This window comes from Eleutherodactylus coqui, chromosome 2 (assembly GCF_035609145.1).
Source record: "Eleutherodactylus coqui strain aEleCoq1 chromosome 2, aEleCoq1.hap1, whole genome shotgun sequence".
Classification (NCBI taxonomy): domain Eukaryota; kingdom Metazoa; phylum Chordata; class Amphibia; order Anura; family Eleutherodactylidae; genus Eleutherodactylus; species Eleutherodactylus coqui.
In genome coordinates, this window is record NC_089838.1 from 135,663,653 (window position 1) to 135,735,741 (window position 72,089).

At 45.2% G+C, this 72,089-nt stretch overlaps 1 protein-coding gene across 1 annotated transcript; it reads left to right on the plus strand.

Annotated features, from left to right (window-relative positions):
• Window positions 1-14,675: 14,675 nt before the first annotated feature.
• FRS2 (fibroblast growth factor receptor substrate 2) lies at window positions 14,676-58,417 on the plus strand. Its single transcript, XM_066591625.1, has 7 exons — window positions 14,676-14,817; window positions 49,043-49,143; window positions 50,342-50,433; window positions 51,958-52,144; window positions 54,710-54,865; window positions 55,647-55,810; window positions 56,047-58,417. The coding sequence occupies exons 3-7, from the start codon at window positions 50,368-50,370 to the stop codon at window positions 57,001-57,003; spliced, it is 1,530 nt and encodes a 509-aa protein (XP_066447722.1). The 5' UTR covers window positions 14,676-14,817; window positions 49,043-49,143; window positions 50,342-50,367; the 3' UTR covers window positions 57,004-58,417.
• Window positions 58,418-72,089: the final 13,672 nt, after the last annotated feature.

A 72,089-nucleotide genomic window follows, 5' to 3' on the forward strand; every position in this document is an offset into this window, starting at 1 on the left:
TCTTGAGATATTGTATACGGGGAATGGGAAGGGAGTTATGTGCAGCTGGGAACCAAGCAGCCACTTTCTTGTTCATTAAGGTAAACATATGAATTTATTAGCACAAATCAGCTCCAGAAGCGAGACAGAGCAGGGGGAATTTTAGTTGAAATTATGGACTATAGTGGGGCACCTGGAAGATATGGTATATAGTGAATTTCAATTACAAGATGTTGAGAGTTGGATGTATGTACTAACATTAGCCTGTTAAGTATGCCCTTATTTTTACAGTATATCCTCTTTTGCTGTCTGCATTCATTATTGCTACATGTCAATGGGCTATAAAATCAGCACTCACTTGCATTAACTGTGGAGTGTCAGAAAATCTGTCAGGGTCTAGACATGAAATCTGTGCCTAAATCCTTACAGAATCTGAATATGGTTTTATATGTCTTTATTAGCCTATCATTCAGGATGTAAGCTTTTCACAACTACATGACTATATGTGTAGCCGGAAATAAGATAAAATATTTTTTCTTGGCAAAGATGGCTAACCTCTTTGAGAAGCAGCGGGTTGACAATTGTAGGCTTTACTAACTAGTCATCAGTTTCCAGAGAAACTCCTGCGTAAGTCCAGTTTTCTTACTGTGAGCTCCTTGATGCCAACATCTTTACACATAAAGAGGGAATGTATGCAGAGGCGGTGACTGTAATCTACTGCGTGGCCCCAGGCAAAGATTAAATGCTAACCGTTCCTTAGATCCAGAAAAGTGTAGGTGTAAAAGAAACTAACAGTGAGACCAAGAAAAAGAGAAACAAAACGCTCAGCAGTTTCTTCCCACCCTCCAGTCCTGATAGCTTAACTACAGTACAAAGGCATAGGTTAGGCGTAGTAAAGAACAACCCCAGGGAAGTATGAGAAAGCATTTCCCTCTATGATATAAAACGTAACTTTGTTACTATTAAATGATAAATCTTTGAAACCTCAGTGGCAGATGTGCTGGCCGGCTTATTGGTTGTCACCCAACTTTCACAGTAACAGGTCATTTTGAATGTGATTGTTCCCAGCAAGAGAAACCAAGTAATCTTGTAGATATGATAGCTTTTAATGGCTAACAAAAATACATGATGTTATAGCGAGCTTGCGAACCTCCCAGGTTCTTTTTCAGGCTAAAAAGGCTTTTATTCTGAAGAAGAACCCGAGAGGTTTGCAAGCTCGCTATAACATCATGTATTTTTGTTAGCCATTAAAAGGTATCATATCTACAAGATTACTTGGTTTCTCTTGCTGAGAACAATCACATTTGACTCTTCTGGCTAACACGGTACCAAACCTTTGAGGTCATTTCAAGGACTTCAAAGGGAAACAGAAGCTATTACTATAGCAAGTATATAGATGAATCTTGGAAAGGTTTAGTTCCATATTTTATTGCCAGCTCTTTAAAAAGGTTGTACTTGTGACAAGTCTACTTCAAAAAGATTTTCTGACCATTGAAAGTATGTAAATTCTTCTTATCATTATTGCTTTCTTATTAGTGGGGAAGCCTACCAATATTCCAAGTGTACAGCAAAAATAATGTAGTACCATGTTAGTCAGAAAAATTCACGTGATGTTAAAGTGAAACTAATTTATGGTGCTGTTAGGGCAGGTGACAGGGAGCCAGTAGAGATGAGCGAGCACGCTCGGATAAGTCAGTTACTCAAGCGAGCCTCGCTCTTCTCGAGTAACTGCATTCTTGTCCGAACATACTCAGGGGGGCGGCAGGGGGGAGAGAGAGAGATCTCTCTCACTCTCTCCCCCGCTATCCCCCGCCGCCCCCACGAGCACGCTCAGACAAGAATGCAGTTACTCGGGAAGCGCAAGGCTCGCTCGAGTAACTGACTTATCCGAGCGTGCTCGCTCATCTCTAGGAGCCTGATGAAGTATTTTTGATCCTTTACCGCTTCCTGGTTCCCGCCGCTGAAGTCCACATGCGGACCGAAAATTCAACTCTTTTCAGAGTCCCGTGCAATCCCTCCCATGGAGTTGTATAGAAGAGCTTGCGCACAGAACTGTGAAAAGAATCGCACAGACTTCAGCGGTGGGAACCAGGAAGTGAGTGAGTATGAAGAATACCTCATTTGGTTCCCTGTCACCTGCCCTAACAGCGTCATAAGTTAGTTTATGGTGCTTTAAGCAGGTAAGAGGTTTCCTTTAAATACTATTGTATAAAAAAAAAGACAAAAGTATTATAGAGGTGAAAATTTATTGGCTAAACAGAAAAATTATATCTGCAAATTTTCAAGGTTACTTAGGCTGCTTCATCAGGCATGTAGGGGTCCCAGAGAGCACGCCCCAACCATCATAATGTTATGGGAACCCATAGCAATATACCATAAAATTACGAGATGGCAATATCTCATTAAGTATATTTGTTATACTTTTGACAACAAGTAATATATATTTCAATAACTGTATAAGTTGTAGCGAAAAAGTAAAAATTGTCTGCGTCATTGTGAGTAATATGTATGTGGATCATTGTACTAAGGATAGAGTATCTCCACGAAGCTCAAAATAAAATGTACTAGAAATAAACCCTTTTGCTTGTGAGAATCCAGATAATCTTTAAAAGGGGTTTTCCATGGAGAATACTATTGATGACCTATGCTTACGATAGGTCATCAATAGTTGATCAGCTGGGGTCCGTCGTTCGGGACCCCGACTGATCAGCTGATTGTGTGCCCGTTGATAGCGCCACAATTAAACAGGTCAAGGTGGAAGCGGCAGTCTCTGCTCTGACCTCTGTGTAGTGGCCGACGCTTCTAACTGCAAGTCTGACTCTCATTGAAATCAACGCCAGCTGTGCCTGCACTTACAAGCGCCGGCCGCTACACAGAGGTCGGAGCAGAGACTTTCGCTGCTTCTGCTCCATCCTCTGTGTAATTGCGGCTCTGTCAGCGGACACACGAACAGCTGATTGGTTGGGGTCCCGAGCGACGGACCCCAGCCAATCAACTATCAATGACCTATCCTGAGGATAGGTCACCCCTTCAATTAAACATAATCAGACAACAACAACACCCTAAATGCCAACACTCTACTTGTATCTGGCGACAACCTGAACTTTCATGGCACACCTGTTGAATCTGATGTAAATGTGTTCACAGTAGTGTAACTCAGGGCAATAGGATTACAGAAACTTTGCCTACCAACCTGTATTACCAGTTCTTTTGTGCATCTGAAAGGAACAAGTATTTTATCACAATGGCTAGAAAAACTGCCATACACATTATTTATTCAATAGAACAATTATTTTGTTTCCACAGACGATAATGCAATAAGCATCAGATATACTGTACATAGAATGATCAATCATGCCGTGCATTTCATCGTTTCATGCCTGTAGGCTACTCAGCAAAAACTATTTGCCAACAAGTGTAAACAGAACTCAGAGACGGCCGAGTGGTAAAAACCTGCCAAGACACACATATTCCTGACGGGATGAGACCATAAAAGGTGCATCCTCCTGCACCAGAACTGCTCCAGAGACAGCATCATTGTGGAAATGGATAATACTATACAGGCTGTCTGCAATATATGAACACCGCTGGACAACTATACACACAGCTGGGAATATATTGGACTACTGTATACAATTGTTCTGTGTAAAGACTTAATATTGATATTCCTGAAATGTAAACATTTTATGATATCCTGGATTTTCGTTGCGACAAATTATTATTTTATACAAGGAAAATATCCACAGCACGCTCAAAGCATCGATGTGAATAAAGCGCAATTTATTAATCACGACATGTGAAAGGCAGATGTGACACGGGCGAATGCGATGTAGGTCAGTGAAAATGGGGTCTATATTACAATCGATTTTTAGGCGATTGCGATCTGTTTTGATGTTATAAATGCATTGCATTGCTGGACACATGCGTGAAAAAGTCTTATGTGTTTCTAACAGTTAAAATGGTAAAAAAAACGCATTACACTCACATGCCAATTCCATGGAATGCACGTTTGATGCGTTTTTTCTTTGTTTTTTTTTTTCATTCTCCCATAGAAAATTATTGTTGTTAGCCCTCCATGTTTTTCGGTTTTGCACTGCTACTTTCAGTTGTGTGATATTCATTCCAGTATCAGCTCTGACAGTATCAGCCATCGTGTCCTTTGGCGGACAGGTCTTCTTTTGCCACGGATCTGTCCAAGCATTATAGATTTTTCTAGCGACTCTGCTCGCATTACATGGCCAAAGTACATGAGCCTTAGTCCGGTCATCTTCCCCTCCAGTGATATATCCGGTCTGGACTTCTCTGTTACTCTCGCCGTCCAGCGTTCGCAGGCACCACAGTTCAAACACATCAATCCTCCTTCTATAGGCTTTTTTAAAATTCAGGTAGATGTCCATTTTTTCATTTTCAGTTTTAATCTTACATATCAGCTTCTTCAGACCTGCTTCTGTTTCTGCAAGCAGAGTTGTGTCATCCACATAATGGAGATTGTTGATGTTTCTGCCACCTATTTTCACACCCATTTTCAATTCATCTAGGTCCATTTTCCACATGATCACTTCCACATATAAGTTGAACAAGAAGGGTGAGAGGATGCAGCCCTGTCAGATGACTTTTCCAATCCCAGACCAATCTGTGTCCCAATACTGTGTTCTCACAGTGGCTTCTTTATTGGTATAAAGTGATTTTATCAGCTTGACTAGATGTGCCGATACGCCCAACTATTGTAGGACCTGCCATAATTTGTCATGGTCAACACAGTCAAAAGCCTTGATGTAGTTGAAGAAGCACATGTAGATATTCTTTTGGTATTCTCAAGCTTTTTCCTTTTTTTTTTTTTTGCAATATGGTCGCAGGTGCCACGTCCTTGCCGGAATCCTGCCTGCTCATCAGGGAGTGTCGCTACTGATCTCAGTCTTTCCTGTATAATTTTGAGAAGGATCTTGCTTGCATGTGGAATGAGGGATATTGTTCAGTAGTTGGAGCAATTCTAGAAGTCGCCTTTCTTTGGTAGAGGGATGAAGACAGATCTTTTCCAGTCCTGTGGCCATTGTGTGGATGTTCATACTGCCTGGCCATACAGCACTGTGATGGTTTTCACTGGTACTGGCAGCAATAGCTCTGCCAGTATGTCAGAACTCAAGCCCGGGACCTCTTACGCACTAGTCAGAAGCTCTCTCAGCTGGGCTATTCAGGGCAGTTTCTTGCTAAAACCCAGCCTTGTTCCCTGTTTCCTTGCTCCTGCTAAGTCCACTTCCTGTCTCCCTGTCCTGGCTTCGCCCTGCTACTAATTAGGACTTCCTATAAAAGCCTGACCTTGCCTGAGATCCAGCATTTGATTATTGTGCTCCACCACCTTGATCAAGCTCATCTTCCTACTGCTCCTCTGCGATTGCACTGATACCTTCTGCTGCGGACCTCTGGCTTCCATTTCATCCCATTGTACTGTGTTAAGTCCAGCAGACCAAGGCGTCGTCCTGTCTGCTGAGTCTGCTTCTGTTTCTTTCAGCATTCACAGGGTTACTGTGTCTAGCTCCTCCGCCCAACCTGTGGGTATTTGTAATCAGCTTCTCATTTAAACCCTCCAGATCTTACCAACAATGCTTGGTGTTGTTGTTCATTCCCTGGGTGACTGCACACAAGCCGCTGGTGCAGCTATCTGTCTGAATACAGTTCTTTGTGTATCCTTTACTAGTTTAGTATGGTGTCTTTATCTGTTCCCAGTTCCCTGTTTGTTTTGCTGTTGGGTTCTGTTTGTCTTTCTGTTCCCTGTATCTATGATCTCTGCACAGGACTGGCTCCGGTTTTCATCTTATATCCACTCCTGCATATCCGCGCAGCTCGGTACATCTGACTCTGGATTCCCATCCTCACCAGGTAGGTAGGTCTAGGAGTCAGGGTTTGGAAAGGCTGCCTGGATCTCTCCACCACCAGGAGTATCTCCAGAGAAGGAATATCTAGTCCATCTGAGTTCAGGGTAAGGCCCAATCATGTTCTGTGTATAGAGCCCCCACATTTGCTCAATCTGCACCTCAGTGTCACCTATTGATCTTGCCGGGTGGTTCCACTCAGCAGGATGACACAGTGGATCCACAAACACTACGTAAAATACTGCATACCGATACCTCCTGCTGCTGACCTCTGATTTGTGAAGAGTAATTACTATGTACATACGATCTGTCCTTCAAGGGCTATCATCTCTTATCAGTTTTAAGCACAATAGCTGGTAGCAGCAACCTAAACATTTATTAGATAATGTTATTGACTTTGGGAGTATTCATCTTGTTTATGGCCCTTTTACACGGGCCTAGAGTCAGGTAAACGACTGCACGAGCGCTGACATCACCACTAAGGTCATCAGCGCTCATGCAGAGCGTTTACACTGACAGACGTCACCACTGGTTTGCGGGCTTCTTGTTCAGCACTTCACCTTCTATGTGAAGTGCTGAGCGGGGAACGTTTACACGTAACGACAAGCCCGCGATCCAGCGATGGTTTTTCAGCTGATAAAAACCTGTGTACTAATAGTGAGCGATTTTTGTGCATTTTCAGTGCACGATTATCGCTCAAATTCATTTTTTCTAACAAATTTTAAGTGCTAATTGTCCCATGTAAATGGCCCATTATTTTTTTTGACTCAAAATACTCACCCTTAGGCTTCCCTCACACAGGTGTTTGCAGAAATACAGCATTTTTCAACAGTGCGTTTACTGCTGTTTCAGCCCGGTTTCAGCAGTGATGGCATGCGTTATGCCAGCATCTTACCTGCGTTTTCAGCACAATTGAAAACGCACCCAAGGATGCTGGAAAAAAAAATCTATACTCACGTAGCTGACACTGTCTGGTCCCTGCCACTGCTCTCTGGAGCTCTCGGCACTTGTCAATCCAATAGAGGATCTTTTGGTAGTGACTGGGATTAAAATTCCCCGCCTCCAGCAAGAGATTGCTCTGATTGGCTGAGAACTCCTGAGTGTCATCTGGCTCCGCCAATCACAGCCAGCGCTGGATGCACCAATCACAGCCATGCATCCCGCCCTGGCTGTGATTGGCAGAGCCAGCTGACTCTCAGCGGTGCTGAGTCAATCAGAGCAATCTGTTGCTGGAGGTAAGGATTCAATCCCCATCACTAGCAAAATATCCTTTGTCGGCTTGACAAGTGCCCGGCAGCCTGCACGGAGCTCTGGAGAGTCCCGTACGGTGGCAGCTGGGTGAGTATTCCTTTTTTTCTTTTGGCAGTGCAGCTAGCGCTGGCGTTTAGCGCTGCCAAAAACATGGTACCAAGTTGTGCCACATTTTCAGCAGCGCTGAAACCGCTGCCCATTTATTTCAATGGTCAACGAAGGGCTGAAAAGGGCCAAAGATACAACATGCATTGCTATTAAAGACGCTGCATTTTGACGCTTGTGTGAATGAATACAATGAATGACTGTGATTGGTTCAATGAGCACTGGCTCTTATTGGCTAAGCTGAGGCCCTCAGCCAATCACAGCCAGCTCTTCCTGGAGGCTTCCAGAAGAGATGCTGAATACCAGTACCAGCGTCTGGGGAGAAGATGCAGCGGAGCTACGGACATCGCTTCTAGGTAATGTATGTGTATTTTTTTGTTATTTTTTTCCTGCAGCCAGGGCTTAGTTTAGGGCTTTGACAGTAGGATTTCCTACTGTCAAAGTTGCATCGCATTGCACAAAAACCAAGTTTTCATGCGATGTGAGGCAACAGAGAGGAAGGCTCCATAGGGAAACATGGGCTACAAAACCTTACAAGTCGCATGCATATTGCGAAATCCACAAGGTTTTTGACTCGCAAGGTCGCATGCTACAAAACATCGCAAATGTGAAGGAATGCTAATTAACAGTCTACACAAGCGCTTGTAGCTTCAGCCTAGCAATTGTCAGGAAAATGTGAGCGCTAATGACAGCGCTCATGTAATAGCAGCCTTCTGCCTTTTTAAAATCCTCACCTCATTTTGGCTTAAAAAATGCATAAAAACCTGAATGTGGGACAGCACACTAAACTATACTGAAAGGTAATACATGAGTATACCAACCTGTACCCAAAACAGTTTTCATGAATATGTTTCCATGTTTGTCCTTACCATGCCAAACTGTCACCTCCCTGTGAGTCAGGCTGTAGTATAGTAATGCAATCTGAAAAAACAGGGGCATACATAGAAAACAGTGCCTCATAGCAAAACTTGGATTTGGGCCCTCCCACTACCAGAGAAAAAAAAATCACATATTCTATTACATAACATTTATAATATGCTGGTCTTAGGTACAGTGGCGCAGCTCTAGTATAACTGTATATAAAACAGTCACCATATAATAATCAGGTACCAGTTCTACAGCGTAAGGGTGCATTCAGACGACCGTATATCGGCTGGGTTTTCATGCCGGCCGATATACGGCGTCTCTCTCTGCAGGGGGAGGAGGCTGGAAGATACGGGAGCAGTGCTCTGAGCTCCCTCCCCCTCTCTGCCTCTTCTCCACCCCCCTGCACTATTTTCAATGAGGAGAGGCGGAACGGGGCAGAGCTAATTCCCGGCACTTAGCCCCACCCCTGTTCCGCGTCCTCTCATTGCAAATTGTGCAGAGGGGCGGAGAGGGGGCAGGAGCTCAGAGCACTGCTCCCGACTCTTCCAGCCTCCTCCCCCTGCAGAGAGAGACACCGTATATCGGCTGGGCGTAAAAACCCAGACGATATACGGTCGTCTGAATGCACCCTGATAGTGATAATGGTCACAAGTAAGTTTTTCGATGATTGGCATTGTCTGCTTTCCCCTTTCTTCTCTATCTGAGCCCAGACCATTATAAAGACTTCCTCCAGCCACGACTCATCTCTGCACACTTTCCCCATCCTGAGACCACCCACACTATTCCTTTCAGTGCCTCCATAGTACTAGTGCCTCCTCTGTGGCTGCACAAGAAACAATGCTCCCTTTGTAGCCCCACTTAGGAATAGTTCCCCCCCTTTGTTGCCACACTTCGTCATAGTGTTCCCATCTCCCCTGCTGAACCTCCAGCCACCAGTAAGACTCTTCTTCATACTCACACAGTCACACTGCTGAGCCTGACACAAGCCATGCACTCACAGCATGACCCAACCCCTCCTCCAGTCTCCTGCACACTGTACTCTGACAGCAGGAGGGCGAGGAATCGGACAATGCTCAAAGCACTCTGACCAGCCTCGGGCGCAGCAGTGTGACTGTATGAGTATGAACTTTCCTACTGCTGGCTGGAGGTGCAGGAGTAGGGCCTAGAGTTTCTGCAGGTGGGATGGCGGGGGGGGGGGGGGGGGCTGAGTCATTTGAGCATGTTTGAGAGTGTGCGCTACTAGACGTCACTGGAGTTTTCTGGAAGCAATTCAACTATATATATATAAGCAGCGAAACGCGATGACACATAGTTTCCAATCTGTGTGTCGTACTGTCTAGCGACCAGTGCAGTATTGCATATTAAATGACTAGTAGGAGCTCTATTTATTTTGTTAAATATGGTTATATTTTTTAACATTGTTTTATTTTGTAAATCCTCATCACACTCCTGCCCAGATCTTCACATAACTCCCCAGGGGGTTTCAACCCACAATTTGGGAATCACTGGTCTAGCATTTGTGCTCATTCTCAGAACCTGTGTTATGTAAATTTGCTGATATACCTGCCAAGTTATAGTATAACTTTATTCTCCTAATCTATTGAGCAATGTAGATTTATGTTCTTCCCGCTTTTGTTTTTATGTTTCCATGTTTGGATTTTACCATGACTATGCTCCCTGTATATGCCATCCTACAGGTAAGGAGATACCGTGTTTATCCTGATACACCTTGCCTGACTGTATATACAATAAAAGTCTGAATGACGGAGGCCTGACTGCTTGGATTCCCACTCATCCCCAGAAAGGAGGATGCTGATTTCCATGCAGACAAATCATGAATGCATATCTTACCAACTGAAAGTTACCTCAACCCCCAAATACTGTCAACGAAGTTTGGAAACAGAGCTAGTTGCAAACCGTCCATAATTTCCTGGATAGTCCTTAAAGGGCCAGACTCTCCCCTCTTCAATACATCCTGAATGCAGCAGCCAGGCTCATCTTCCTGTCCAGCTGACCTATCCTCAGGAGGGGATTCAAAGGCTAACCAAAAGCCGAAACGTTGCTGCTGTCTGTATTTTATCTGGGATATCTAATAAAGGTATGCTTTTTCTCTACCTCTTGACTACGCGGTGGATCTCCTCCTTACATCAAGCATCTTTTGTACGTGCTGCTGGCCCCTTTGTCGTTTGTATATTTTGATATCCATTGGGCTCATTGAAAAGTCTGGGCTCAGACCCAGCGTGCACGCTACTATTGCTGCTTTTTTTTCTCCCACCCCGTATTACGCGGGCTTTCAAGGGGTGCTGCTGCATATTCTATTTTTTGGGGGGATTCAAACAGAAACACATGCATGCAGACCACAAACCAAACAGACATGAATTCAGGCGTCAGACACTACATCTGAGTCCAGACCAGACAGTTAGATGTAAAACCAAACAATGACCAGCACCTTCTAGTTAGAGGAGCTGGTATATATGTGCACAGACCCCAGGTGATTGGTTGGCCAAATCCACCTGCCCCTGCAGAGATGTGTTCCTGAAAGTGCATAGCACCACAAGACTCACGAGCACAAACTATCACAAATGTGCAATCTCTTAGGCCACTGTCACACATGCATTTTTTTCAGCGTCTAACTCTGCGTTTTTAGCACAGCGCTAAACGCTACAATTGATTTCTATTGGGCTTCTCAGACGTGCTAAAACGCAGTGTTAAAAACGCTGTCTGTTCTATTTTCATGCGTTTCGGCGCTTTAGGCCGCCTGCACACGGGCGGAAATCCCGCGGCGGTATTTCCCGCGGGATTTCCGCCACTGAAAGTTTGCATAGGAGTGCATTACAATACGCACTCCCATGCAGACGTCCGCGGTTTGGCCACGCGAAATCCCGCGCAGCAAACAAACCGTGGCATGTCCTATTTTTGTGCGGGGCTCGCACTCACCCGGCCGCCGGCTCCGGTCTGCGCTGCAGCCGGCACATGAAAGAGCCGGGGCCGCCAGGCGCGGGTGAGTATGCGCTCGTCTCTGCAGGCTCTCGGGTCGGGTCCCGCGGTGAGAATTCTCGCTGCCGGATCCGACTCGCTCGTCTGCAGGCAGCCTTAAAGCATGATGCTTTGCCCATTGAGATGAAAGGGGTGCGTTTTCAGCGCTGCATTTTTTTTCAGTTCTGGCATTATCAGCTTGCCTGGCTGCATTTATAATAGTGCTGAAAAAAAACCGCATGTCAACACAACTGAAAACGCTGCTTTTTTACAAGCAAATGTAGAAGAGTGGCCTTAGGGTGGATGTGATTGGTTCATTGAGCGCTGCAGTGATTGGCTGAGCCGCGGTGCTCGAAAACCAATCACAGCCAGCGCTTCCTAGAGGCGGGGATTTTGAACCTCCAAAAACTACAAGCAAGTCTGCCAGAGGTCACGCACGGTCGAGTCGACAGCGCCTGTTAGGTGATGTATTGTTTTTTTATTGATGGAGCTAGGGCTTATTTTTCAATCCCAGCAAAGGAACGCAATTTTGTAGCAACACAAAATCACGATATCGCCGCCAGAAAATGCAGGGATATCGCACAGAACACAGATGCGATTTTTCTCGCGGTGATATCGCTGTCACCCGTGTGAAAGAGGCCTCATCTTCAGCTTTTTAGCAGAGGCCTGAAGGTTTTGTGCCAAAATCGACAGATATTTGGAACTGTTCATATTTCCCTCCACCTTGACTAAAGCCCCAGCAGCAGAAAACCAGCCCCAAAGCATAATGCTGCCTCCACCATCCTCACTGCGGGTCTGGTGATCCTTTGGTGATGCGCAGTGTTGGCTTTGTGCCAAACATTGCTTTTGAAATTATGGCCAAACAGTTCCCCCTCGGTCTCATCAGACCAGAACACGTTCTCCATTGTACTTTTAGCAGACTTGATGTAGGTTTTGGCAATACATATTCAGGCTTAGGTGTTCTTCTTTGTTAGAAAAGGCTTATGTCTTCCCACCCTACCCCACAGCCCAGATATATGAAGAATACGGGAGATGGCTGTCCTATGCACGACACAACCAGGACTTGCCAGAAATTCCTGCAGCTCCTTTAATGTTGCTGTAAGCCTCTTGGCAGCCTCCCAGGCCAATTTTCTTCTGACCTTTTCATTAATATTTGAGTGACGTCCAGTTCTCGGTAATGTCACTGTTGTGCCAAATTTAATTTACTTCTTGATGACGTCTTCACTGTGTTCCATGGTACATGTAATGCTTAGGAAATGTATTGGCACCCTTCTCCTGCCTGATACCTTTCGGCAATCAGATTCCTTTGATGTGCTGTAAGCTCTTTACGGACCAACTAAGAAAATGTCAGGAGAATCCTCCTAGAACAACTGAACTTTATATGGGGTGAATTGACTATTTATCACGAATTTTAGGGCTTATTTACACAAGTATATGTCGACCACTGTTTTCACGGCCGACTGATATACGCTACCATCTGATACATTGGATTCCAATGCATCAGATCACACAGGCATATTCCGGTGGCGTAAAAGCACCCGGCCGACAAATATAGCACCGGGCAGCAAAGGTAGTCCTGAAACTATCTTTGTGCCTGGAATACGTCGGCTGCTGCATAGACTCCTATGCGAGCCAATGACAGCGGCCGGAGAGGGGAGGTGGGAGGGAGTTTAGCAGCGTGACTGCTAAACTCCCTTTCCTTTCTGTTTGCAATGGGAGGGGCGGAGCTAAGCTCAGTCCCTCCCATTGCTGGCTGCAGACAAGGGGCGGGTGCTTAGCTCCCGCCTGTCCCACCCACTCCCATTGCAAACAGATGGAGGGAAAGAAAGGGAGAGGAGGTGAGCCGGCAAGAGGGGGAAAGGGAGACAACGGCATTGCGGCTTCGGTGTATATGCGTCGGGCCCGTGCCGTCTGAACAGGCGACAAATATTAGATTTGTGCGCCCGTTCACACGTTTTTACAGCGTCGCAGGCGCACGTAAAAATGCCTACACTCGTGGGAAAGAGCTCAAAATTTGATTGGCTACTTCTGAACAAAACCACATCCCCAAATATAAGAGGATGTTCATACTTATGTAAGCACATTATTTTCATTATTTTAGTTTTTTTTTCCATCCTAAATTTTTTCGGTGTGTTTTTCAGTGTAATTGTACAGATAGCGGGTCACATCGAAGGTGAATCTTTGGCGGATTCTTTTGACATGACACTTTAACAGGAGGGTGTAGACTTCTTATTTTCACTTTATTTCTGGATATGTTATATCTAGATGATGAAAAAAATTAAAATTGCTCGTGTCCTCAGGGGGTAAAAATGAGTTTTTTCTAATGTCCATGAAAAAAAATGAATGTGTCTGATTTTTTTTTTTTTTTAGGCTGGTGGATCTTCGGCGGGTCATTATAATTAAAGGGGTTGTGCCAAGATGGCATTACGCTCATATGCCCTTTTAACGGCTTTTCACACTGGCGGGATTTCCTGCATTCCACGCTGCAAGTCGGAGTAAATTCCTGCTCCATGCGGAGTTTGATGCAGAATGATAGTGGCTTACAGATGCCTGCAATTCCACATCAAAATCCAGTTGCATGTGAATTCCCGCTTCATCCCGAAAGAAATATTCTGCATGTGTGAAAAGTCCCTTAGGGCATATGAACGTCTTAGAGCGCCGCCCCCTCAGGAGCTCCTTGTATGACCAACACAGAGCTGCTCCTGTTCTTGCGCTGTCCTGTTATTACAAGATGGCCAATCACCTGAACGGCCGGGCACTGGAGAAGGGCTTGGGCAGCCGCTGTGTTTTCCAGCTGATTGGCGGAGGAGCCAAGAGCGATGTTGCCGTATAGTTCATAACGAGTGCTGGTGAAGAGTTCATGAGTATTCCTGGCTGCAGACATACACAGAGGTACATGGGCTGGTGCAGATACGCAGAGGTAGGCCCCCTGCACACGGGCATAAATTCTGCGGCAAGATTTCTTGCAGAATTTCCGCCTGTGCCCGTTGCCATAATGATTGCATTAGATAACGCAATCCTAGGAAGACAGACGCGAGAAAACAAATCGCGGCATGTCCTATATTTTGTGCGGGTCTCACTGAGGCCCGCACAGAAACGCCACTGGTGACGGGCCGGCTCCGCTCTGTGCATGTGGCGGCTGGCCGGCATACAGCGCAGAGAGAAGACGCTGGGAGCTGCAGGCCTCTATAGGGGCATGGGACCGCATCCCGCTACGAGAGATCTGACCCGGACGTCTGCAGGCGGCCGTACATGGGCCGTCGCAGATACGCAGACCGTCGCTGATACGCAGAGGTACGCGGGCCTTCGCAGATACGCAGAGGTACGCGGGCCGTCGCAGATACGCACAGGTACGCGGGCCGTCGCAGATACGCACAGGTACATGGACAGTGCAGATACGCAGAGGTCCATGGGCCGGTGCAGATACGCAGAGGTCCATGGGCCAGTGCAGATACACAGAGGTCCATGGGCCGGTGCAGATACAGTCTGCACTGGGCAGGTGGCTAACAGAACACAGCTTCATCCCCACACGGCGGCCGCTCGGCTCGCGCCTTCCCTCCCTTTCCCCCTGCTGACGTCACAATGCAGGCACGCTCCCGCGCCGTCCTCAGCTGGTGTACGCGTCCCCGCGGCCGGGGTTCGTGTGACCCGGAAGCAGTAGTGTTCGGAATCTGCGCACAGCCAGTAGCGTCGGTCCAGCTGGCGGCCTGCAGCCCGGGGAGTGAGTCCCGGCTGTGAGCGGAGCCTCCCCGGTCCCCGATGGAGAGCCGTAAGTAACCTCGGGAGAGGAAGCAGCGGGCGGGATTACTCTGTACACCGGGGGAGGGGAACATGGCTGCTCTGCACTCCTGCCTGCAGCAGAGGAGCCCGTGAGCGGTGCTGGCAGCGGGGAGGCGCACTGTGCTGCCGGCCGCTCTGGATGGGAAGACTTGGCTCTATAGCTATGCGATCCCTGGCTCGGCGTGACGTCATCCTTGTTACCGTGATGTCACTTTGTAGCATCTTAGCGCCTTACAGTTAGACTTTACATCTTCTCTACTCAGTTAATAGAAGTTATACTTTTTTTTGTTGTTGTTCCAATGATACATTTTTATGATAGTGAAATTCATGGTGGGATACTGCTAATATCATATGTGTAAGATATGCTGCAGGAAGATGGGGTGCGCTTGGTGGGCTGACCGCTTGTCAGGCACAATATATATATATCGCTCTCCTGCTTGATGCCATGTAATGCTGCACTTAAAGTTGTACAGAACCTAAACTTTTTGGAAACTTTGTCACATACTTTCACTTCTGTTTCTCTAGTTCTCACTTTGCAGTTGGTGAATGGGATTGTTTTGCTTTCATATACTGGGGGTGAAAACCTGTACGGACCTCTTGTATCCGCACTAGTGGCATCCAGGCTGGGCAATGCTCTGTGAGCTCCATAGACTGGACTCTGTGCTGCTGGTGTGTTAGCATAGAGGATTAGGTTAGACACACTTGTAGCAAACCCTCAGCTGTGAGAAGTATTAGGCTTGTGTTCCTGTTCACTGACATATGATTTAGGCCGGGCTCGCACAACTGGGTTGGATTCCACAGGCGGGAGGCCCGCAGCACATTCTGGCTGTGAGCCCAGCGGGTGACCCTGCGTATGCCACATAATTGTACTGCGGGGGCTTGCAGGCGGTCATGCGCAGTACAGGGTTTTTTTCCTTGCATTTCTCGCGATGACGTACGTATCTACAGTCCATACGTAATGTTAATTGCGTATGGGCTGCGGGTCGCACGCATCCACTGACCTCAATAGAGACCCTCTGTGCCGAATCCACGGTGAAATAGAGAATATGGCGATTTTTCTTCCGCTTGTGGAATATGCAATCCGTGCCCGCGGATGTGAAGGAAAATTGAAAATTACATGGCATTTACCGCGGATCGCCCACAGCAGAATCCGCCATTCACATCCGGTAGTGTGGGACCGGCCTAAGGCTCTTTCACATCAGTGTTTTGGTTTCCATTATCAGTTTTTGTAAAGGCGGTAGGCGAATCTTTTAAAAAAAAAAAAAAAAAATGTTTTTTCCGTCTGCTTGAGTTTACATTGGGTTGTAGGTGATTGCGTCTGTCCTCTTCTGACCTTCTGCGCATGCTTGTTTAAGCATCACCGATGGAACCAAACCATTTTTTCCTTTCAGTTCCGTTGCCCGTTGTCTAGAACCAAAAACAGAACAATGCAGCCATCTCCGTTATTTCCACTTAAAGCCCAGTGTCCACGGGCAGCTTTGAATTGCAGATGATGTGCAGTTCTAGCCGCCCATAGGGAAGCATGGGGCGCCCGCACTTCAATTATCATCTGCGGATTTGATTGGCTGATGCCACGTGTGGAAAAGAAATTGCAGCATGCTCTACTTTACTGTGGATTCTGCGCTGATGGGCTCCATAGATCTCTATAGAAGCGAGCATCCGAAATTCAATTGTGGATTTGTCGGCGGATGCCTCTCTGGTTGCTTGAAGACCAGGCAGGTTGTGGGGGCAGGCAGTCACTTTTTTAAAAATTATATATTTTATTTTTTTTCCTGTGTGACGACTCGCAGGGCATCCGTGTAGAAAAAAATTACATCTGGGATCACCAGCAAGCATTTAAAAATGTCCGCACTGATACGCAGGTCGTCTGCTGCAGAAATCGGCACGTACCATCAGGCCTAAGGGTGTGTTCATATGTAGCGGAAAATGGTTTAGATTTTCCACTGTGGAAAATCTGTACTGAAAGCCACATTATTTCCACGTCAAAATTCTGACCATTTTCTGCTACGAGTGAATGTACCCTAAAAAACATAACCGGACCGAAGACAAACTGAGCTGAACGGAAGCACTTCTGTTCCCATTGAAATCAGTGAGAGCCTAAACAGAGCCGTTGGCTTCTGAAAGTAAAACCTTTGTTGTTGGCAGAGAATTGGTTGCCCGTTAAAATGCCACCTTGTTCCAGCTCAGCCTTCCCAGTCCCAGAAGCTCCTGCAGCGGCCACATGCCATTCATGGTAGCATCAACAAGGAAGCCAGGGATTGGCTGCAGTAGGCACGTGACCACTGTGCCAGCTGACAAGACTGAGTTGGCTGCATTGGACTATGGGAAGGCGATGGCGTCTTAGCTCCGTACTGACCGCTAATACGCCTTTTTACGTTGGTCATTAATTGTCTTTAAAAGCTGCACAGACGTCTTGTTGCGGTGCTTCAGGTTTAACCTTTGCCAGGAAGAGCCTGCTGCGGTCAGCTGCCTATTGACCGTCGGGCTCCTGCTCTAATGGTCAGGAGCAGAGAACCCTCTGATCTCCGCTCTTTAGTGATCACGGCATGTAAGCAGTTAACAGAGGAAAGGATGCCAGCGGTACAAACCTGCAAACCTTCTCCAGCAGGGCAATAACAATGCAAAGGCCCACTAGAACCTGAATCCAAGGTCCGGAGTATAGCCAAAAAAAGAGAAATGTGACCACATCGATGGTGCTTGATAAAGACTCCTTGAGTCAGAGCGTTGCCTTCTGGGAGGAATAAGGCCAGCTGCCTACGGACGGATTTGTATTGCGGAATCCAGAGCAAATGCCGCCCATAGCATGCCATGAAAAAGCATGTTTTCCTCTACACTTGCGGAAATCAATTGCGATTTTTCTGGTTGCGGCAGAAAAATCGCAGCATGCTCTATTTCTGCGCAGATTCTGCATGTACTGCTTCCATTGAAGTCAATGGAAGCTGTCTGACCCGCGACCCTTCTGCAATGACACTGCGGAAAGGTGGCGGATTCCGCATCATCGCCTAGCGACGACGTGGGAAAAGCAGAGATTTGAAGAAAAAAAACCACAAAAACTGTAGTGCGCGTGTCCAATGGCTCGCCTGCGGACTATTCGCAGTACAGTAAAGAAGAAATGTCAGGTATGCTCCAGCATGCAGAATCCAACCCGAATGTGTACAGCCGGCATCAGGAGGATTTGTTTTGCGCCATCGATGCTGGCATGCAAGCAGTTGACAGGAGAGGCTCCCCTTCACCCATCCACACCCCAAGATCAGATTGCAAGGTGCCGATTGGTTCCTGTGATAGTTGGGAGACCTGACAAAGGCCTCCTGTGTCTGGCATGTATCCTAGCCTACTAGACCCCATCACTGTGAGGTCTGTTGGGCTTCTGTCATGGGCATAGTACACTGCACTACATAAGTAATGCAATATATTATGCCAACGGTTGAACAACTGTATCTTCAAGTTTCCTTGAGGGATTGAAAAATGGTGTTAAAAATACACGGTTTACCCTGGCAAAATCCTTTTTAAATGGAAAAAATACTTAATGGGTATCGCTGCACTTGTAACAACCTGAACAATGAAAAGATTATGTTTATTCTGCATGGTGAGCAACATTTAAAAATTTGCCAAATTGCTGTTTTTCCCTTGGCCAAGATGGCACCGAACTGGAGAGGAACCATCCCCAAGAACAGGAAACCTGCAGGTAAAGAGGTGGAGCCTGTCCACACAGATGAATGGTTCCCCTGCGCTGGGACTCCAGGGGGGAGGACGGATCCATCTATTTGCTTTTGTCTTCCTTTGTTTTCTTGTCATGCAGTGGTCGGGTTAGTTTCTGCTAGGAGGGTCCCTGTGTAGTGGCAAAAGGAGGTCTGCTGTGGCTTCTGACCTATTTCAGGGTTTCCACTGCTAGGATTTGATCGTTGTGTTCCTCCGTGCTCTGTGTGGTGACACAGCGAGGAAGTGGGCTTTCCAGCATTAGCGTCCGCTGCCTAAACCGTGTCTGATGTCATCAGGCTTTTGCCGGAATTATCGTGGTGGAACTTGGAGCGCTTCTGGCACAGTTGGCATCAGCTGTATGGGAGCAGCATGACATCAGAAGTAGTGGAAGTGTACTTGATCGTCACCAGGCACAGTAACAGCCGGTCCAGATAAACCATAAATGGCTGGGTTTTTTGTTTTGTTTTTTTTTATATCTGGGCCTGGTGTGTATACTGGAAATCTGTCAGTCCACCGAGATCAGTGTAGACATGCCCTGAAAGCCTGTATGAAAGAGACCAGCCCAGCTCCTGGAAGAGTGAGTATGGGTCCTTATGTACTTACTGGTGTTTTCTTATCTGACTCTCTTTTGCGGAAGGAAAAGCCCCAAGAAAGGTCTGGCAAAAATAAAGAATAATATCTGCTAATCAAAGTTACTGTTTGCCTATGAGAAAATACTGTGCCATGCTCGTATTGAAAAATCTGTGTCTGAAGAATCTTGTTTAAGGACACTAGGGCTGTAGGTGTCACCCTAAAGTTCTCTTTAAGAGAAAACCCATCATGAAGCCGTGCCTAGCAGTTCAGCTGAATAATGATTCATATGTTCTTACTGGTTCACAAGAAGAGGCTTTTGCTACAGTTGAGAAAAAAGTGTCGCAATACATTTCTCCCGATCTCCGATGACGGAAAGGTGGACATCCCTATTTTCTGGCTAAAGATACCAACAAATTACTGGAAACTATGAAGTCTGCTATGAAAACGTAAGGGCCCAAAGAAAAGCCTTATATTTAGGGCATCATGTTTGAGGGGTTGGATAGTCGCAGACACAGAACTTTTCTAGGACATAAAAAGTTTTATCCCTTGTCAAAAAGGAATGGAAAAGCTTGATAAAAAGAATTTTGTTTCCAAAGGGATAGAATGAATCTAGTCCTTCGAAGTGGAAATCTTTGGAAATTGAGACAGACCTCCTAAGCTGGATGTTGCTATTTCTGGGGTTTTCAGCCCTACCTGTTGATGATGGGGTCGGCTGCTCAAAGATCTGTTGGATAAAAAATCAGAGAGCTTCTTGCAACTAGTATGAGAATTGTCTGCAGCATCTAAGTCTAATGGTCCTTTTATTTGGGACGAACTAGGAAAACGATGCCTGACAGCTTGCCCCAGTGGTGCTCGCTCCTATGCTGTTACACAGGAGTGAGTATCGTTGCCATTGCTCACAGTAAACAGATAGTCGGTTCAGTTTTCTGCATGCAGATCTCGGGGACCTGAGATTCATAGGTTAATTATCTAATTAATCTTGGCTCCCTGGGTTATCTCTGGGACCAGTATTTCACCCATAGATGGCAAACCTCTATTTGACTGCATAGAATTTGGCAGGGGATTTTAACCCCCCCAAAAAAAACTTTTATTGCAGGCTCTGATTACTAGCTTACTGAAAAATAGAGTGACTTCAGAGGTTTATGAAAGACATTTCTGTACTTCATTAATAGGTTATTTTGATCTTAGGACCATTCTTATTGGAGAAATTTTAGGACACTTCCCAGAAGGGTTAGGGAAGGGTGTTATCCATCATTACACCTAAAGTTGTCTGCTGTCTGCTCTAGGGACTTTGACTGTAGTTTAGCAAAACATCCTTGGGATTATCAAGGCCTCTTTTACAACTAGATCTTTTAGAAAGGCCCAGGGATTCCCTGTTGGACCTTAGTTTGGTTCTCAGCAGCCATATTGGTTCTCTCTTTCAGCCTATTGAGTTAGTATCCATTGGATCTCTAACTCTAAAAATTGTGCCTTTGGTAGCCCCGATGTTAGCAAGGAGGGTGAGTGAAATACAGGCCATTTTGTTGAATCGTCCCTCTACATCTATTCTGGATGACAGTTGCTGTTTGATCAGACTCCACTTTTCTGCCTAAATGTCATCGCAGTCAGGAAATTACCTTGTCCTCATTCTGTCCCTTGATGTTAGGAGATGCCTGATCCGTTATATTCAGGCTGCTTCGTCTTGGAGGAAGTCCAGTAGCCTCTTTGTCACTTTCCAGGGTCCTAATAAAGGAGAGGCAAGCCACTAAGAGTTCTTTGGCTAGATGGATTAAGTTGGCTATTCTTCTGGCCTACTCTTCAGCTGACCAGTCTCCACCTGAGTCTAAGGGCGCATTCTGCCTCTTGAGTCGAATGGGCAAATGTATCTATAGAACAGATTTGCAAAGCGGCCATGTGGACGTTGCCCTCTACCTTTTTTTTCAAGCACTACCGGCTGAACTTGAACTCTTCCTTTGATCTGTCTTCTGGGGGAAGGATTCTTCAGGCGGTGGTGCCTTTCTAGTGTGACTCCTATTCTCATCTCTTGTCTGGTGCCCTCATGTGTGAAGGGAAAAGTGATAATTACGCTCACTGGTAATTGGATTTTCCCGGACCCAGGACAGCTCCCTTCTGTTTTGCTTACACCTTTTTTTCCCCCTTATCTTGGGTTTAGGTGTCTGTCCTTTTCAAGTGGTAAAACCGTTATTTGTAACTTTTTATGTACCTCGTTATATTACACATTGTATATGACATCCACTAGTCAATGGACCTCTTGAGCTATGAAATCCGCTGAGCCCTGTCGAAGAGGCTTCACCTCTTAATCTGCAGGTTTCCCTGTACTTGGGGGTGGATACTCAAAAATCTTCTAAAAAATCAAATTACCGGTGAACGTAATTGTCACCTAGTCCATACACCTACCCAATAATAAAATAAAAGGTTTTACAATAGCTGCTTGTACTCAAAAATGGTACCAATACAAAGAGTATAACCGTTCTTGTAAAAATAAAAAAAAACATCTCAGTTAATCATCTGTACCCCAAAATAATATGAATATAAACTACAGGTCACACCACAAAAAATAACCCCGTACACAGTTCTGCCAATGTAAAAATAAAACGTAATGGGTCTTGTAATGTGTAGACAGACAAAATAGTAATGCATTTAACAACAAAAACCTAAAGTAGTTCTTGACGTAATCGCGCTGATCCACAGGATAAAGTGAACATGGTTTTACTGCATAGTGAATACTGTAAAATAAAGCAAAAAATAGCCATGGTGGAATTTAATTTTTTTTTAACCCTTCCAAATAAAATTGGTAAAAGTTATACAATACATGTACCCCAACTCCTCCCACAAAAACCAAATAAAATACACGTGTCAGAGGAAACATGAAAAAGTTATGGCTCTTCAAATGCAACGATGAAAAAATAAGAGAATCGCCTGGTTAAGCACAAAATTGGCCAGTCACTAGGGGGTTTATTATTTTTCAAGCCCTTTCCCTACCCCAAATTATTATTTTTTTCTCTAAAAATCCCTTTAAATCCCCAGAGCCATGGAGATGGTGCTTTTTCTACTGCCTATCATTTTGGGTTGCTTATACTTACATTCAAGGTCTTGTTGAAGTAAATCCTTCTCGCCCAGCGCTGACAGTCCCCCAAAGTACACAGCCCCTGTGCTACACACCTACCCAGGGTATACTTGTATAGACTGGGTTCACATTGGGACATTTAGTGTATCAATCTCTCCATTACAATGATCAGCATTTTATGTAGTTGTCACAATTTTTATTTTTGCCCCTAGTGTCGGGGAAAAAAGTGTATAGTGCAACATGAAATTTTACAATCTCACAGCTGGTGGAGATCATGCTGTGGATTAACCCGAAATACATGAGGGGACTAAAGCCGCCTCTAGCTTCCTGGTGGTGTCAAGGTACAATAATACCAGCCGCCTGTAGGACCAGGTTCTGTGGGAACGCCCAAGAATAGAATGTTCGCTCATGTAAATCTCCATTCAGACGCATGGCTTTTATATTCTCATGAGTTTTGTTTGCGTTGTGTCGCATAAAACTCAGGCGAGAATATCTGTGTGAAGAAGACCTAAGGTGTTCCCATCTCAGCCAGACAGGAGTACCTCGCTGAGGCCACCAGCAGCCAGGATTACTGAGACGGTCAAACTGGCTGCTCTATGCAGTTTCCGTACTCCAAGTCACCGATGCTGTGATGATGAACTGGGTCGGAGGACCCCCCCCCCCCCTTCTGTCAATAGGGGGTATCTGAATATATCAGACATTTAGGGCATATGCCTTGTACGGAAATGTATCTGGAGGGTCTCATTACTGGAGAGAAGTTGGGGAGGGATCTTGGGTCTAGACATTTCTCTGAAACCCATGTTGGAAATGGCATTGAAGAACGTCACTATCCATGTCTCTCCAACCTCAAGTGGCTGCTTACAGGGAGCAATAACAGTACTTTACTGCACAGCAATTCGGAGAGAAAATCTTGGTGTATTCTGTGTTCCTTTAAACCAGCCTATAATCAGATACAGCGGGGCTGATTATAGACTGCTTATAATGAAGCCTGTAATTGTTGAGATAAGGGGCCACTGTAGAAATCTGGAGACTTTTACTGGAAGTTCATTAAAAGGATTCTAACATTGTAGCAAGTTAACTTTATTGGGGTAAGCATCTCGAGTGCTCACGGATTTTAATAGCAGTGTTTTTAAAAGGGCTGTCTGGTGAAAACAACTCCTGGCCATAATCCCTATGTGAACATATGGCTATCAGAGGGGGATCTTGTGCTCCAGACCCCGTTCTGTGAGCCGGAAGGTTCTAGCAGGCTCAAGTAAGGTTGGGACATCGACACAAAAATATTGATAGTCGATCGCTGAACGAACTATCGATTATTTCAAAATATTGGTGGAAAACTATCTATTTCGATATCGACTTTTTAAAATGCTGTATAAAAATAAAACAGGTCTGGGGTTAATAAAGCAACAATCAGCAAAAAAAATTATAGTTTTCTTTTAAAGCTTTAAACTATTGAATTTATTAACTTCTAACTATTAATAACAGGAAAATATATTAAAGTTACAAATGAAAATAAAAAATTACAGCTGAAACATAGAATTAAAATGAGGTATATGAAGAGAAGTTTATCATTGGCCCCAATAATCGTTATCTAATGAGCCAAGAAATATTAATTTGCTCGCATGAATGTGAAGGTAAACACACTGAAACTAGGTCCTGCCAGCTACAAGGAAGCCAGAAGCTGGCCGCTGGACCTGACGGGATGTGAGCATGATCTCTGTGCGTTTGTGGGGCTGCGTTCCCTGCTTTTTTTTTTCAAGTTGCCACTGAGGGACCAACGGTTTCCATGGCAACTTGTAAACAATGCAGGGCCTGGTAACACGAACGCAATGCCCCGAACACAATTGTAATTGCGTTAGATGGGTCTCCTATCTTTTCTGTGGGCACTGTGTTCGCGTTAGACGCTGAACGCTCGACATGTCGCGTCTCCTTTTCTGGACGCGACCTTTGTGCGTTCAGCGCAGCCCTCCATCTGTATGTGGAAATGCTTTCATTTAGAAACTATTGCCCACAGCCACTGCGTTTATATGCAAGCGTTCAGAGCCTGCCTCTAACGTGATGAACAAACGCATGTGGAAAAGGGGCCAAAGACCCCACTTTTTCTGATTAGTCTTGCCTGGAGCAAACCTTATTGGTGACAGTCACCTGACACTTTCCAAAAGTTTCTAGAACTTGTTTATAAGTTTATTAGTGCCTCGAGCAAAACTACATCCTGAACCAACACAAAGGAAAGAAATCTGGTCACTAGACCACAAGACACGTCTCTTCTTTACAAAAATCTATATTATATCGCCTTAAACTATCAATGTTACCGATATATCGGGCATAACAATATCGATGAAAAATATCGCCAAAGCATTAGCGATATCGATATTTCGGTTTTCGATGTCCTGACCTTAGGCTCAAGTCCTTCCTGTAGGACCTGGATGGCTGTCGTTGGTTGATTACCTCTATAGGAGTACCTTGAAGGGCATCGGCACTGATTAGACAATCCTCTTAATATGATGCAATGGAGAGAAGTAACGCCAGAATTGCTTTTTTTTTCTTTTGTTTGCCTCCCAAAAAACAATCAAAAGCAATCCAAAAGTCACATGTGCCTCAAAACTGTAGCAATAAAAAGCTACAGCTCTTCCAACAAATAGCAAGGCCTCACAGAGCTTCACTGACAGAAGAATAAATGTTACGGGTCTTAGAATGCAGCGATGCAGATTTAATTGTTTTTCATTAAAAAATGTGTTTTATATTGTGCTTAAGGTCTCGTCCACACGCGTGAAACTGCATCGCCACGAGAAAATCGCAGCAATATCGTATCGCTGGTCTGTGCGATATTACTGCGTCTTCTCGCGGCAATACCACGGTTTTGTAGCACCACAAAGTTGTGTGACTTTGTAGCACCACATCCGAGGATTTTTGGGGTGGAGCTTGAAACATAAGCCCTACCCTCAAAATCAGCCGTGGCTGAAGGAAAAAAAAAGTAGACATCACCTCTCCTGTGCTGGCTAGAGCTCTGCTGCAGCTTCTTCTCAGCCCTCAGCACTGGTCGCCGTCTTCTCTTGGTGGGGATTGAAAAATTCCCGCCTCCTGGAAGCGCTGACTGTGATTGGCTAAACATCAGCTAATCACAGCCAGTGCTTCCAGAAGCCAGGGATTTTTCAATCCCCTGCCAGAAGATCATGCAGAGAAACAGTGTCGGGACTTAGGGAGACTATGAGGCTGGGCTGACAGCTCTTCTAAGGTAATGTATACTATTTTTTTATTTTTTTTTTCCCCTGCCTCTAGGGCTTTGACAGTAGGATTTCCTACTGTCAAAGTTGCATCGTACCACACGAAAATCACATTAATATGCGATGCAACAGAGAGGAAGTCTCCATAGGGAAACATGGGCTACAAAACCTCACGTGTCGCGTGCATATCGCCGGACCCACGAGGTTTTTGTGTCAGGTTGTAGCATGCTGCAAAACATCGCAGGTGTGAAGTAACCCATAGGAAAGTATCGGCTTCACATATATGTGATTTGTAGCATTACGACAAAATCGCGCGACTTTGTCCCCTGTGTGAACGAGGCCTAACTATCACAAAATTTATCTAAACTTGGTATTGCAGTAATCGCACTGATCATGTAAGAAAGTTATGTTACTTTTACATAATGGTGAATGCCATAAAAAAACAAAAGCCAAAAATAGCAGAATTTCTGGGGGGGAAAAAACCCCGTAGGCTTTGAAAATAAGCATATACCGTTACAATTAGCATTTTGCTGTACAACAAGTGTTTCACATGCAAGGCTTACATAATGGGTTACCTATGCACTAGGTATACACACGCATCCATAGAGGTCAATAGGGGCTATACGTGTGTATTACATGGCAAAATAGAGCATGCCACAGTTGTTTTTTTTTCACGTGTATCGACACATTGTCCACATGCTGGTATGCATGGAACAATGAAAGTCCATTGACGTTCATAGCCTCCATTCACAGCGTGTCACACATGCGTAATGTGCAGAGAAAAAGCGCTCGTGGACATGAGCCCTTAGGGTTCTTGCCGCATTCTTTTTATATCCCATTCAACAAAAGTGCATTACTTTGCAGAAAGGTGGTGTGGCCTAAATGCGATATTGCACCAAATTTTGGCGCACAATTATTAGCTTGAATTAAGGCAACTAATAGGTGGTGTAAAGTCACATAGTCTCAGGAATTATTCACATTAACAAGTTAAAGTTTCACCCAAGTTTCTCGAGCACGCAGACACCCCATCCGTGTGCTGTCCGATGTGTGAGATGCTGCACATTTACAGGCACAAAAACTGGACAAGCTGCACCTTTTTTTTTTCCGCGAAACTTTCGTGGGATTAAAAATCACAAGTGTAAATATCACCATTTTAAAATAATACTTTTATTTTTCATCTGATTTTGGATTCGTTTTCGGTCTGAAAAATTGTGTGAATAATTCATAAAAATTCAACAGATCTGCTCATCGCTCTGATAAATCTGTTGCGCTTTAAAGATACCTTTAGACAAAAGGCTTTATCGTTCTAGGAAGCGAAAGTAATCATTCAGTCTAAATGCCAGCCGATGATTGAATGACGGATGAGAATCGTCCACTTTTCGTTCGTCCGTTTTCTGCGGGACTAAAAATCCTCGTTGGCTCGTTCACTAATTGTTCACTCGTAGAGGATGCGGAAGACTGATCCCTGTGTGAATGAGCCAGCGATGGATCTACCTGTCTAAACACGCTGCACGAGTGAACGATGACATCATTTGTTCGTTCAAACGATAAATCGGCTCATCTAAAAGCGGTAGTGTTGGATCCCCAACTTTTTAGGGCAGAAAGCTCAGAAACCCACTTTGGCTGTGATCTGTTATGGTTTTCAGTCCTTGCATGTAAACATGCCATCTTTCCTAAATCATTGCATTTGGAAATTGCTTTAAAGGGGTTGTGTCAACAAGTAAAGGCTCATTTACACGGGACGAAGGTCGGCCAAACGATGCCCGACACTCGTCCCTGTGTGTCCTCACTCCCGTGCTCCTGCATGGGAGCTAGCACAGCTTGCTCGCTCATGGAGCGGCCAGCACGGGGGCGGGACAGTACAAGAGATTTCACTCCTTGCGCTCTCCCGCCTCTCTCCATTGACATAACATAGCGGCCGTTCAGTACTGAACAATGAGCAATGTTTATGCTGCATAAACAATGGCCGATGAGCTGATCGTTCAATGTAAGCAGCAACTGTTCAGTACTGAACGACCGCTGTGGTTTGTTAATGGAGAGCAGCGAGCGGAGAGAAATCTCCTGCAGCCTCCCCGCTGTGAGCCAGCGATACTAGCTCCCGTGCAGCAGCATTGTTTGCCTGATATTCGTCCAGTCTGTAATGGGCCTTTATTCCCTATCCACCGGATAGAGGATAACTTGCTAATCAGTGGGGGTCTCGCTGCTGAGACCCTCACCAATTGGCATACCTATTGTGTGCACTCTGTAGCAGTTTCATTTCGTTGTTCGTGACACCACTGCAAACAGAGGTGATGGTGGGCGTCAAAAGCAGTACATGTGAAGCCTGTTTTAGAAACAATGATTATCACTCAAAAGATGTCTTTTGAGCGATAATCATTGTGTGCCTTTACAGCGCAAGATGATCACCTTGCTCTCCGAGTGGGAGCTGCAGAAGACAAGCGGGGCCCTTCTTCTGCATCCAGCTGGTTTCTGCTCGAAGCACCCGGCTGTTATACAGCTGATTGCTCCGAGCGGGGTATACAGAACACAGCCGGACCGCTGTGTTCTACGTACCCTTGCTGTTCATGGAGCGCTCAGCTGGTATACAGCTGTGCGCTCTGTGTGGTGTATGAAGAACACAGCTGGACCGCTCTGTTCTTCATACCCCACTCCCTGAACACAGGCGGGGTACAGCTGAAGCAAAAGTATCAGCTGTATCCTGCTGTGAATTCCTGATAAGGCTAATTGTTGTCTTTCGGCATGCTGAAAGACCACGACGAGCGACGGTTTAACGAAAACTGCATGATGTCGGTGCAGTTACACACAACAATTATCGCTCAAAAGACGGCTTTTGAGCAATAATCGTTGTCTAATTTGGGCCTTAAGACTAACCCTTAAACTTTCATTGTTCAAGCGGTGACCAATAAGTTCAGTGTTTTCGCAGCTTTCTATTTATTTCTGGCATTTGCGCTGGGCAGCATAGTGTGGTCAGCTTCTGGTATTGCAGCTCATTTTAATTCAAGCCATTTGTGCTGAGCTGTAATACTAGACACTTCTCATGGACGAATGGTTTCTAGAAAGAATCAAGACCCTTTTTTCTAATCCTAGACATCCCCTTTAAGTAAATTAATCAGATGGAGTGCCTAGCGCTGTGGACTTGAAGCTCTGAGTCCAAGGCTTTAGTTCCCAATCAAACCCGTTTCTTCACTGGTCTGTACATTGGACAGTGGTCGACTTTGGTTTCCATTCAAATCTTTGGGTTGTAGTCTTAAGAATAACAATGAATTTCTTTATAAACACATCTGGGTATAATGTTAATGAGTAGTAACTGAAATATTAGTGGTAAAAACATTTTTAAAAAGTTAATGCAAACAAATTGATGTTTTGGAAAAATAAGACTCAGTAAAAACCCAATGCATGCCAACGCTCTGCTGTGCCAAGTTTATGGAAGAGTCAAGTAGAAGTGCCTTCCGAGTGGCCTTTACAATGTGCTACAACCCCCTCATCAGTGAACCAATCTCTACCGGTTAAGATTGCGATATACTAAAATGTTGAAGTCTGCAGAGGATGGTGACACCTTGTTTATATGAAGGGCTCCTAATCTTTGGTATTGCCTCTTTTGACCTTTTTTATGCATAGCTTTATGAGAAATTCCTACACTGAGCAGCGAAGAGGAATTGTGAAGTAGATCTCTCTATTAGTAGCCTTCAGATGGGCAGAGCCAGGCTTGTAGTTGGCCACACTGACTTTGGGTTTTCATGATGTGATGAATGGAAGCTAGCCAGGCGGCCCCCTGACAATGGGCTCCCCTGCCGAGTGCCACAGTGCTTTTCTGTAAAGATGTGGAATGCACCACTGAGCATGAGCTTCAAGAGAAGTTTATCAAGTGATTCAGGCACCAAGCATTTCATAGCTGTTACAGAGGACTTCCCAGCATTTAATCAATAGCGCCAATGCATAATTTATTAGAGCCGTGCTCGTTAACTGGCAATAAATCTCAATGCAAACTGATTTCTTTTCAGATTGCAGTTCTACCGCACTCTCCGCTCGGCACAAACTCTTCTTTCTTGTTTAGGTGTTTTCATGTGAAAGAGTTTATGAAGATTGAACTGTAAGGTTGGCTCACACAGCTCTCCGCCTACGTCCCAGGCTTACGTCTTGATCCCTAAAAGCAGGATTCAGATGGAAGCATGCTTTCTGAAGCAGAAACCAGTAAAGTCTCAGTTTGATAAGATTTTCTTTAGTTTCCATTATACAGGAAGTATAGAATAGTGTCGTCGACTAGGCTATACTATCCTCCAAAAATAACAAACACATTCTCAATCCAAGACCTTTGACAAATGAAAGTCTCTGGTTCTGTCCCGGGTTTCTGTCGTAGGCAGAGTGTTGTGTGAACCTAGCATAGGCAAGCACTGGTTGGCAGCGTAGTATGTTCATGGATTTAGCTGCTGAAGGCTTATGTTTATGTACTTTCTGATAATTACAAATTCTGAAGTCTTGCAGTTTTCACTCTGGCCACTGAGCCTTATAACAGTGTGACATGTCCTGCTCTGTAGAGAGAACTTTTCAGCAGTCATTTTGTTATCGCAGGCAGGATTACAATGAAGGGTAACCTCTATACATAGGCTCCACCATACATAATAGATGATATGGTGGCTCACCTTCTCCCTGCACATGGACCTCTTCACATGTCACAGAGGATGCGTAGAAGTCATTGGGTCATTACCAGTCTATTGTGGCTGTGGCCTATGAGGCTGCTATAAGGCATCTCTCTAAGGGCTCTTTCACACGAACATAGAAATTTTTTTTTCAGTTGGTCGTATCACGGCCACAGCATGGCTGAAAATCGTGTGAACGGGTGCACAAATCTGCTAGTGTTCTAAGTTCCTGCCCCTTGTCCACTGCCAGCAATGGGATTGGGTGGGAGCTTAGCAACTACCTCCCGCCCTGTCCCACCCCCTCCTATTGCAAGTCGCCAAGGGGCAGAGAGGAGAAAGGTAGGAGGTGGGAGTTCAGCAGACACACTGCTCAACTCCCTCTCACCTCCCTTCTCTGGCAGCTACCATAGGTTCCCATAGGAGTCTACGGGAGCCGACACCGTATTCCAGCCAGAAGATAGTTCCTGAACTATCTTTCCTGGCCGTCGTAAAAGCACCTGGCTGAAATGCGCACCGTTTGCACTATCTTGGCCGGCCAGGCTCTTTTATGTCTTGGGAATACGCCTATCTGAACTGAAGCATTGTAAATCAGATGGGCAGCGTATATTGGCCGGCCAAGAAAGTATGTGAATGAAGCCGGCCGATATACAGTCATGTGAATGAAGCCTAAATGCGGTCAACTGCTGGCTCCGGCAAAATGGCAGCCCCATAATTGTGTATAGAAAATGGAATTTAAAAAAATCTACAATCCGAAAATACAAGTGAAAACTGGAATATGTGTAACTATCGGGTTTTAATGGACACATCATCCTGTGCATTTATTTCTGTAGCTGATGTTCACGGCGATTGTCACCCTTTGCAGTGTAGACAAGTGAAAGCGGTATTAAATTCTGCTACAAATCCCCATGTGATGCCCCTTTTAAACAAGCTGATTCTTGTTTGAACAAGCTGGTGACACCGCTAATGCGTTCGCACTGGTGCTGCCCGTTGATACCGTAAGATCATCACTGAGAATCGTTCCGTGTTTGCACTACTATGTCAAGCACTGAGCGAGGAGCGCTTAAACGCAACGATAAGTGAACGAGCCAACAATCATTTTTATGCCAGCTGAAAGTGGATGAACGAAAAGTGAACCAATCACGTTTGTCCGATTACCGTTCACTTTTGCTCGTTTGAATGTTAATCGTTAAGTCTAAACACAGCATTACACGTGGAAGTAGCTGCCGATTCGCCACGGATCGTCACACGTGGACGCAGCCCTAAGTCATAAATCTCCTGTTGATAATGTACCTGGAAACTGTCAGCAAGCTGTCACTTATATTCTGTTTCTTCAAGTGCTTATTAAGGATATCCTGCAGTAAAGTGGTATGTGGGCATTTGTTAGCTGTACTTCCACATCAGTAATCAGCGGGGTCTCAAAAACGTTGATTTGTCCATTTTATGGACTTTTTATTTGCATCGTTACAATTAAAGGGTCTTGCTGAGGAAAACATTATTGCTATTGTATTGGTGCTAAAACTGTTACATAGCTGGTGGTCTGATCACTTGGGCCACCACTGATTGCTGTAATGGGGGGGTCCCGTTAAGACTATGCGCAGCCTGTAGGTGGCAGCATGCACTCTGTCCCTCTGCTTAACTCTATGGTAAAGAGTTGAGTGCCCTTGTAAAGATGCTGCCCGTCGCTGTCCCTTGCTATGTTGACTCAGTAGTCCCAGTTTACCGTTGAGTTGGCTCGTGTTAAAGGTTGTGGTTTAGGATCTGCATAGTATAAATGCGGCTCTATCTCCTGGAATGTTTAGAGTAATGGCTGGCACATATTTAACATACCTCGGCTATTATTTCACATTCTCAGAGTAAATATAATTTTGGGTTTTCCACAAACATGTATTGCCTGAACCTGTCCCCACTTTCACAATGATTTATTTATTACATTAGCTGATCACCTGGTACATCACAACCCTGCTGTATAGTCGGCGGCTACACGGGGACCATTGTCCGGAGGGTAACAGTTTTCACTTAGTCTTTGCACGGAAATCATTGTAAAACCTGTGATGGGAAACCTGATGCGCTGCTGCAATTCCACTAATATTATTCGCTTGTGTTGTATGTAGAATTAGCACTATGAAGTGCAAAAGGTAGAATCCGCGGTCACACAGTTTTTACATTCACCCTCCACACTCACATATGGGGGTGGGGGAAGAGAAGTCTATGGGAAAATGGTTTGAGGGGGAAAAAACTACTTAAAGGGGTTGTCCCGCGCCGAAACGTTTTTTTTGTTTTTTTTCAACAGCCCCCCCCCGTTCGGCGCGAGACAATCCCGATGCAGGGGTTAAACAAGAACACCGGACAGCGCTTACCTGAATCCCCGCGCTCCGGTGACTTCTTACTTACCTGCTGAAGATGGCTGCCGGGATCTTCTCCCTCGGTGGACCGCAGGGCTTCTGTGCGGTCCATTGCCGATTCCAGCCTCCTGATTGGCTGGAATCGGCACGTGACAGGGCGGAGCTACACGGAGCCCCATTGAGAAAAGAAGACCCGGACTGCGCAAGCGCGTCTAATTTGGCGATTAGACGCTGAAAATTAGACGGCTCCATGGAGACGAGGACGCCAGCAACGGAACAGGTAAGTGAAAAATTTCTGATAACTTCTGTATGGCTCATAATTAATGCACAATGTACATTACAAAGTGCATTAATATGGCCATACAGAAGTGTATAGACCCACTTTGTTTCGCGGGACAACCCCTTTAAGGCGTGCAGCATTTGGGAAAAAACATTAATAAAAAAACGCCATGGATCCAGATCCTAAGCCAGCCATTCGGTCAGCCTTGTACTGACCAGAACCTCTTCTCCCACATTTCCCATGCTGCTTTGCATAGCTCTGCTCCAATCAGCTGCAAGGCAACATCTGGATGCCAACCCCTGTGATGCTTAGAGTAACTAGCCGTATCCCCATGTCCTTGCTGCTAGAGAAGCCAAATGCCTAACGACAGGCAATGGATTGCAAAGGTTCTGGAAGGGAGACCCCTAGTGGCAGCCACTTCCAATTTGATTTAAGTCGGCTGCACACGCCCACATTTACATTGTGGAATCCGGAGCGGGCGTCCACCCCCGGGTTCTGGAGCAAATGCCTTCGATAGCATGCCATGGAAAAGCGCTTTTTCCTATTCATGAGCAGAAAATTATGGAGGAAAAATCGCGGCATGCTCCTATTTTTGAGTGGATTCAGTGTGTACGGTTTGCATGGAACCAGTCAACCGTGGACCTTCTGTAATTGACATTGCGAAAAGGTCGCAGATTTCACGTCATCGCTAAGCGACGGCGTGGTAAAATCTGTACTGCGCATGTTTGACGGCGACAGGTACACAGGGTCACCGATCGAGCATCTGGAATGTGGCCCAATCGTGTTCAGCCGGCCTTACCGTGCTAAAAACAAATTTTTAATTCAAGTATACAGGTCACCCATAGTAGATTGGCTAGGACCAATCGTCCACCTGATATCTGTCCACTGAAGCCAGCACACTTGTGCATTGAGCTGATTTCTGCAGGAAGCCGACAGCTCCGTTCTTACTACAGTGACTAGGCTTGGTATTGCAGGCCACTTTCCCATTCACTTCAATGGGAACATGGCCTGAAATTCCAAGCCTAGCCACTGCAGTAGGAATGGAGCTGTCAGCTTCCTGCCAAAACTCATATAGATTTATATTAATAGATCGGCGGACTAATAGACCGTGGGTTCCACCGTAAACCTGGTCTATGATGTATCGGTGATATAAAAAGCCAGTCTTCATTGACAGGCCTTGTAATTCCAGCAGAATGTCCTCTTGCCTTTGGTGGCAGTATTGAGCCAGGGTGAGAGCTTTATGTGTGAGATGATAATCATAACTGTAGTTTGCATTGCTTTTAGCTTTTCCTGTCGAATCCTTTTTCTTTCCATCTTCTTCCAAGTAAAATATTTTTCTGTAATTTAACCCAACTTTCTGCTGCATTCTTTAAGCTCACATTATACCAACGGCTTTTGGAGTCTGGACCAATGTTAACATTTGTTTTTGTTGCAGTTAAACTAAAAAGGAGCCGTTTCACAAATGTATTTTGCACATGATATCTTGGATGTCGGTTAAACGTATTAAGGAAAACAGAGGAAAGCTATGTTTTGTCAAGCCTTTATTTATTCACATGACCTCATAGGCTTTCAGTTCTGTCAGCTGTATATTTATCTTGAGCACCGCCACGCAGGTCAGCGTTTATCTGGGGGGCTGATAGGTGAAAATGGGCCTCCTACCTGCCCCTTCCATCTGCAACACGCACAACTCCTTCAAAATGTCAGGGCTTGGACATATCCCAGGAGCGGCGAAGAATGCACGCTTTTCATATGGTATGCCATGTGAACCGGCCGAGGGATAAGTGAGACTCTGTATTTGCTGGGTTTATTTAAACACTCGGCCCTTAGACTTACTCGCTGCCAAATGTGTTTCTCAAGTGCCGCAGCGCTGGAACAATTCACAAATTGTAACTGCCAGGAGCCGCTGGCTCTCTGACCTTTTTGGTGTGAGTTCTAGGAATAAACATAAATGTGAGTTAGAGAAGCCTTGGGAGTGAAGTAGTAATTACCTGGCAGATACGCTGCAGCCGGGGACTTGTTGCCGGGAGATTAATTTTTAAAGCTTGTTTTAATATTTAAAACGAACGTGTAATTTGCTTAGACTGCAATCGCTCCTTTGAGTTAACGGAGCGCCACGAATGGACTGAACACTGGAGACTTTATTAGTGGCTAGACAATCTCACAGAAACGGGTCTGTTCGCATCTAATGCTGCACTCCACGTTGGGGACTGGGGGTGTATACTAAGACCCTATACACATCTATGGGACCCCGAAGTCTACAGAGCCGTAGGACAGTCAAGTGCATAAGGCCACAGTATGAATTACCAACTGGGGAGTGTGTGTGTCTAGTAGTCTGTTTAACCCCTTTAGGACCAGGTTGTTCTGGTCCTAAAGGACCAGACACTTTTTAGGGATTTTACCCATGTGGTGGTTTTACTGCCCTATTTTTTTTCTTTTCAGGTACCAAAATTATTTTTGCTGCCGCCCACGTGACGTATATAAGGCTTTTTTTTTTTTTTTTTTAAATATCTTTTTTTCACTGACTTTTTTTTTTTCTTCCATTTTTTTTTTTAGTTTAACTAGGGGTAAATTATTATTTTTTTTTAGTTGTGTCTTGTTTTTTTTAAATTGCTTTATTTTAGCGTAAATATACTATGGGAATGGGTTCCTCATTTTGTTTCAGACGTTTTGATAAATGATATGTATAGTTTTGGTTGGCGTCGGCGGTGGGTTATTTTCTTTTTTAAATAAATATATATTTTGATTTTGTTGTGTTACCTTTTTATTTACTTATTTTTGTAACTTTTTTTTTCCTTACCATCAACGTCTGCCTTGATGTCATACAGGACCTCTGAGGTTCATTTATATAATATATATATCATTTTTTTTTTTTTTTTTTTTTCAAATTCAAACTTTTCCACTGTAGCTGAGGCATCCATAGGAGCCCCAATTACAGGGGAAAAGCATCCCCCTGTAGTGACAATAGTTACTAACAGAGCTGATCAGGGTCTGATAGGTCTTTTCAGCTCTGCTGTAACAGAGGGCACCCAGCGATCACATGATTGCCGAGTCACATAGCGGAAATACTACTTTCACTTTTTAGTACATAGTGCTCATTGAGCAATATGTACTCAGGAAAGGAGAAGGCAGAAGGTGTTAAAAATCGCTTTTCCGTACTCTTCCGGGCCCTCAGATGTGTCTGACAGCCAAGGACCCAACCTGCTCCTGCTTGATTGCAGGCGCAGAGACTTTAGGCCTCTTGCACATGGGTGACAGCGAGAAAATCACAGCGATACCGCATGTGTACCGTGCAATGTGTCACGTGGCTTTGTACCACTCTCTTGCCAGGATTGTTAAAAATGAGCCCTGCTCCTTCAATAAGCCCTGGCTACATTTTTAAAAAAAACACAGTACATCACCTAAGAGGTGCTGTGCGGCTCCTCTGCACACGTCTTCTCTGCAGCTGCCGCAGACTTGCTTGTTGTTTTCATCTAGCGCTTCCTGGTCAGGGGCTCAAAAACCGCGCGTCCAGGAAGTGCTGGTTGTGATTGGTTCTTGAGCGCTGCGGCTTAACCAGTTGCTAATGTGAAGGAACCCATTGGAAAGCATGGACTTCACATACATGCGATATGTAGCGCTGTCTCATCACAAGAAAGTTGCACTATTTTGTTGCAGGTCTGAAAGTGGCCTTAATCCTGCGCCGTACATCTGCTATCGGCAGGAATTAAAACCCAGGACCAGGCATCATATACTTACTGTGCTTGGCCCTTAAGGGGTTAAGACTGCTTTCACACAAGCATAGTAAGGATAAGTGTTTTGGCTGGATCACGGGTCACCTGACCCAAACTCTCAGTATTAAAGATCTCAACGGTGCTATAAGGTCAGGTTATTTGTAATACGCTTGTATGAGAAAAGCATTGCTATGGAAAGCGCCGACCCCCTGTCCACGAGTGGAGAATCATTGCGATTCTCGGCTTGCAGCATGTTGCGAGTTGCCACGATTGTCCGGGGTCAGCCTATCTGTCAGATAGGCTGACAGCGGAGATCCGTCTGCCGGCCCCTGCGGATACCTCGACGCCCGTGAACAGGGGGCCTTAAGTGCATTTTAACCCTTTAGTGACATAACTAATTTTAGCCTTAAGAACAAGTAAATAATTTACCTTTGTCTTCCAGTTGGTATAATTTTTTATATATTTTTTTGTCAGTGTGCAGCTGTATGAGATCTTGTATTTTGCAGGACAAGCGGTAGGTTTTATAGGAACAAATTTTGGGTACATGTGATATATTGAATAACTTTTATTTATTTTTTTGCTGGCTCAATGGAGGGGGGAGGGGACTTTTGCCATTTGTTATTAATACTAATAATTTAGGTCATTCACCCTGTGGTATAAATGTTGTTAGCATTATTCTACAGGTCATTTAATTATAGCAATATCAAATGTAAAGTGAATTGCAGAATCCGGAGCGGGCGACCAACTCTTCTGGAGCAAATACCGCCCATAGCATGCAATGCAAAAGTGATTCTCCATGTACATGAGCGGAAACCAATTGCGGTTTCCGCTCGCGGATGAAAAATTGCAGCATGCTCTATTTCTGTGCGGGCTCCCCATGGACTGCTTCCATTGAAGTCAATGAAAGCCGTTCGACCTGCAGCCTATGCGAAATGTCAATTCTGGATTAGTTGCACCTACCCAGTCTTCACCTAGCAACAGCGCAGGAAATTCTGTACTGCGCATGTGCGACGGCCGGACGATCCGCAGTGCAGAAGAAAAGTACGCAGGGTCACTGGCTGCGGCTGGATTCCAATATTTCATATTTAGAAAACGCCACAAGCAAGGTTCTCTCCATATAAATCCTAAGTGATTCCTTCATTCAGGGATGATCTCATACAAGCACCGCTCTCTGGTTTCACTTTACTATTAATATATTTGCTAATTCCAGCCATCCTCACGTCAGCAAAAATTTGTTTAAAAAAACCCAAATCCGTTTAGTCACTTTACAAAGTTCCAAATCTAAATACATGTAAGGATTTTACCTTTCTATATATGAATATTGTCAAAAGTGTACCTGTTAATAGTTTATATCCTCCTTCTCTAGTGAAGGTATAAATCCACGTCTTTATGTATTTCCTTGCATATTATAGCAATTTTGCCATTGCTCAGTTTTTTTCTTTGCATTACCCATGAATTTTAATACCGCAGTAATGCAAGTCCTGGAATCAAGTGAAATCTAGTCATGGTATTGGCCATTGCCTCACAGAATTTCCAAATCCTTGGGCATGCCCACAACAGGTGCCATTCATCTGCCGCTGATTCCCTGCTTTAGCGCTCAGCCTTTACTCCCAGACTGCCTTCACACATGGAATTTTTGTTTGGTTTCTCATTGCGGTTGCTTTACTATTTAAGGGCTTATTTAGACGACCAAATATCGGCTCAGTTTTCACGCCGAGCCGATATACGGTGTCCTTGTCTGCAGGGGGGGGGGGAGGATGGAAGAGCCAGGAGCGGGAACTGAGCTCCCGCCCCTTGCCACTATTTGCAATGGGCGGGGTGGGGGCAGAGCTAAGCGCCGTTTAGCCCCGCCCCATCTCGCCCCCTCCTATTGCAAATAGTGGGGAGGGGGCGGGAGCTCAGTTCCTGCTCCTGGCTCTTCCAGCCTCCTCCCCCTGCAGACAAGGACGCCATATATCGGCTCGGCGTGAAAACCGAGCCGCTATACGGTTGTCTGAAATGGCCCTAAAAACAAGATTTTAAAAAGTACGCTTTTTTTTTTGTTAGTTTGTTTAAACCGCATATATTGTTAAAAACGGCATGTGGTTTTTGAAAACTTCATTAATTAAAATTTTTTTTTTTACGGCAGAAGAACCGCGATTAAAAACGCCATGTGTGAACACAGCCCAATTTATGCAGGGAATGTCATTTGTGAGCAGTGAAACCTCATCAGTCCTAGGACAGAATTTAGTCCTGAAACCAGGGGGGTTGCTTTAAGTAAATGGGCCAGGTTCTCTTAACCGGTATAATTACCCTTATGTTTCTTATACTCCTGTACTGAAGCAGACCTTGATCTTTTTCCAGGTTTTTGATGGCTAAAATACATATATTCCTTCTCAAGCTTAAGACGCTGATATTTTTGTAAAGCCATAGTCTGTTTCTACTGTAAAACTAGGCAGTGGTGCCACATATCCTAGAACTGATGTTCTCTCTTGCATTGGCCCGGGATCAGGGTGGCTAATCCTATGAGCCATAGTCTTGGACCACATGGCAAGGTAGTCGTGTGGTGTTTGTTTTTATGTATTATGAGCTGTGCATCGTTATCATGGTTTATGTGTCTTACCGCATTTTCCTCAGTTCTCCTTAAAATCTCTACACTACGTGGTAAATATTTCTTGGCAGAAAACTGACATTGGCACAGTAAAAACAATTATATTGGGTGTGGGCGTGTGAAAGCTTTGATGGGTGTCTGAAGGTGCTTGTGAGGAGAATGTATGTGAGGTGTGTGCGGGGCCATATGATGGCTTGGGTCTGGACATACTGGAGTATGTATGTGAGGTGTGTGCGGGGCCATATGATGGCGTGGGTCTGGACATACTGGAGTATGTATGTGAGGTGTGTGCGGGGCCATATGATGGCGTGGGTCTGGACATACTGGAGTATGTATGTGAGGTGTGTGCGGGGCCATATGATGGCGTGGGTCTGGACATACTGGAGTATGTATGTGAGGTGTGTGCGGGGCCATATGATGGCGTGGGTGTGGACATACTGGAGAATGTATGCGAGGTGTGTGCGGGACCATATGATGGCGTGGGTCTGGACATACTGGAGTATGTATGTGAGGTGTGTGCGGGACCATATGATGGCGTGGGTCTGGACATACTGGAGTATGTATGTGAGGTGTGTGCGGGGCCATATGATGGCTTAGGTCTGGACATAATGGAGAATGTATGCGAGGTGTGCGTGGGTCTGGACATACTGGAGTATGTATGTGAGGTGTGTGCGGGGCCATATGATGGCGTGGGTGTGGACATACTGGAGAATGTATGTGAGGTGTGTGCGGGGCCATATGGTGGCGCAGGTCTGGACATACTGGAGAATGTATGTGAGGTTTGTGCAGGGCCGTAGGACGGCGTGGGTCTAAACCTACTGGAGAATGTATGATAGGTGTGTGCGGGGCCATATGACGGCGTGGGTCTGGACATACTGGAGAATGTATGTGAGGTTTGTGCAGGGCCGTAGGACTGCGTGGGTCTAAACATACTGGAGAATGTATGTGAGGTGTGTGCGGGGCCATATGGTGGCGCGGGTCTGGACATAGTGGAGTATGTATGTGAGGTGTGTGCGGGGCCATAAGGTGGTGTGGGTCTGGACATAATAGAGAATGTATGCGAGGTGTGCGTGGGTCTGGACATACTGGACAATGTATGTGAGGTGTGTGCGGGCCCATAGGATGACGTAGGTCTGGACATACTGGAGAATGTATGTGAGGTGTGTGCAGGGCCATAGGACGGCGTGGGTCTGGACCTCCTGGCCGTTGGTTTGTGGAGCCTTGGAGTTCCCTAGAAGCAGTATTTCTAGGTGACGAAGGCTCTGTAGTAATGGCGTCCGATGGAGCATGACACTTTTTTTTTCCTGTCGAATTTTGAGATGTGACAAAACCAAAACTCCTTGCTCTTTTGCATGAGATTGGAGGCATACAGAGGGAGCAGTAAGGGTGCTTCTAGACAGAAAGATTATCGTTCAAACAAGCAAAAGCGAACAATAATCGTTCGGTCTAAACACAAGCCAACGACTGAATGAAAATCCTCCACTTTTCGTTCGTTATTCATTTTATACAGGCTGGCTCTGTGACGGAGGTTCCAGCAGTTGTGAAGCGATGACGTCACGCGTTCAAACGGGAATCGTCTCATGGAAAAGGACCTGAGGCGTTGGGTACCTCTATAAAGGAAAGCCAGAAAACGGCCTTGTGCATGAGGCGCTGCATGGTTTATCACAATACACACAGCAGATACTCCTAAACAAGTGGTTTCTAACCGTAGGAGAGCTGAAGGACTCGAGTGTCCTCCGGTGACATTGCTGTAGGCCACCAATACACTGGTTCAACAGTTCTATCCAGAATCCCTTATGGTGAAGAGCCGTCTGCTGCTTAGGAAATGTAAATAGATGGAAATGCTTCAAATGTGCTTCTCGCTGTGACTTCAGCCTCTTTGCTGCGCAGCGTCTTGGCAGCTCTTAAGACATTGTACAGAGGGCTTGGTACAATCTTGCTGCGCTGAATAGCTCCCAGTTCTCTTTTCTTGTGCTTGCAGTAGCCGTTCTTTTCCCTCATGCACAAGAGCTGTGTGGTCTTCTCTTTGTGCCGTGGGTGGTCAGAAAACAGTTTGTAAACGCATGAATTGGCCCAATCATTGTGGGAGTGAATGTAATGTGCAGCTCAGGACTTTATAGTGTAGAAAGCAACTACAATTTTCTGCAATTTAAAAAATATACGGCGTTTTATACATTTGTCCCCTATACTTTAGTGAAGGTAGAATGCATGGCAGGACTATCGATGTCTACAAACAGGTTGGCCTAGAAGTGTAGTGCAAGTAAAACTACATATCAATCATCAGAATGGGGCCTACTGGTAAAGCACCGTAAGCATTAGAAATATCCACCAATGCATCACTATTACAAAACGGAAACGGTCAGAATTATGGTTTATGACTGAGGGGGGTCTCACACCTACATCAGTGGTTCTGCATTCCTCCCCCGTTACGAAAGCAGAATACCCTCGGCCAAAGGACTCCGTCTTAGGCTGGAACTGAACATCGCCAAACGGACTCCATTGACCATAATGGGGTCTATTCACTTTCTGCAGTGCTTTTTCTTCCGGTATTTTGTGACGGATCTGTGCCGGAGCCTCTGACCAGCGATTCCAATGCAGATGTGAACCACTTTGAGGATTACATAACCCAGATGCTTAATGCTTTACTGTGCGTTTAGTAACCTAAGATGCTCACGTTTTACACCTTCGTTGACCCATAGAGCTCACGGCATGTATTCCTACCGTTTTTCCCCCAAAATAACCCCTATCCTGATTTTCGGGGGAGGTGTGAAATATAAGCCCTCTCCTAAAAATAAGCCCTAGCTTACACTATTTGGGGAAAAAATGATCACCAGTGTCCTGGTCCTCGCGCTGGTCTCCGATGCTGCAGCAGGTTGCCATGTCAGCCTTCTTCAGGTAACAGCGTTTTGAATTACCCTGCCAGCGCCGGTTTTGAGAGGTTGGCGCTCAATCCAATCACAGCACTCGCTTGCCGGAGGCGGGTTACTTCAACACCCAGTTACCAGAAAGAAGAGAATCCTCAGTCAGGCTGACATAGCAACTTGCCGCAGCGTCGGAGGACAACGTGAGGACCTGGACGCCGCGGGCCAGGTGAGTATAAGGCCCTTTCCCTCTCCCTGAAAATAAGACACTGTGCCTCTTTTGTGGCAAAGTTTAATATAAGACAGTGTCTTATTTTCGGGGGAACGCTGTGGATTAAAAAAAAAATCTGCAGTTTATACATGGAATAAGTTAATATGTGTACTTTCCGTAGCTTATATTATTTATATATTGCAGATTTTGGGTGCTCTGCCTTTCATGTTTGTGATTGGTGGAGCTTTATGTGTTAAAAAAAACAACCCTTCCCATGCTGTGCAAAGCACACTACATGAGTGTCTCCCGGACAGCAATTTTGAGGCATGCAAATTTTTTTAGTTTTTTTTTTAAAGGGCTTGATTTATGGGGTTTTCTAATATATAGTCTTTTCCAAATGACTTCAGAGCCAAATCGGTCCCTTTAAAAAAAAAAAAAAAAAAAAAAAAGTTGAAAAATTCTGCCAACAAAAAGTGAACACATCATAAATGTTATTTACGAACTATTTTCTGTGGGATGGGTATCTGACAAGCAGAAAATTTTTTTTTAAACTGTCTATAAATTTAGGATTTCTTAAAATAAATGAACACACAACATATTGACCAAAATTTGACAGCTAACACAAAGTACGAAGAATGTCAGAATCACTTGGATAAGTAAAAGCGTTCCAAAATTACTACCGCATTAAGTGACACATGTCAGATTTGAAAAACTGGGCCTTGTCCCCAAGGCCAAAACTAGCTGTATCGGAAAGGGGTTAAAGAGCAACTAATTTCTGACCGTTATGTAATCGTCATTGAGATTACTTGTGAGCCGGCTGTACGATGTACCTGCTAGCATGTGCACACCGCAGATAAATCTGTTGCTAGAAGTCAAGGTTAAATAGAGGAGCGTAGGCACCGATTCCACAAGCTGTTCAAACCTCATCATTAGAGAGAAGGTGAACTGCCCTGGAGCAGTCCCATGTATAGCATGGAGGTAGACCTCTTAGTGACTGCTCCTCGGATGCTGTAGCAAGTAAGTGATGTGCTGTTCGTTGATGGCGTGCTTATCTGAAAACCTAAAGCAGTGCAGTTTGCCATAAAATGTTAGAAATAATCCCTTTATACAAAATGTCAGAATCTGGCATTGTCACCACATTTATATGCAGTTTGGCTGTCATTTTTCCCAATGCTGATATATTTAGTTTGGTGGAATGTCTTAGAAGTGGTTGATTCAAAGCAAAAGATTCTTCTGCAACTGTGAGACCACAAGTTGTGCAGCTTTATAAATGAATTGTTAAGGGGGCCGCTGGATTTTGCCAGAAATGTGCAAAAAATCTGCAACTATATACAAACCAGTTTTAAATACCGCAGTGGCTGCCTCTAGGTAGCCAAGTTCTTGTAACAAGATGATTACCCATTAGAAAGTCATAAGAAGTAGTCCATCAGAGTTTTCTCTACCGTGCTTGCTTTTAAGGGGTTTGCACGTAAGAATCAAACACAAGCATTTGTTTGCTTGTTTCCGATCTCTTTTGGAAAAGTTTTAAGAAGTTGAGAAAACAAATGTTGTTAGTGGTGTATTATGTGTATTTGTAACATTTTACTTCACTTCTAGCATTGCGCTCTTGGATCACACTAGTTGTGCCTAATACAAGGGTCACAGTCCTCTCTCTTTTCTCCTGTAGACAAGGATGGCTACTTCGTTCTTTGTGTAAGTGGGTTCTGTCTTTGATGTGAACCTTCTGTCCCTCTCACTCCACCCTGCACAAATGTTGCTTGAAGTTTGACATAAGTAGTGTGGGAGTTAAAGAGAAAGACCTTTCCCACTTTAAAAAGAGAGGGAGAAATTTCAGTTGCCAAGGAACCTCTTAAACACACTTTCTGCCCGTATAAAAAGCAACTTGTTGTCAGGGTAACTTGGGCTGTTGGTGGAAGAATGTATGGTGGGCTCTTTAGAATACGAGGCTCTGAAGACCTGTAATCCATTTGGAGATGGGCTGGCCATTACAACCGTTAATACCTTGCCACACATCATGGGCATCCGATTTTTAAATACGTTTTTGAAGAATTAAATATTTGTGTTGCCCAGTTTGGGTGAACTTACAGCGTGTGTAGTTGGGCTTCAGTTCTTGCTGCTTATGGATTTTCACATATTTGTCTAAACAAAAACTGGCAGACTGGGTAAACGGACAATTTTATGGCTTAAAGGGTAACTGCATTTTCAACCAACTTCAAAAAACGATGCCCATTGAAAGTGCAGATACGCCTTAATTCTGGCTAATACAAGCCTACAGTAGATGAAGATTTTGGTAGCATTTCCTGACCTATACAGTGTGTCATTGCTGGACTGGGATCCCTAGGGCACATCAGTAAAACGTATTCTGAGGGCCCACTAAACATACAAATATTACCGGTTCAAGATCCTACCAGTATGTATTGCTGTGTGAACTTCATGTTAGCACCCACGTCCGGCTCATGGCCCATCGGGAGGATTCACCTGTTCTTCTGTGGGCCAGTCCTCGCCTTCAGTGTGTCCAGATGTCCATGATGAAGATTCAAATTCTTAGGTTGCCGGAATGAAACGCAACAGATGTCAAATGAAAGGGCCATATTTATTAAGAGTGGCATTTCATACACCAGTCTTAGTAAACCTGGTGCTGGAGTAAAGATGTCTCTAATTTTAAGAGGCGCACGCTTCTAAATTGGGCACATTTCTGGCTCCCCGTGCTCTTGAATGGAAATCTACACCATCTGTCAACGGATGTAGATTTTCACTATAATTTACACCCATTTCTGGTGTAAATTGTAGTAAATCAGACGTATGATTTGAGGCCTGCCCAGTTTTTCATACCCCTTTATTGACAATTTTGAGCAGTGAAGTCACAATTTTTTTTGTGAAACACGGTGTGCTCCAAAATTTTCAACTTTAGCACGTTAATTTTTGATGTAAGCTGTTGGGTAAATCTGCCCCAAAGTCTACATGTTTTCCATCTTGTGGCTAGTGGGAGTGTATACCCATGGTGATGAATTCACAAGATGGCAATGGTTCAAAGGAAAGTGCAGCGCGTTTGCTGGATAGCAAAATTTGAGTCTTTGACTCGGGTGCAATGTGAATAACGGAATATGTTTAGTGAAGAATCGCTACTCAAAAGTATTCCTTCCTGTGATGGACCGTTAAGAGATATGGTGAGCAGTCGTTTTAGAGGAAAGGTATCAGTGAAAAGTTGGCTGAAGACCTTTGAAGAAGTTACATCTGCAGTCCAAAGAAATCAGTCTGCAAAGTTCTGAAGAAACATCTCTGCTTAAGGCCGGTTTCGCATCTGCGTTGGGACCTCCGGTCAGAGCTTCCGTCGCAGATCCGGCTGAAAATACTGCAAGAAAAAAGTTACATGCAGCATTTTTTCTTCCATCCAAAAGCCGGGCAACTGGGCTTAAAGCAGACAGACCCTATTGACTTTGGGTTCCGGTGCTGCCCAGTTCTGCCCAGAGATGGAACCGTTCTGCTGCAGGGATTCGAATAGAGCATGAAAACTGAATCCCTGACGCAGGTGTGATACCACCCTTACTGGTTATAAACCCAATCCACTCAGATGATGATTGCAAAGGATATGACTTTTACAGTGAATATTCCTGAAGCGATTTGTCTTTTTTTTTTGTGTGTTGTTGACCCATCCTGTGCCAGTCATCTGATGGCCAGGTCATAAAGTGTAAAGAGTTGGAAGCGGACAGCTTCATATACGCTTTGCTGAGGACCGAGTTGATATTGCAGGCACTCTTCCCATATGGAGCTGACTACTTGTGTCTCTGCATACGGCCTGGGGACCAGCTGATTGGTGTAGGTCCCATGCAGTCGTCGTCGATAGATCATAGGTGATCAGTAGTTTAAAACAGGACAAGCGCTTTAATGAAACTGACAAGCAGTTCTTCCATGTGTATTACTGAGTGATGAGGCCAGTTTTCAACATGACCATTGGCGCAACCAAAGAATATGTGCTTACGACTGCCCTCATAAATTTGATGAGCACAAGTGTAATAGCCCCAAGATTGTGTGGTATGCTCTTGTCAGATCGAGTGATGGCTCAATTTTTCTTTGTGGATGGTACTGTGAAATCACACATTTGGGCCTCATGCGCACAGACTGGTCAGATTCAGCATGCAGAATCCGGCCCTGGCAGCAGCGGCGTCCGCTCATACCTGCTTTTCTTTTTCTTAATCTGTACTGCGGATGGTCCGCACGGCTCGCCATTGGACATACGCAGTGTAGTTTCTTTTAGACTCCTGCTTTTCCTGCACGATCGCCTAGCGATGACGCAGAGTCAGCGATCTTTCCGCAATGTCAATTATCGAAGGGCTGCAGATCGGACATCTTCTATTGACTTCAATGGAAGCCGTCTGCGCAAAAATGGAGCATATAGCGATTTTTCCTCCACGAGCGGAAACTGCAATTGGTTTCTGCTTGTGTGCATTAAAGGGGTTGTCTCGTGAAATCAAGTGGGGTTCAGCACTTCTGTATGGCCATATTAATGCACTTTGTAATATACATCGTGCATTAATTATGAGCCATACAGAAGTTATTCACTTACCTGCTCCGTTGCTAGCGTCCCCGTCGCCATGGATCCGGCTAAATTCGCTGTCATCTGGCGTTTTTAGACGCGCTTGCGCGGTCCGGTTTTCTCCCTGGTGAATGGGCCCGCTCGTGCCGGAGAGCTGGTCCTCGTAGCTCCGCCCCGTCATGTGTGCCGATTCCAGCCAATCAGGAGGCTGGAATCGGCAATGGACCGCACAGAGCCCACGGTGCACCATGGGAGAAGACCCGCGGTGCATCGTGGGTGAAGATCCCGGCGGCCATCTTGGTAAAGGAAGAAAGAAGTCGCCGCAGCGCAGGGATTCGGGTAAGTAATAAACTTTTTTTTTTTTTTTTAACCCATCCCTTGGGTTTGTCTCACGCCGAACGGGGGGCCTATTGAATTAAAAATAAACCCGTTTCGGCGTGAGACAACCCCTTTAAGAATCACTTTTCCATAGCATGCTATGGGCGGTATTTCCAGCAGAATCCGCAGGTGAATGCCCACTCCCGATTTCGCAATTCAAATCTGCCAGTGTGCGTGAGGCCTTACTTTGACATTTTTGAACAGTTTGCAGTACCCCAATTTAATGAGAACATGAATATAGAACAAAACGGATACAATATGGGGAAAAAAGGAACAAATTGTAAAAACATAATTCTTATTGTGCATCTTTTTTAATTTATGGTTTTAGACACATGTGAATAAGCCCTAATGCTGCTTGTGGACAGAATATAGAGATCTGTTCGCACATATCCATGGCCTTATATTCTCTGTGAACTATTTCACCTAGGCAAATGAAGAACATTGTGGTTCTGATCACTGACTCTAAGGCTGGGTTCTCACAGGACGGATTCTCGGCGGAAATCTCGCGGTTTGGTCGCAGTGAAAAACCACAAGATTTCCGCCGGAAGAACCACCACTGCAAAACCCGCAGCGGCTTTGAAGCGGCCCGACCGCTCGCTCTTCCGCTGCGGCCGGCGCTCCCATAGAGGAGAGCGCGGCTGCAGCGGAAAACAAAAATGAACATGCTGCGGTCGGCAAATCCGCGCCGCAGCAGCGGCTTCTGCCGGCTTAGCCACAGCGGATTTTCCGTCCCGTGTGGGCGAGATTTCTGAGAAATCTCATCCACATGGCTGGTTGATTCCAAGATTAGCGGCCGCAGGCGGATTTGCCGCGGCGAAATTCCGCACGGAATTTCTGCGGCAAATCCGCCCCATGTAAACCCAGCGTAAGGGTGCCTTTCCACTAGCGTTTTTTAAACGCTGCAATATCGCTATGTTTTTGGTTTTTTTTTCACGCCATTGTCAATAGGACTTTCTAATGTTAAAAATGTATCGGACAAAAATAGCAAAGCACAAACTTGCAATTTTTGTGCGATGCGTTTTTAACATTACAAAGTCCCATTGACAATCGCAGCGTTAAAACGCTAGTGGAAAGGCACCCTAGGGGTTAAAATTTGTTTTTCATACAAAGTTCATTATTTTTGTTTTTTTTTCTTTTTATTTAGTTGCCAGCATGTTTCTTCTGACTTACTGGCGCTGGTTTAATGAGTGTGCTGCTTTATGGTATTTACTCGGGCGGCACTCTTGCTTGGCATTCAGCTCGATTCTTTGTATATCAGATTTTGAATGCCTCGGTTTTAGGCGTGCCACTCTCTTTTAAGTAGTGAAGTGTGTATAATTATGTGTGTATAGATGTGTGTGTATATATAATATGTGTGCGTGTGTATGTATATAATATATATTCTGCTACAGTATCACAAAGTGGTGTGTTATTATCTTTATTCTTTCTCCTGTAATCCAGGGGCTGTAGAACAAGCATTTGCTGCTAGTGAAGCTAAGATGTAGTATTTCATCTCCTAGCTGTTGTTAGATGCATTTCTCTGTCTATGGATCTGATTCTGCACACATTCACCGTCTGATATTGGAAAGCGTTGTGCAATATCTCTTTAAGCAGACTGAACAGACAGCCCAGTGTGTGTCTCTAGGCCGGGGCCCAGGGAATGTTTACTCATGTGTAGGTGGATGAATATTTTCTTGCTGAGTGATTTCATGCATAAGACTAGCAGGTTTCGTTTTGATTCACGGTAATTCATTGAGAATGCATAGTCTTGCCCCCCTACCCAACCCCGAACTTTTTATAGTAAAGGGTCTAGAATTTTAGGCTTTTTTTTTTTGCCATGATCACAACTTTATACTTTGTCTCACATTTTAGCTGTATACCTTCCACCTGTCCAAGACAGAAAGGATCTGTTAAAAGGATTCTTCTGGAAGCCTGTGCTGCAAATGGGGTTTATGAGAACTTGAAGAGCCTGGGAATTTATGTGTGGGTTGGCAGGGAGATGGCGGGGAAGTGACATGCAGAGCATATTTGGAACATGCCACTAAAATGCTTCCTTGGATCGGGTTTAATGTGAAGCATGTTGCCAGCAAGCAGTCTGCAAACCACTGATTTTCTTGTGTTTTCTCTTTAAGGTCAAAAAGCTGCTTAAGAACTCATACGGTATGCTATCATGGTACGGGAGTGACGTCCTAATGCTGCAGCAGAGGCTAGGGAGATTAATGGCCAGATCTATGTAAGTTGCTTGCAATTATTAATCTTTGCTGATGAGATTTTCATTTAGAATATAGATATTGTGATCAGCTTTGCGGAGTGATTTGGGCCCCCTGTCCACGGGCGTTGCGGTATCCCGCCGCCGCCGGGGAGCAGGACCCAACCCGAGCCCCTGCAGAGAGCAGCGCGGCACTCACCTGCTCCTGCAGCTCCAGATCTTTTATGTGCCGGCTGGTGGCACAGACCAGAGCCGGCGGCCAGGGAGTGGAATTTCTGTGCAGGCTCTGCGAGCCCCGCACAGAAGTGGAGCGTGACGCGATTTTTTTTCTGCTCGTGATTTCACGCAGACAAAACGTGTCCGTCTGCATAGGATTGCGTATTGTAATGCAATCCTATGCACACATGTATGGGTGGGAAATCCCATCGCGGAATTTCTGCCCGTGTGCAGGGGACCTTAGGTGTCATGTCCACGGGCACGCACGGTTTCCAAGTGTGGAATCCCGCAGCAATGAGGCCTAAAAAAAACATTTTCTTACCTGTCCAGAGCCGGTGTCGGTCTTCTCGGGGGCCGAATCTTTCTCTATTGCACTGCGAATGCGCTCGGCGCGCTGTGAGCATGGAAAGTACATTTTTCTTTTTTTCTTCTTTTTTTTTTTTAACTACTGCTTTCCCGCGGAACCGCAGCAAGTCCACAGAGTCAGCTTGACTTCAATGGAAGCCGTCAGTGCGGGATCCGCAGAAAAATTAAGCATAGTGCGATGTGCTTCCTCTCTTCCAGCTTCACACAGGAAGGGGACGGAAGAGCATGGGGTAACAGTGGGCGGAGTACTGCTGGGAAATGTAGTCTCCCAGCAGTCAGATGGTACAAAAGGAAGGGCCGTTCATTCTGCTCAGTAAGGGAGAAAATAAAACCTCACAACTTCAGCGCTGCAGAGCAACAGTGCTGATCACTATGCCGCGCAAATTCAGAACCTTTTTTTTTTGCAGTAGATGTGATTAGCAAGTTATTTCCCTTTTGGAAAAACAACAATTTAATGTTTTATATGTAAGCAGAGTAAAGTCGGTGTTGATGTAAAAGGACCCAACAAGTTGTAGCAGCTGATGTGCACCGTATTTATCAATGTCAAACTGCACAACACGTTCCTATATCTGCTCTGCTGTTGTACAAATTCAACGGGTTTTATTTTCTCTGTATAATCTGTTTTTATTTGCTTCTCTAGTGATCCCATGGTCTTCTAAAGAAGCAATGGGTAGCTGTTGTAGCTGTCCAGATAAAGAAGCTTTCCCAGATAACCACCAAAGCAGGTTTAAGGTAATAGTTCACATACATGTTGCAATCTTCTTTTAATCACTGGTTGGAGATGGCCGAACACAAAAAAAAAACGGAGAGCACAAACTAAGAGATGTACTGCAAAAATAGTAGGGGGGTTTTGTCCGCTGGTGACTTTAATCCCATTTTCATTGACCCACATTGTAGGAAAAAGGGCTTTGCTTGAAACGTCACAATATTTGCCCTCATTTTCCTAGTGTGTGCTCTCCTTTTTTTGTCCTTTTTTATGGTCTACAGGTCACTGACAGTGTGGCTCTGGAGTTAGCACCACACTTGTATACCAAGGTAAAGTGGCACCACTTCTGTTTTTGGTTGGAGATGGTCGCCTCTTAACCCCTGTAGAACAACAACCTATTTTGGCTATAAGGATGGCACGGGCTCACTTCTGGGCCCATGCCATCCACCGGACGTAAGTTTACCGCCTTGCATGAAGTACCATGTGCCCAAGATGTCTTGTGATGCAGAAAAAGCAGGAGTTTAAGGAAAAAAATCTGAACTGCGCATGTCCGACAGCGAGCTGTGGGGAGCATCTGCAGTACAGATGGAGAGAAAAGAAAGCAGGTACACGCAGATGCTGCTGCCAGGGGGGTGTGCAGGCGGCTTAAGGGTGCTTTAAGACGGGCGATTATCATTAAAAAAAAAATCATTTAAACGAGCGAAAGTGAACAATAAGTTTTTTTTTTTTGTTCTCAATGCAAGGGGAATAAAGAATGAGAATCGCTCAATGTTCGTTCATTTTATGCAGTCGTAAAAATCATCGTTGACTTGTTCGCTTATCGTTTGGTTTAAACAGCGCTCGTTCAGTCCCTCTCATTCACTAGTACAGCGACTGTGAAAGACTGAATGATATTCTTGTGAGCGAGCCAACGATGTCTAAACGGGCTGAACAAGAGCAAACGGGTTAGCAGTGACGTCACTCGCTCGTTTATATGTGAAGCGGCTCGTCTAAAAGGATCCCAAGACATTGATGATCTGCCCTTACAATAGATCTTCAATACCAGGAATTCAGGGGTCTTCTGCTCGAGATCCTCGACATTCAGCTGTCTGAATTGAGTACAGCAGCCGTTTCACTGCATACTAGGTGCAGTGCTATATATTTTGTAGCATCTGTACCTGGTATAGCACCTCAGTCCCATTCACTTGAATGGGACTGAGCATTGCAACCTTTTCAAACAATTTATAGGTGAAAGTCTGCCACCATATACCTTTGCCAATCTGATATTGATATCTTGAGGGATAGATTATTAATATCTTGGTCCCAGAAAACCCCTTTTAAGTCTGTTTTGGTCTCGTTGATCAGTATAGAAAGTTACTTGGAGCAGTTAATGATATGCAGATTGCATGTAGAGGAGTGTTCAGTGGGGGAACCATTGCCCAGCATGTTATGGTTGGTGCACAAGTGGTACAATGCCCACTTGGCCCAGCCAGATAGCTCCAGGCAGTGTTTGACATGCAGTGAAAAGAAGGCAGGGCTGATGCTTCTTTGTTCCTTCTTGTTTCCCACAGGTTATTAATGTGGATGATGATGGTAATGAGCTGGGCACTGGAGTAATGGAGCTAACAGAAAATGAGCTCATCTTGTATACACGGAAGCGAGACTCTGTTAAATGGCCTTATCTTTGCCTGCGCCGATATGGATATGATTCTAATCTTTTCTCTTTCGAGAGTGGGCGACGCTGTCAGACTGGACAAGGTTAGTGATGGGCTGAAGTATTCTTTAAAGACAACTTCTAACAAATACTCACAAAATATATCAAAATGAATGCCAATCTTTATTAATAACCACTGTAATATACCACGATATCCACCAAAACACAAGGGATACAATATATGAGATATCAGAGCTAAAACACAGCCTGTCAACTAGAGATGCAGACACTCACCATCCAGTAAGAATAGAAATAACGGGGTATCTACAGTGTGTATGGACCTAAATGCATTAGACAACTGTTCACTGCAACACCATAAAGGGGGTCTGTATACATAGTAATATACGTAGTCAAAGAAAGAAATACAATCCATCTCACCCATTGACCAGTTAGCAATACAAATGCAACGTGTTGCAGCGCTCAAGGCGCCTTTCTCAAGCATAGTAGACTTATATGTATAAAATTTATTACACACAAGGGTGACTTGATTACCTGGAAGTTGTTATCCTTCCAATGTGAGGCACGACCGGGCGTTCGCCGCCGGGTTGTTGAGCGCAGGAGGACGACGTCACCAGGCAGCAGCCTATTGTGGGCCATCCCAGCCGCCCTGTGGAGCGCAGCGTGCTCTCCACGGTCTGTGCCCATACACAACAGGGTCTACACTGTGCCACGTGGAACGCATCGTGCGCAGAACATCGCCCACAGAATAGGTTTGATTATATTGTGAAATGCTCTATGCGTTCCACCCACTGCGACTGCGCAGGACCCCAATCAGAGACATTACTATTCAACTGTTATGGAGAATACCTACTCATGAATAGTAATGTCTCTGATTGGGAGCCTGCGCAGTGGGTGGAACGCATGGTGTGTTCCACAATATAACAAAACCTATTCTGTGGGCGATGTTGTTCTGTGCACGCAGTTTAGAAGTTTGGAGCGTGAGGGTCTTTTTTCATACTGCCTAGGCAGTTCTTTTGGTTTTTGAACGATCACCCCTCCGCCTAGCAATGTTGGGGTCTCTTCTGTTGCTGCCTGAACCTTTGAAAGCCAGAGAACCAGGAACTACTTCTGATACTTTACAAGTGTACCTGGACTACAGGTGCTGATCCGATTAACCCCTTCACCAGGGGTCCCCGCTCAGCGCCAGGTGAGTCAATATTCTTCTACCCAGAGATCTGTGTGTAATTATTTATAAGAAGATCCAGCTGGCGCTTTCCTGTTAATATATATATATATATATATATATATATATATATATATATATATATATATATATATATATATATATATATATATATAAAATCTCAATTGTATAAGTCTCAGTGGTAGAGCTCAAATATTTTACTGATGCATAATAACAAAATCACAGTTTTTATAAAGTATAATACTTGTTTAAAACCTGTTACCTCTCGACGGGTCTCTGTCTTGTATTTCCCGTAAAATAACAATTCTGGAGTGTAATTTTCTAAGAAATGTGCCATTCCTCTGTTGTTCCTCCTGGTAATGTATGAATACATTGATCATTTGATGTTGCTATTTCCCTGGCATTGCGGTCTGTCCTCACACCGTATGGAACTGTCAGCACTGATTGGACAATGTCAGAGCCTGTAGGAACACAATCTCACCTGATAATATAATTGTCAATTCATACATTTTTAGGAGGAATAACAGAGGAATAGCACAACATAGAGCGCTCAGGAAAAACGCTCGAGAATTGTTGTTTTATGGAAATATGATTGGTAAAGCGAACACGACATGAGAAGTGGCAGGACCTTTTTAATTGATAGTCCTTCAAAGTCGAGGCCACTGCTGTCCCGTAAAACACCTTTAGTAATACAAATGTTAATTTTAACTTAATGCTTGCAAAAGGAAGAGCAATCCAATGCTGGGACCTCACTTGGTTTTCTTTGCTGGTACTGGTAAGTTAGGCTCCTTCCCCTGCCCAAAGAGGCAGTGTGGACCAATACCAATGCCTCCTTTGTACTGTCTGTCTTTTCCTCCCCTATCGTTCCTACAAGCCTCTACAATGGGGGCAGTTGCTTTGTTCCCCACTGTTGGAGGTGTATTTAAAAAAAAAAAAAAAGTACATATAATATGATTTGACTTACTAAATGCAAAACTTCTGCCGCTCTTTAGTCCTTAAGGCTAATTTCACTTTTCAGTTTGCAGTATACGTTTGCCATAAGAGACGGGAAAGCTCTTTGCAAATAGGTGAAAGTAACCCCACCATTCAGCTGATGGAGGCCAAGACGGTGTCCTTTTTTATTCTTATTTTTTACTGTATGCAGTAAAAAAAAATATATAAAAATGCACCTAAAACCCGTAAGGCACACGTGGCATTCGTCAGAGATTTCTGTCTGGAAACGCTCCAATGGAAACCTTAGATGGACACTGCAAAGCACAATGTGGAAAAAGCCTAAAAAGTCCCCAATTCTCCCAGTAGTTTTTGCATCCCCATGTATTGGAGAATCTGTGCCTTGTGTTAGTACCTTCCTGATGCTGACTAATTTAGTGTTCTGTTGTCATTTCTCCTCTCGTGACATTAGACGAGCAGTAGGGTAGTTTGCCTTTTGATTAATGTTTGCATTTTGTTGGTTTTTGTTTTAAAGGGATATTTGCATTTAAATGTGCTCGTGCCGAAGAGCTGTTTAATATGTTGCAAGAAATCATGCAGAATAACAGTATAAGCGTTGTGGAAGAACCGGTGGTCGAAAGAAATCCTCAAACTGAGCTGGATGTGCCAAGAACTCCACGCACTCCAACAAGTAGGTTTTATAGAGCCATGGCAAAACTTACTTAAATGCTGTTAGGAAAATGAAAATTCAGCCACCGATTTAATGGGGTAATCCCATTAGTACAAGCCAGCTTTTTGCTTTATTATGACTGATTGCAACACCAAAGTCCTCATAGTACCTGAAATACTTGGGATCCTGTATTGTGTAATTGCCTATTCAAGTAACACTATATTTTGTGTATTTCCCCTTGCTTATAATTTTCTTTTAGAATATTGGCATCTCTTTTATGTTTCAATGTATAGATATAAGACTAGACTTTATTTTTCTATTGAGATTTACTGCTTGCTTAGTGGTTGGGGTTACACATTCATAAAGTTTTCATTTTCCTACAGTTTAAAGGGAGTCCTTCAGCTCCTATGAGCCCCAGGATCTAAGCTTAAGGGCTCATCATAGCTGACACGCTGAGTTCGGGACTATCCGTGTTATACATAGTCACTGTTCCCTGTCAAAGCAGACTACTTGTGTGCATGGATAGAATGAGAGAAGCTATTTCTCATTTCTTTGCGCACAAGTGGTCTGCTCGGTGCATGCAGCGGCGGTTTTGACAATGCATGGTGGGGGGAAGGCGGGAAAGGCAAATATAATGCATCCCTGAACTCTGTGTCGGCTACTATGAGCCTTTACGTTTAGCTTATGGGGCTCATAGGGGCTGACAAACTCTCTTTAACCATGATTGGAAGACGTGCATGAATTGTAGTTAATCTTCTTAAGAAAAAAAAACAAAACACTAAATTTCCCCTCTTTTTTTTAGCCCCAGGCTTTAGTGCTGCAAGTTTACCCAATGGATATCCACGTTACCCATCCTTCGGTGATGCATCTTCTCACCCTTCTAGTAGACATCCATCAGTGGGTAGCACACGCCTTCCTTCAGTAGGAGAGGAGTCTACCCATCCTCTGCTAGTTCCTGAAGACCATGTAAGTGAATTCACAATACGCCTAGATTTGTATGTTTAGGAAACCTTATTTATTTTGAGCAGGAACTTGTTGCAACTTTCATCCATTGCCTTGCAAATGGTAAAATTCACTGTCTTTGTGCAAGAAATCTGTGGCAAATAGGGAAGCATGCTATAAAATTGATGCTGCATTGTGTTTTGTATTATGGAGGGAAAATACGCTTACGGTCATTATTTATAAATGTTGTATTTTTTTAGGTGCACACATATGTTAACACAACTGGTGTACAGGAAGATCCAAGGCCCAGCGCACCAGCGCCACTTGAAAAACGTCTTTCCAATGCGGAAGCGAGCTCAATCCAAACGGATGCCATTTCCATTCCTGATAAAGACTCCCATGTTATTCTAGAGCCAGAAGGTGTGAAGTTTGTTTTAGGACCAACTCCTGTGCAGAGACAGTTGATGGAAAAGAAGAAACTGGAGAAACTTGAGGAGCAACAAAGCGGTGGGCAGGGTGGCAGTAATAGCTGTCCAAATAGCACAGAGTGGGACACTGGTTATGACAGTGATGAACGCCGCGATACACCTTCCGGCAATAAAATGGTATATGAAAATGTCAATGGCTTGTCAATTCCTCCATCTGGGGCAAGAAGGGGACGCGTTCCACCGCCTATCTCTACAGACGTGCAAAACATCAACAACTCTGCCCAGAGGAGGACTGCATTAATAAACTATGAAAATTTACCATCTCTCCCTCCTGTTTGGGAAGCCCGAAAGCCTAGTAAGGAGGAAGATGATCCTTTAGGACCAAAGACACCATCTCTTAATGGTTTTCACAATAACCTAGACCCAATGCATAACTATGTGAACACAGAGAATGTGACTGTTCCACTAAGTGCTCACAAAGTTGAGTTCTCTAGGCGTCGGGACTGCACGCCAACCGTTTTTAATTTTGATATAAGGCGTCCGAGTTTAGAACATAGGCAGCTTAACTATATACAAGTTGATTTAGAAGGTGGTAGTGACTCTGACAACCCTCAAACACCGAAGACTCCAACCACTCCACTCCCTCAAACTCCTACCAGACGTACGGAGTTGTACGCTGTAATAGACATTGAAAGGACTGCTGCTATGTCCAACCTGCAGAAAGCACTGCCACGCGACGACGGTACTTCTAGAAAGACTAGGCACAACAGTACTGATCTACCCATGTGAGCCTCGTCATTTGCACCTTCTTGCTTATTTCTCAGAAGAAAAAAAAAGAAAAAAATGCAGAAAAAACTTATCACATCTTAAACACTAACACATTTTCATAGATTTTTTTTTTTTCTATGTGCTTTTGTCTAAAGGGAATTTATGTAGAGCAGGTACTCCTAAATTAGTGTTTCACTCTACAGTAGTAGTAGGTACTGTATAGTGCAGAGCTGTATTACCTCTTAATCCTCTTTAATTGGTTTGCAGTGACATGCCAGTTTTACTTTTAGCAACATACTAAACCTTTGCTGACCTTTTGCATTTAGACTGTTGCCATTTGAAGCTACAGAGAAATTTTATTTTTGGGATATAATTTTCAGTACGGATGTGTAAAGCTATATACGAGTATGTATTTTTATACTAACTTTCTATGATTCCAGAAATTTGCCAAATTTTAGGTCGCACCAGCATTTTGAATTGGGGACATTGGTACGACAGTTTTCACTGTGTCAAAGAGTGCTGGATTACAGCCTTACAACATGCTACACCCACACTGGCATGTTGCATTTTGCACATTAAGCACTATTCAGACTATTTTTTCCAAAAGGGCCGCCTGCATTTTTACTTTCCACTGCGGGTGATCTGTTGTAAATGGAAGATAGTTCTGTGTGTGGGGTTTTGGTGTTTTAAGTTACAATATGTCAGGGTTGCATTTATTGAATGCAGACATATAAATATATATACATTTGTATAAAGGCCAAAAACAAATCCCCCTTTTTATCATAATGTATGATATTGTAAGATTATTGTATGTTCCTAATTTGCATTATAAAGTTAATTTTTCGTACTTAAAAGTATATAAATAGTAACTTTGTATAAAGGTAGTATAGACAATTTGGAATTTTTTTAAGAAGTTATGTAGATGTGCATTGCCAAACTTTTCATGACTTTTTTTTTTTTTTTCTTAAATGATACCTTAGATTTATATCTGCACTAAACATTCCATGATACTATCTTGAACTGTGACCCTTCTAATGCTCAGACGTGTGCAGCATGGTAATGGCCGGGCTATGTTATAGCGGCTCTTACTGAAGTGCACCTGTCCAATGACACTAAGCCATCCGATCGCTAAAGGTTGGCCACTCTCTGGCGCAGTACAGAGCCACGTGCTGATGTTCTCTTCATTTTTGCACTGAAGGGTTCAAGCAAAGCGATACTATGCAGAAAACAACGTTTTAAGTAAAAAACAAACTGTGCTCCGTTCTGAATACTAGTGTTTAATTTACATTTGGTGCGCACCAGGTACTGAGTGAAGTACCCATAATGCTTATCAGATGTTCATTAAAATATATATTTTTTGATATTGACAGCATTGTCATTTCATTGGTGCCAACATCATTTTGTAGCATGGCAATAAAATACTGATTACACACAATTTTTGTCACTTTTTATTTATTGGAAGAAATAAACCTTTATTAGGAATGATGTATATTGATGTATACATGTATTAACTGTAGTATAACAGGATAGTTTAGATGTGCTTATTTCTTCAACTGGTAGTGCTTTTTATACTAGGCGATTTTATTAAAATGTGTAAATGTAATATCTTTCATATTTAGCGGTGCATACAGAAATTCGGCTTAGGAGGATTTGGAGGGTTCAGGGCAAAATATATGAATGTAGACCTATACAATGCATTCGGAAAGTCTTCAAACCCTTTCACTTTTTTTTTACACTTGGTGGCCTTGTTCAAAGCTTTCACGTTTTTTCCCCCCTACATCATTCTGCACTGAAAACCCCATAATCGCAAAGTGAAAACAGGATGTTCTGAATCCTTGTAAGGGTATGTTCACATGTAGTGGAAGTGCTGGAGATTTTCTGCAGCAAAAAATTCCATGGGTTCATGAGGGGTCAATCATGTCAGACCAATCTGATCAGCTTCTATGATGAAGTAAGCTCTAGGCTGGACCTGGGAGAGTTTATTGCTCTCATATATCTGGATTTCTCTAAAGCATTTGACACCATGCCGCATAATTGGTTGATATATAAAATGAGAAAGCTCGGACTGAGCAAAAGCGTGTGTATCTGGGTAAAGAACTGGCATCACAGATGGAAAGCAGAGGGTGGTAATACCTCAAGTGGGGTACCGCAAGGCTCTGTCCTAGGCCCAGTGTTGTTCAACATTTTTATAAATGATCTGGAGAAGGGAATTGATGGGAAACTGATCAAATTTGCTGATGACACAAAGCTAGGAGGGATAGCTAACACTAGGGAAGATCTAGAAAAGCTTGCACATTGGGCAGCGACTAACAGAATGGTATTTAACAAGGAGAAATGCAAAGTTACATCTGGGCAAGAAAATGAAAAAGGCACATACAGAATCGGAGGAATTGGGCTAAGCAGCAGCACGTGTGAAAAAGACTTGGGTATGCTAATAGATTATAGACTGAACATGAGTCAGCAATGTGATGCAGCAGACAAAAAGGCAAACACAATTCTGGGATGTATTCAGAGAAGCATAGAGTCTAGATCACGTGAGGTCATTGTCCCCCTCTACTTTTCCTTAGTCAGACCTCATCTGGAATACTGTGTCCAGTTCTGGGCACCACAATTTAAAAAAGACATCGACAAAGTGGAGCAAGTTCAGAGAAGAGTTACCAAGATGGTGAGCGGTCTGCAAATCATGTCATATGAGGAACGGGTAAACGATCTGGGAATGTTTAGCTTGCAAAAAAGAAGGCTGAGAGGAGAGTTAATAGCTGTCTACAAATATCTGAAGGGCTGTCACAGTGCAGACGGATCAGCCCTATTCTCATTTGCACAAGGAAAGACTAGAAGCAATGGGATGAAACTGAAAGGGAGGAGACACAAATTAGATATTAGAGAAACCTTTCTGACAGTGAGGGTGATCAATGAGTGGAACAGGTTACTACGGGAGGTGGTGAGTTCTCCTTCAATTGAAATGTTCAAACAAAGGCTGGACAAATATCTGTCTGGGATTATTTACTGATCCTGCATTGAGCAGGGGGTTGGACCCGATGACCCTGGAGGTCCCTTCCAACTCTACCATTCTAGGTTCATACTCTGATTGGGCCACCGTTACTAGTGGGGTGCCACATGGTTTGGTATTGGGCCCCATTCTGTTCAATATATTTATCAATGACCTGATAGAGGGACTACACAGTAAAATATCAATATTTGCAGACGATACGAAATTATACAAGGTAATACAAAGCAGAACAATGTACGACTGCAAATGGACCTACATAAGCTGGGGTCTTGGGTAGAAAAATGGCAAATAACATTCAATATTGATGTAAGGTTATGCACATGGGCAGGAGAAACGGATGTCGCCAATATACTCTAAATGGGGTACTGCTAGGGAAAAGTGATGTGGAAAAAGACCTGGGGGTACTAGGGGACTGTAGACTTAACTGGAATAAAACACGCCAAGCAGCTGCTGCAAAATAAAGTCTTGGGGTGCATTAAAAGAAGTATAGGGGTGAGAGATGAGAACATTATTCTTCTACTATATAAGGCACTCGTCAGGCCTCACATGGAATACTGCGTACAGTTCTGGTCACCGGTGCTCAGCAAAGACATTTCAGTGCTTGAGGGGGTCCACAGAAGGGCAATTAAATTAATAAACGGAATGGGAGATCTGGAATACCCAGAGAGGCTATCAAAATTGGGATTATTTAAGACTGTTAAGGGGCGACTAAATAACTATGTATAAATACATCAGGGGACAATACAGGGATCTCTCCCATGATCTGTTTATACCCAGGACTGCGACATTAACAAGGGGACATCCTCTACGTCTAGAGGAGCAAAGGTTTCATCACCAACATAGAAGAGGATTCTTTACTGTAAGAGCAGTGAGACTGTGGAACTCTCTACCTGATGATGTGGTGATGGCAAAATCTATAGAGGAGTTTAAGAGGGGACTAGATGTCTTTCAAGAGCACTAAATAACCAGTGGAGTGGTTGTTCCGGGTCTAGGAGTCAAGTAGGAAGTTTCAAACGTTGATCCAGGGATTATTCTGATTGCCATTATGGAGTCAGGAAGGATTTTTTTTCCCCCAAAAGGGCTAATTCGCTTCTGACTCATTGGTTTTCTTTTTTGCCTTCCTCTGGATCAACAGAAGGTGTGGAAACAGGCTGAGCTAGATGGATATTGTCTCCTTACAGCCTAACATGCGATGTTACTATGGCAAAATCCACAGTAATGATTGTGAATTTTGATCAAGAATTGGCTGTATATCCACCCCTGATTTCAGCATCTACAGCGCTCTTCTCACTAAAGAATACTTGCAGTGCACCAATGGTGCGAATTTTGACGGGGAAAAACTGCAGACTGCAGCCTTTCCACTAAATGTGAATATACCCTTTAGTTAAGAAAAATTAATTTGCATGACATGATTATTTAGACCTTGTACTTAGTTGAAACATCTTTTGGCAGTGATTACAGCCTCCAATCCAGATTTGGGGATTGTCTGCCTTTCTTTTCTGTAGATAGCCATTTTCAGGTTCAGAGATTTTAATTGGGCTCCGGCTGGGCTTCTCAAGGACATCCATAGCTCTGTCTCTAAGTCACTCCTTGTTGTCATGGCTCTTCATTAAGAATATATTTGTACTTTGTTACCTTCAGCTTTCCATCAAACTTGAACAGTGACTTTCCCAGCCGCTGAAAAATACCCCCACAGCTGCCACCGCCATGCTTCACTGTATGGATGGTATTAGGCAGGTGGTGAGCCACGACTGGTTTCCTCCAGACAGCATGCTTAGAATTGAGGCCAAAAAGTTCAATCCTGGTTTCATTGGACCAGAGAATCTGCATACAGGATCTTTTTTTTAAATCCGATTTTTATTTTATTTTTTTTTATTTTAACCACTCCAAACACTTTTTCCCCTTTTTGCAAGCAAAGACAATATACATACCAAAACATATTCAGTATAAAGTAATTAGCAAGACAAAACCGTAAAACAAGAGATACAGTGCACCCTTTTCCACCCTTCCTCACTGGAGCCTAAACCACCTACCTCCTCTATGAAAGCTTGAAGGGTTATTCTAGCTGTGAAGCGAGTTTTCAAAAATTCCAGATATGAGGTTTGTTATGTTAATGCACAGCTGTTTATGGTTATAAATCAAACCGCCATTACCGTTTCTGATGTTTCTCTACGTCACTATTTTCCAAGCTTGAACTGTGCATGTCCCCATTAACTGCTGTCCTGCTATTAGGTCAGCAATTCATTCCCGAGAGCTGAATACGAAAAAAGCCATTCCCGGTTGTTCTGGCGATCACATGAAAGTAAATAAGTCCCAAAAAGTTAGTTTCAGCTCCCCTCATGGATTGGATCCATGGGGGGAGCTGAGAGTACTCACCCCCATCCTCCGCGATGTTGCGCTGCGTTCTGGCCCTTCCAGGACCTGATGCCATCTTCTGTGCATGCGTGCCAGACGTAAAACATTTAGGCGCATGTGGCCAGGAGCTCTGGGAAATTTGAAATCTCCTGGGTCCCAGCTACTGAAGGTAGCCGGGAGGCTGGAGATGTCACCAGAGCTTGTGGTAACTGTTCCCAGGGCCCGTGATCGCCATTATCCAATGGATAACTGCGATCACGGAAAAGCGGGGAAAAAAAAAAGTCAAATGAAGTTAAAGATTCATTGGATCCATGAGGGGAGCTGAAACTACTCCCCTCTATCCTCCATGATGTCCCGCGGCGATCTGGACCGGCCGCGCACTTTTGCGCATGTGCTGAGAGCCCGGCAAATTTAAAATCTCCCTGCACCCGTCTGTCAAAGATAGCTCAGTGCAGGGAGATGTTACCAGGCACCGCTGTATGCGGTTCCCGATCACATGATCACCGTTATCCATTGGATAACAGCAATCATGCAAAGTTTAAAAAAAAAAAGTTTAGAGCGGCGCAGGCCGCGCTGCATGCGGTTCCTGGTCATGAGATCACCATTCTCCAATGATAATTATTAAAAGTTTTTTTTTTAAAGTTGGAAGTTTCATCTCCCCTCCCCCATGCGATCGGTGAGAGGAGATAAAACTTCTTACTGGAGGCCTCTGCATTTGAACCCCGACGTGATCCTCCTCCATGGACCTTCCCCGACTTCTGCTGGACATGTGCACAGGATCGGAGGAGGACGACACAGGAAATTTAAAATCTCCTTGCTCCTGGAGTGGTCCCCAGTCATGTGATTAAAAAGGTAGCGATTAGAGATGAGCGAGCACCAAAATGCTCGGGTGCTCGTTACTCGGGACGAAATTTTCGCGATGCTCGAAGGTTCGTGTCAAGTAACGAACCCCATTGAAGTCAATGGGCGACTCGAGCATTTTTGTATATCGCCGATGCTCGCTAAGGTTTCCATTTGTGAAAATCTGGGCAATTCAAGAAAGTGATGGGAACGACACAGCAACGGATAGGGCAGGCGAGGGGCTACATGTTGGGCTGCATCTCAAGTTCCCAGGTCCCACTATTAAGCCACAATAGTGGCAAGAGTGCCCCCCCCCCTCCCAACAACTTTTACTTCTGAAAAGCCCTCATTAGCAATGCATACCATAGCTAAGCACCACACTACCTCCAACAAAGCACAATCACTGCCTGCATGACACTCCGCTGCCACATCTCCTGGGTTACATGCTGCCCAACCCCCCCCCCCCCCCCCCGTGCACGACGCAGTGTCCACACCAAAGTGTCCCTGCGCAGCCTTCAGCTGCACTCATACCACACGCTGGCCTCATAGCCACACCACCCTCATGTCTATTTATAAGTGTGTCTGCCATGAGGAGGAACCGCAGGCACACACTGCAGAGGGTTGGCACGGCTAGGCAGCGACCATCTTTAAAAGGGGCGGGGCGATAGCCCACAATGCTGTACAGAAGCAATGAGAAATATAATCCTGTGCCACCGCCATCAGGAGCTGCACATGTGGGCATAGCAATGGGGAACCTATGTGCCACACACTATTCATTCTGTCAAGGTGTCTGCATGCCCCAGTCAGACCGCGGTTTTTTATAAATGGTCACAGGCAGGTACAACTCCGCAATGGGAATTACGTGTGCACCCACAGCATGGGTGGCTCCCTGGAACCCACCGGCTGTACATAAATGTATCCCATTGCAGTGCCCATCACAGCTGAGGTAACGTCCGATTAAATGCAGGTGGGCTTCGGCCCACACTGCATGCCCCAACCTGACCGGGGTTTTTAATTCATTGACACAGGCAGGTACAACTCCCTATTGTGAAGTCCCTGTGGACCGACAGCATGGGTGGGTGCCAGGAAGCCACCGGCGGTACATAAATATATCCCATTGCATTGCCCATCACAGCTGAGGTAATGTCATGTTTAATGCAGGTGGGCTTCGGCCCACACTGCATGCCCCAGTCAGACTGGAAAGCAAAAAAAGCTATCAGCAAACAAGAATATTTTCTGCGCTCACAAAATAGTGCGCATCCACAAATAGTAATCTGTCAAGGAAAATGCATAGGAGTTACACTTACTGGGGAGGAGGGGGGTATGATGACCATGAGCCCCCTCCTTGAAGTGATGTCTCCAAATAGATGTTTCCACACGTATACGAGATGAAACAATAACACCTTTTATTCTCAGACTTCAGTAAAATAATGGGCAACGCGTTTCAGTGCGCACAGGCACCTTTCTCAAGCCATAACCAGACAGTATGATCATTACATATATATAGTGTAAGAGTCACTTACATTGCATGTTCCTCAGTGGCCGCGGCCATATTGGAGGTGTGTCTCAATTTTCCAGCGTCATCACGCCGGTCACATGACATTCCCTCAGTGCTGATGTAATGAGGCACGTCGGAACGCTGGTCATGTGACCGGCGCGATGACGTGGGCCTGCTAGAACACGCCCCTAAGATGGCCGCTGACACCGGATCCCATCAGCACTGAGGGAATGTCATGTGACCGGCGTGATGACGCTGGAAAATTGAGACACACCTCCAATATGGCCGCGGCCACTGAGGAACATGCAATGTAAGTGACTCTTACACTATATATATGTAATGATCATACTGTCTGGTTATGGCTTGAGAAAGGTGCCTGTGCGCACTGAAACGCGTTGCCCATTATTTTACTGAAGTCTGAGAATAAAAGGTGTTATTGTTTCATCTCGTATACGTGTGGAAACATCTATTTGGAGACATCACTTCAAGGAGGGGGCTCATGGTCATCATACCCCCCTCCTCCCCAGTAAGTGTAACTCCTATGCATTTTCCTTGACAGATTACTATTTGTGGATGCGCACTATTTTGTGAGCGCAGAAAATATTCTTGTTTGCTGATAGCTTTTTTTGCATTCTATTTCTTTGGGATCACTCTCTTCTGAGAGACCCCAATTATCTCTGCAGCTCTCCCCCTTGCATTGGAGGATTAGAATAGTGTCGTTTTCCACTGAATGACAACCTGAGGCGCTATCTGGCTATATCTCCCAGTCAGACTGGGGTTCTTTAGAAGTGGACACATGCAGTTACAACTCCGTGTGGACCGACAGCATGGGTGGCTCCCTGGAACCCACCAGCTGTACATAAATGTATCCCATTGCAGTGCCCATCACAGCTGATGTAACGTCAGCTTTAATGCAGGTGGGCAAAAAATTAATTGGATTACACTGTAGGCGAGGGCCCCAAAAAATTGGTGTACCAACAGTACTAATATACGTCAGATTTATTGCCCATGCCCAACCAAGAGGGCAGGTGAAACCCATTAATCGCTTTGGCTAATGTGGCTTAATTTGTAACTAGGCCTGGAGGCAGCCCAGTTAAAATAAAAAATTGGTTCAGGTGCAAGTTTCAACGCTTTAATGAGCATTGAAACGTATAAAAATTGTTTACAAAAATTATATGACAGCCTTGTGGGCCTAAGAAAAATTGCCCGTTCGGCGTGATTACGTCACGTTTCAGGAGGAAGAGCAGGAGGAGGAGGATGAATATTATACACAGATTGATGAAGCTAAAAGGTCCACGTTTTTGATGGTGATAGAGAACAATGCTTCCATCCGCGGGTGCAGCCTACGTATTGTTTAGGTATCGCTGCTGTCCGCTGGTGGAGAAGAGAAGTCTGGGGAAATCCAGGCTTTGTTCATCTTGATGAGTGTAAGCCTGTCGGCACTGTCGGTTGACAGGCGGGTACGCTTATCTGTGATGATTCCCCCAGCCGCACTAAACACCCTCTCTGACAAGACGCTAGCCGCAGGACAAGCAAGCACCTCCAGGGCATACAGCGCGAGTTCAGGCCACGTGTCCAGCTTCGACACCCAGTAGTTGTAGGGGGCAGAGGCGTCACGGAGGACGGTCGTGCGATCGGCTACGCACTCCCTCACCATCCTTTTACAGTGCTCCCGCTGACTCAGCCTTGACTGGGGAGCCAGAAAGCTGTCAAAGGCCTTAGAGAGTGTTCCCCTGCCTGCGCTGTACATGCTGCCTGATCTCCGCGCCTCCCCTGCTACCTGGCCCTCGGAACTGCGCCTTCGGCCACTAGCGCTGTCGGATGGGAATTTTACCATCAGTTTGTCCGCCAGGGTCCTGTGGTATAGCATCACTCTCGAACCCCTTTCCTCTTCGGGTATGAGAGTGGAAAGGTTCTCCTTATACCGTGGGTCGAGCAGTGTGTACACCCAGTAATCCGTAGTGGCCAGAATGTGTGTAACGCAAGGGTCACGAGAAAGGCATCCTAACATGAAGTCAGCCATGTGTGCCAGGGTACCTGTACGCAACACATGGCTGTCCTCACTAGGAAGATCACTTTCAGGATCCTCCTCCTCCTCCTCAGGCCATACACGCTGAAAGGATGACAGGCAAGCAGCATGGGTACCCTCAGCAGTGGGCCAAGCTGTCTCTTCCCCCTCCTCATCCTCCTCCCCCTCCTCCTCCTCCTCAACGCCCTGAGATATAGACAGGAGGGTGCTCTGACTATCCAGCGACATACTGTCTTCCCCCGCCTCTGTTTCCGAGCGCAAAGCGTCTGCCTTTATGCTTTGCAGGGAACTTCTCAAGAGGCATAGCAGAGGAATGGTGACGCTAATGATTGCAGCATCGCCGCTCACCATCTGGGTAGACTCCTCAAAGTTTCCAAGGACCTGGCAGATGTCTGCCAACCAGGCCCACTCTTCTGTAAAGAATTGAGGAGGCTGACTCCCACTGCGCCGCCCATGTTGGAGTTGGTATTCCACTATAGCTCTACGCTGCTCATAGAGCCTGGCCAACATGTGGAGCGTAGAGTTCCACCGTGTGGGCACGTCGCACAGCAGTCGGTGCACTGGCAGATGAAACCGATGTTGCAGGGTGGCAGTGTCCGTGTGGGACTTGCGGAAATGTGCGCAGAGCCGGCGCACCTTTCCGAGCAGGTCTGACAAGCATGGGTAGCTTTTCAGAAAGCGCTGAACCACCAAATTAAAGACGTGGGCCAGGCATGGCACGTGCGTGAGGCTGCAGAGCCGCCATAAGGTTACGGCCGTTGTCACACACGACCATGCCCGGTTGGAGGCTCAGCGGCGCAAGCCAGCGGTCGGTCTGCTCTGTCAGACCCTGCAGCAGTTCGTGGGCCGTGTGCCTCTTATCTCCTAAGCTGAGTAGTTTCAGCACGGCCTGCTGACGCTTGCCCACCACTGTGCTGCCACGCCGCGCGACACCGACTGCTGGCGATGCTCTGCTGCTGCTGCTGACACATCTTGATTGCGAGACAGAGGTTGCGTAGGAGGAGGAGGAGGGTGGTTTAGTGGAGGAAGCATACACCCCCGCAGATACCACAACCGAGCTGGGGCCCGCAATTCTGGGGGTGGATAGGACGTGAGCGGTCCCAGGCTCTGACTCTGTCCCAGCCTCCACTAAACTCACCCAATGTGCCGTCAGGGAGATATAGTGGCCCTGCCCGCCTGTGCTTGTCCACGTGTCCGTTGTTAAGTGGACCTTGGCAGTAACCGCATTGGTGAGGGCGCGTACAATGTTGCGGGAGACGTGGTCGTGCAGGGCTGGGACGGCACATCGGGAAAAGTAGTGGCGACTGGGAACTGAGTAGCGCGGGGCCGCCGCCACCATCATACATTTGAAAACCTCCGTTTCCACAACCCTATACGGCAGCATCTCCAGGCTGATCAATTTGGCTATGTGCACGTTTAACGCTTGAGCGTGCGGGTGCGTGGCGGCGTACTTGCGCTCCAACACTTGCGCTAGCGACGGCTGGATGGTGCGCTGAGAGACATTGGTGGATGGGGCCGAGGTCAGCGAAGTTGAGGGTGTGGGTGCAGGCCAGGAGACGGTAGTGCCTGTGTCCTGAGAGGGGGGTTGGATCTCAGTGGCAGGTTGGGGCACAGGGGGAGAGGCAGCGGTGCAAACCGGAGGCGGTGAACGGCCTTCGTCCCACCTTGTGGGGTGCTTGGCCATCATATGTCTGCGCATGCTGGTGGTGGTGGCTCCCCGGCTGATCTTGGCTCGACAAAGGTTGCACACCACTGTTCGTCGGTCGTCTGCACTCTCAGTGAAAAACTGCCAGACCTTTGAGCACCTCGGCCTCTGCAGGGTGGCATGGCGCGAGGGGGCGCTTTGGGAAACAGTTGGTGGATTATTCGGTCTGGCCCTGCCTCTACCCCTGGCCACCGCACTGCCTCTTCCAACCTGCCCTGCTGCTGCACTTGCCTCCCCCTCTGAAGACCTGTCCTCAGTAGGCGTAGCAAACCAGGTGGGGTCAGTCACCTCATCGTCCTGCTGCTCTTCCTCCGAATCCTCTGTGCGCTCCTCCCTCGGACTTACTCCAATTACTACTACCTGAGTGATAGACAACTGTGTCTCATCGTCATCGTCCTCCTCACCCACTGAAAGCTCTTGAGACAGTTGCCGGAAGTCCCCAGCCTCATCCCCCGGACCCCGGGAACTTTCCAAAGGTTGGGCATTGGTCACGACAAACTCCTCCGGTGGGAAAGGAACCATTGCTGACCATTCTGGGCAGGGGCCCGGGAACAGTTCCTGGGAGTCTGCCTGCTCCTCAGAATGTGTCATTGTAATGGAGTGAGGAGGCTGGAGGAAGGAGGAGCAGCAGCCAGAGGATTCAGAGTTGCAGCAGTGGACGGCGCAGAATTCTGGGTGGTCAATAGATTGCTGGATGCACTTTCTGCCATCCACGACAGGACCTGCTCACACTGCTCATTTTCTAATAAAGGTCTACCGCGTGGACCCATTAATTGTGAGATGAATGTGGGGACGCCAGAAACGTGCCTCTCTCCTAATCCCGCAGCAGTCGGCTGCGATACACCTGGATCAGGAGCTCAGCCTGTGCCCACACCCTGACTTGGGCCTCCGCGTCCTCGCCCGCGTCCACGTCCTCTAGGCCTACCCCTACCCCTCAGCATGCTGTATTACCAGTAGTGCAGAAACAGAACGCTGTAATTAAATGTGCCGCTTATTGGCCTGTGGTTGGAGGCTGACTTCCCTTACGGAACACGCAGCAGATCCAGGAAACAATTTTGCGCAAGCCTGCTGTAACGCTTAGCTGCGTATTAATTAGGACTACTACCCCCAGCAGATAGATACTGTAGGCAGCGTATAATATTATGTATACTGCTTCCCTCTGGCGGGATGACGGCGCTGATGTAACAGAGACAGCAGATCCAGGAAACAATTTTGCGCAAGCCTGCTGTAACGCTTAGCTGCGTATTAATTAGGACTACTACCCCCAGCAGATAGATACTGTAGGCAGCGTATAATATTTTGTATACTGTTTCCCTCTGGCGGGATGACGGCGCTGATGTAACAGAAACAGCAGATCCAGGAAACAATTTTGCGCAAGGCTGCTGTAACGCTTAGCTGCGTATTAATTAGGACTACTACCCCCAGCAGATAGATACTGTAGGCAGTGTATAATATTATGTATACGGTTTCCCTCTGGCGGGATGACGGCGCTGATGTAACAGAGACAGCAGATCCAGGAAACAATTTTGCGCAAGCCTGCTGTAACGCTTAGCTGCGTATTAATTAGGACTACTACCCCCAGCAGACATGCAGTAAACTGAAGACGGTCACAGGCAGCCCAAATATAGTATTTTTCCCCAATTTTTGGGAAAAAGCCCACTGCCTATATAGGCTGAATATCTCTTTCCCTGCCTCACCAGTACTGGCCCTATACTCTGTACAATGACTGCAGACTGCGGACGCAATGCTCTGCACGCCCAATATACAAAAAAAAATAATTGTGCAACACTGCTAAAAGCAGCTTCAACAGTACTGCACACGGTCAGATGTGGCCCTAAGAAGGACCGTTGGGGTTCTTGAAGCCTAAAATAACTCCTAACGCTCTCCCTATAGCAGCTCCGGCACCAGCAGCACTGTCCCTTATCTCTGTCAGAATGCATCTGTGGCGAGCCGCGGGAGGGGCCGATTTATATACTCGGGTGACACCTGATCTCGCCAGCCACTCACTGCAGGGGGGTGGTATAGGGCTTGAACGTCGCAGGGGGAAGTTGTAATGCCTTCCCTGTCTTTCAATTGGCCAGAAAAGCGCGCTAACGTCTCAGAGATGAAAGTCAAAGTAACTCGAACATCGCATGGTGCTCGCCTCTAGTAACGAGCATCTCAAACACGCTAATACTCGAACGAATATCAAGCTCGGACGAGTACGTTCGCTCATCTCTAGTAGCGATCTACCTTAGGCCGGTCTCACACGACCGGATTGGAATTGCAGATTCTGCAAACGTTTGATACACGGATCAGTCGAAATAATTGGATTACACAATTCCGCTAACATCGGATTGGAATTATGTAATCCACTCGCAAGAAACAACACAGCATGTTCTATTTTCACACAGATATCCGCAACATAGAGCTGATTGTGCTGTATGGTCGCGGATATACCCAGAGCCCATACGCAAATACATTGTGTACAGTCTGTGGGTACCTGAGTCATCGTGGGAAATGCAAACAAAAAAAGGTGTGCTGCGCATGACCACCTTGTGAGTATGCAGTTATGCACAGTACATTACAGGGCCATATGCGGGGCAACGCCCGAGCTCACAGCTGGGATCCACTGCCGGCTTCCGCTAGCTTATTCTACATCCGGGCGTGTGAACCCTGCATTATTCAGAGCGCTACCTGTAATACGTAATTTACAAGAAGCCCCGGGAATGTTTGCCTTCCTGCAGTTCCAGGAGCAGCTTGTTGAGCGACTTTTGTGTGAGACCGCCACACCTCAGCAAGCTTACGAAGCCTCACAGAGCGCCACTTTTTACACCCCATCCCTGCCACTGAGGTCAAGAAATACCGCCCAAAAAGTGCCATAGAAGAGGAGTACGGATACCCTGTTTTATTGCCCCATGTGCTCATACCAACCAGCCTCCATAATTACCCCTGTCTTCAAACATACCCCACAGTTTACATTATGGCTTTTATCTAAAATTTAGGGAATGCCAAATTGTAGGGAGTCTAATTTTTTTTTCTGCACAAGTGTGCAATGGGGCCTGGAAATTATTCAGTTGTGCTTTAAAATCCAATGGGTGTTCCCTCCATTATAGGCCTAGCTATGTGTCCTGTAAGCAGATTGGGGTTACAATGGGTATGTTTCTGAACACAGAACAAACAGAGGGATCTGTTTTGGGATCAAAGTCTTCATTCATATGTGTGCTGTACAACAAACCCTTTTTAAATTGACACAATTACCAAAAAATGAAAAACGTAATTTTTTTCCTTCTGCTTTGCTTAGATTTATTCAAAAACTGTGGTGTCAAAATACGCAGTACACCCCTAGATGAACTTGTCAAGGGGTCTAGTTTTCAAAATGGGGTCATTTGTGGGGGTTCTCCATCGTTTTGGCTGCTCTAGAGCTGTCAACGTGTGCAATGGGGCCTGAAACACCTTCAAGCAAAATGTCTGTTCTGAAAGCCACCAGTTGCTCTTTTTAGTTTGGGCCCCGTTGTGCATACGGACATACTATTAGGGCCACAACGGGTATGTTTCTGCACACAGGACAAACAAGGGTATCCATTTTGGGGAGTAAATCCTCTTTTTTTTCATGTGCACTATAGAGAAAAAAAACTGCCTTTAAAATGACTTATTTGCAAAAAGATGATTTTTTTTTTTCTACCCTAAA

Coding starts and splice junctions, on each gene's coding strand:
- FRS2 (XM_066591625.1), top strand. CDS start 50,368: ATGGGTAGCTGTTGTAGCTGTCCAGATAAAGAAGCTTTCCCAGATAAC. Junction 52,145..54,709: donor ACGCTGTCAGACTGGACAAG/GTTAGTGATGGG, acceptor TTTGTTTTAAAG/GGATATTTGCATTTAAATGT. Junction 54,866..55,646: donor AACTCCACGCACTCCAACAA/GTAGGTTTTATA, acceptor TCTTTTTTTTAG/CCCCAGGCTTTAGTGCTGCA.